Source organism: Zootoca vivipara, chromosome Z, assembly GCF_963506605.1.
Source record: "Zootoca vivipara chromosome Z, rZooViv1.1, whole genome shotgun sequence".
Classification (NCBI taxonomy): Eukaryota; Metazoa; Chordata; class Lepidosauria; order Squamata; family Lacertidae; genus Zootoca; species Zootoca vivipara.
In genome coordinates, this window is record NC_083294.1 from 29,760,627 (window position 1) to 29,832,372 (window position 71,746).

A 71,746-nucleotide genomic window follows, 5' to 3' on the forward strand; every position below is an offset into this window, starting at 1 on the left:
TCTCAAGAGTCTCCTCCAGCACCATAATTGAGAAGCATCAATTATTCAGCGATCAGCTTTCTTTATGGTCCAGCTCTCATTTCCATACATCACTACTGGACAAACCATAGCTTTAACTATATGGACCTTTGTCGGCAAAGTAATATCTCTGCTTTTTAAGATGCTGTCTAGGTTTGTCATCGCTTTTCTCCCCAAAAGCAGGGCAGCGTCTTTTAATTTCGTGACTGCTGTCATCATCTGCAGTGATCATTGAGCCCAAGAAAGTAAGATCTCTCACTGCCTCCATTTCTTTCCCTTCAGTTTGCCATGAGGTTATGGGACCAGTGGCCATTATCTTAGTTTTCTTTATGTTGAGCTTCAGACCATATTTTGCGCTCTCCTCTTTCACCCTCATTAAAAGGTTCTTTAATTCCTCCTCACTTTCTGCCATCAAAGTTGTATCATCTGTATATCTGAGGCATAGCTCCCAAGTCCCGTTTTTCATGGGAAACCCCTGTATTTTAAACCGTTTCCTGCTGGCAGCCCGGATTGGAAAAAATCCTGTAAATCCCCCGGATTTCCTACCTGCCAGGGAGGCTCCATTTTGGGTCCTGGTGTCACCTGATTTCCGGTGCCCATACATGGGTAGCGTGGCACTGGAAGTCGCTTCTACGCATGTCCGGTGCCGCTCCGCCCATGCCTGGGCACTGAAAATTGAGCAAAGCAGCACCAGAAGTTGCTTCTACCCATGTGTGGGTGGCGCCGGCACATGCATAGAAGTGACTTCCGGTGCTGTGCCGCTGCTGATCCCGCATTTTTCAGCAGGAGACTTGGCAGCTATGATCTGAGGTGGTTGATATTTCTTCCTGCAATCTTAATTCCGACTTGGGATTCATCCAGTCCAGCCTTTCGCGTGATGAATTCTGCATATAAGTTATGTAAGCAGGGAGGCAATATAAAGTCTTGTCGTACTCCTTTCCCAATTTTGAACCAATCAGTTGTTCCATATCCAGTTCTAACTGTAGCTTCTTGTCCCACATAGAGATTTCTCAGGAGACAGATGAGGTGATCAGGCACTCCCGTTTCTTTAAGAACTTGCCATAGTTTGCTGTAGTTCCATGAAATAGGAGGAAATGCTGGAACTGTGTTCATTCTTTGACTCAGGAGGACCTCTAGTGGGCAGGAATAGGAACCTTTGCAAAGGCTTAGCCAGGGTTGCCACTTGGATGTATGCATTCTATTTTCCATAACTAGAAATAAGGGAAATAAGTGGCCATGTGTCTTACTGCAGTGCTAGGAGCACAGTCCTTTATATAAATGACAGTCGGAAGACTGCTCCAAGTGCAGTTGAAAGATAACCCTAAGAATGGGGAAAGGGTTTTTATGTCACTTGTTCACAGTAGGCACTTGCACTGCAGACTGAGCAGGCACAGAGACCACCTGGCCATTGCCTTCCCAGCTAGTAGGTGGACAGCATGATGCCTTCCAAATGTTGTGAAGGTCCAACTCCCATCCAGTTCACCAACATGAGCACAAAGATTCAGGTGGGCCACAGCTCAGAATGAACTCAGGTTTGTATGTGAAGTTAAAAATAAGAAAAGGGTTTGTTTGTCTATGTTCAGCTGATTATTATCAGCTGATGAAGAATCATCCTTGAAACAGTTGACTTATCCCAGAAACACTGTTCTGTTCTGTTCCTGTTGTGTTTGCTGTTTATTGCTGCATTCTACAGTGGTTTGAAAATATTAGTGGTAGCAATTATTCTGAGATTACAATATTCTCTTTGTTTTACCTAACATTCTTACCATGTAATTACTTCTCTGTCCATTTACTTGGGAGTAAGCCCCATGGAATTCACAAGGACTAATTTCTGAGTAGCCATCATTAAGTTTACACTGTTAGTCACTTTTTTGCATTAAATAGTCCAGAGGTGAGACAATTACGGTAAATCAAAAGCCCCTCCTCTGTTGATATGAATCCACAATTCTATACCCACTTATTTGGGAGTAACCCCCATTGAAGTCAACAGGGCTTACTTCTGAATATAAATGCATATGATTGTGCTGTAAATTATTATTATTATTATTATTATTATTATTATTATAAAAAATTATCTTTATTAACAATATTATCACAACATACAGATAAAAAATAACAACTGACATACATGCTTTCCAAACAAACCAACAAAGCAAAACAAATCCTTAATAACAGAATATTCTGACAAACAAACAAAAACATTTAAATCTATCCAATTTAAACCAATATGCTTCCAATCAACATTCACTCCTATCCAAAATCTTAGACTTCCTCTTGCCGTCTCCTTGGGTTATTTATTTTAAATCATTTCACTGCTGTATCCCCTCAATACTTAGTCCTCAATTCTACACATTATTTCCTTATATGCCTTTTAAAATTTTGTATCAATACGGAATATCAAAAAGAGATTCAAGACTTTATTGTGGGGCATTGTTTTTTCATGATTGTGCTGTAAATTAGCCACTTTCATAAATCAATGGGACTTAGCTAGCTGTGACTAACTGATTTCAACAGAACCAAAGTGTGGATAGCTTTCAGCACACACCAATACATGGTTCCATGTGCATTCACAGAATCATAGAATTGTAGAGTTAGAATGGAGCTAAGGGTCATCTAGTCCAACCTCTGAGGCACATTCTTTCCTTAAATAATTTTGGCACTGCAGTTCGTTAAGTGTTGCTGGGACTGGTAACTCTGTGAGGAGTAAACTACAGTGTCCAGATTTCTTCCGGGGGGGGGGGTGTACTTTAAAGGTGTAGCATGCACATGCAAAACCCATTGAAGTGAAGAGCATGGCACAAAGGGGGGTAAACTCAGAAGTAAGTCCCCTTGTATGACTTGCTTTTGTTTTTATAAGCTTTCCCTACCAGGACAGTCCAAACTGTAAGGTGAATTTCACGACAGCATGCACTGCTCACCGAAAAGCTGTTTATCAGAAGGTTGCCTTACCATGAGTGCTGTATCTCGGAGCATGCTGCAGTTGGGCCAATGTGCTCCCTTGCACCCCCAAGAAAGAGACATACTCACTGGGGAAATGGCGAGATTTGTTCCATGGTGGAGCTCTGCCCAGCATTGGTAGAGAACGATGGCAAACTCCGTGCTCAGGTTCTGTGATTCATGGTGTCAGTATAAAAGCTGTCCTGCCCCTGCTCTCCCTCCAAGTCTTCAAATACAGGGCCGGTGCTAGGGTTTTTTGCGCCCTAGGCGAGATCACCTTCTGGCACACCCCCCCCCGGGCGTCTGCCTCCTCCCTGCGGGACTAGCCCAACCTTCACCCCTTCCCTTCCCAGCGCCCCTCCCGCTTACCTGCGACATCAACGGCTGGGTTGCTCTGGCCGCCCTCGGGCTTCAGCCACGGACCCCGGGCGCAACAGCAGCTGCTCCCGCCTGCCTGAGAAGTAGAGCGCGGCGACGGTGCCTGGAGCCGAAGGCCCGGCTCTGGCGTGCATGCGCGGTGGGAAGGGGCTGCTCTCGCCCGTGTCCTCCACACGCTGCTGCCCTCAGTGCTCCGGGCACGCCTGGGCTGCACCGAAGCCACTGCTGCCGCCCGCCCTGGTAGGTGGTGTTGGGGTGTAGCGGCCGCGTGGCAGAGCGAGTCCTGCGAAGCCAGCAGCTCTCCCCATCGTGCCAGCACCTCCTCTATTTTGGCAACTGCCTAGTTCACCTTAATGGACGTGCCGGCCCTGTTCAAATATTATGTCAACTAAATGGAAAAGAAGATAAGGCTGGCAATTATAACTGTTTTAGGGACTTTCCTATATACCCTGAACATATCCTTGGAAATAGACATTCACTTAATGTTTTCTTTGTTCTTTCTTCCTCCTGCCATCTTCCTCCAGTCTCTTCCTGCTCTTCCTTGAGGTCTTCTACGATTAGATCTTCTGAAAGGAAAAGAAGAGATGGCTGGCAGTTAGAGAGACTTTCTTATATACACTGAATATATACATATAGTCTCCTATTTCACTGTATCTGAAGAAGTGTGCATGCACACGAAAGCTCATACCAAAATAAAAACTTAGTTGGTCTTTAAGGTGCTACTGAAGGATTTTTTTTTTATTTTACTTCGACCCAGACCAACACGGCTACCTACCTGTAACTATATACATGGAAATAGACATTACCTTCATGTTGTCCTGGGCCATCTTTCTCCATGTGAGGGAGGAGGTCTGCAGAGCCTACAGGAAAACTAAGAAACACTTGGGATATATTTATTTTCTGAACCTCGAAATAGTTACAGAGAGACCTTTCCTAAGAAACCTTAGGGACTAAAATTACTCTGGAAGCAAAATCTATATGCTGAAGGATCTTACCTTTTCTGTTCTCTCGAAGATGGGTTGAGAGGGGGAGGGGGAAGAAGTGGGTGAGGGTGAGGTCTCTGGGAAAGGAGAAATTTTGTTTTTCTTCCCAGGCGGGAAAAGACTTTTCTCAGCCTTGAAAGTCTAGAAAAGAAAGAGAAATGGGACTCACAGTTAGTACTCTCTAATGCAGGCACCCCCAAACTGCGGCCCTCCAGATGTTTTGGCCTACAACTCCCATGATCCCTATCTAACAGGACCAGTGGTCGGGGAAGATGGGAATTGTAGTCCAAAACATCTGGAGGGCCGAAGTTTGGGGATGCCTGCTCTAATGCCTCTAAGCTCAAGAGGAATTCACTATCATCACAGAATGCAGATGCTGAGAGTCTGTCTACTTCCTGTAACAAACACAAAATGATCCAACCATAGGAGTTCACCAGGCCTTTTTGCACTCTGGTGACCAGTGAGTCAGCAGAGGAAGGTGTCACCACTGGCGGAGCTTCATGCTCCGGTGCTGGGGGTGGGAGCGGGGGGTGCGTTCCGGGGGCGGGGGCACCGTCCAAAGGGACGGGGCGCACAATCTGGGGGCAGGGCATGCCGCCCGGAGGGGTGGGGGTGCGTTCTGGGGGTGGAGGCACCTCCCGGAGGGGCAGGACATACGTTCTGGGGAGGGGCGTGCCGCCAGGAGGGGCGGGGCGCATTCTGGAGGTGGGGTAGGCAGCCACCATGGCGCCCTCAGGATCGCGCTGCCCAGGGCGGAGCGCCCCTATCACCCCTCCCTTCCTACACCCCTGGGTGTCACAATGGCTTCTGTAAATCTGGCGCTGTCCCTTGAAAATAGGGATACTTAGCAGGTCTCCTGAGATGCCCAGATGGGAGACCACCAGGGAATCCATGATATGGTTCTTAGAATTATACAGACAAAACTATTACTTAAATAAATACATGTATAGACACACTGTCCTTTTTGTCTTTTCTCACGCAAGAATATTTCATTAAGTCAGAAAAAGGCTTCCTGCTCATGAAAAGGCATCTGTGGGCCTGAGCCTCCTAAATAGCTCTACTTGGGAGTAGATTTTTCTGGCCCGTGGAAATTAGTTCCTAGTGAGCATGCTTGGGATTGTGGTATAAGGAACAGGACATTGCTGTCAAGAAAGGGGAGAGCTAGCTTTATTCATATTTGCCACATTTGGGGGGGGGGCTCTAAGAACAATCCCATGCTTGGGTGGTACATCAAGAAAGATTTTTTTAATGTATGTGGCACGGTGAGGTAGAAGAAGAGCAGAGTTGTGTTATTCACACATCATTAAATTTGCCACACACATGATCCAGTAGACACCTCTGGAAGTTGTGCAACAATAGCCACCACATCTTGCTGGGCTACACAACTCCCAGCAGTCCCCGCCATCATGGCCAATGGTCAGGGATGATGGGATATACAAGGGAGACACAGATACACAAGCTACCGGAATGGGGTATGAATTGCCCCATAACGCTTTGTTAATTGTACACTTGTAATCTGCGCATATGCGCACTTCCCCGTTTGCCTTCAAGGGCATGACAATCGCGGTCTCCCATCTGGCGGATTCAACAGGTTGTAATACCCCTTGGGCTACAAGTTTATCTAATTCAGCATCAATTTTTGGCTTAAGGGCGAAAGGAACTCGCCTGGGCTTAAGCCGGATGGGAGCAATACTTGGATCAAGGGCAAAATCAATAGGGGCCCCCTTGTAACACCCCAGGGATCCATCAAAAAGCATTACAAACTCCTAGTACAATACATCAAATTTTTCATTAGTCACTGTAACAGAATTAAGCCCCGAAATCCCCAGTCCCAATGCTGGAAACCAGTCTGTGCCCAACAGACTGGGACGGTTACCCTTAGCAATCACAAGCTTCAGTACGGCTGTCCTGGCTCTGAACTGTACCTTGACGGAGCACATTCCCAAAATTGAAATGCGGCCTGCCGTGCATGACTGCAGTATGACTGGAAAAGTCTCCAATGAGGGAAACTTACCCCCCGGAAAGAAGGAGCGGGCAGTTCGGTCGGAGACCATGGAAAATCCTGACCCGGAGTCCACTTCCATGTCGCAGGGATGCCCTTCAATCTGGACCCGGATGGTTGTCTTCTCCTGTGCGAGGAAGGGTACGGTCTTCCCATTTATTACGGTGAAGTAGTTGCAGTCATCGACGAGGTGAGTGCTGGATGCAGATCTGCGGTGCGAAGATCTCGGGGACACTGCAGAATCAGAGGTGGCAGAACGACAGACCCTTGCAAGGTGGCCCAACCGGCCACATGCCCGGCACGTGATGTCACGAAAACGGCAATTTTTCCTGTCGTGGTTTCCCCCACAGCCGGCACAAGCGGGGCGACGGTTTTTGGATGCAGTGGTACTCTGGCGGACCAACCCAACCCCTCGCGTGGGGCTCTGGTCTAGACTGGCTACAGGCTCTTCCGTGAAATGGGTGGTGTTCAACAGTGCTTTCGCTGGCTTGAGTACATCGGCGGACTCTTCCTTCTCTGTGGCTTCCGTGGCAATGGCTTCCTGCAGAGCGGAGGCAAGGGTGACCTCTTCTTTTGCAATGATGCGGCGGCGGGCCTTGCTGCTACTGAGGCCACAGACAAAACGGTCTCTCAGGCTTTCCTCGAGGTTGGAGAACCCACAATGTTGCGCGAGCTTCCGGAGCTCAGCTAGAAACGTCGCCACAGGCTCCCCTGCTTGCTGCTGCCGTTTGTAGAAATCGACCCACCTGGAGATCTTGGTTGCGGTCGGAGCCAAATGACTACTCATTTTGGCTATGATGTCTCTCAAAGAGGCATCCTGTAGTTTAACTGGCGTCAGCAGTGCCTTTGCTAGCTCGAAGGTCTCTGGGCCACAACAACTGAGAAATGTGGCCCTCTTCTTGGCGGCGTCCGTAATACCCCTTGCTGTTGCATAGAACTCGAACCGCTCTGCATAATCCTCCCATTTGTGTGGAGAGCTGAGCTGGAAGGGTTCCAACACTCTGCCAGCCTCCATTCCGCGGCTGGTCAGGTTGACTGATGCTGGTCGGTGAGGGCTTGAGCGTGAACAGCAGTTTTTGTTACTCAACCCTCGAACTCGGAACCTGGGCCAAGGGAATGTCTCCTTGCAGCCTCAGAATTCCGATCCCACCTTCGTCACCAGTTGTTATGTCGTGAGTGTGATTTCAGCTCTTTGTGAAGTCAGCTCAGAATAGTGATTCAGCATACTAGCAAGGAAGATAAGATAAGATAAGATATCTTTATTGTCATTGTCCCCTTGCGGGAACAACGAAATTACTCGGTTGCTACATCCACTCAGATAAAGCATTCCGCATAATCCAAAATTACAAAAAGCTAATTAAAAACAGTAAATATACTACAAAATAACAAGTAAAATAAGCTGACTTCAAAGTCCGGGCTTTCCATTTAAGGCCAAAATTGCTCTAGAGAAGAAACTGTTCCTGAGACGGCTCGTTCTTGCCTGCATTGTTCTATATCTCCGTCCCGATGGCAGGAGCTGAAAGAAATGGTGACCAGGGTGCGTTGGATCTCTTGATATATCTAGTGCTTTTCTATGGCACTTGGTGGTGTAAATTTGTTCTAAGGTGGTGAGTGAGCAGCCAATAACTGCTAGGAGTCAAGTATAACAAGAACAGTCTTCTTTATTGCAGTAGGAATCTTGACTGACTGGAGGGAAAGGGTGAGCTCCTTTTATACTCTCAGGAGCAGGGGTTGGGAAAGGATACATTTAGATTTTGGCGGGAACCTATCAGAGTGAGGATCCAAATTGTACTAACAAGTTAACCAATAGCAACTGTCACCGCACCCATTTGAATCGCCCAAGAGCGGGAAAGGTAGTTACAGGACTACCGTAGCAGAGAAACGCATGTACACAAATTAAACCAATACATAACAGAAAGAAAAGTATTTTATTTCATTTTTGCATTTTAGCCTGATATAAATATTGGATTGCCAGCGCTGTATTTTAAATGCCACTGCATTGTATACAATAGCCAGAAGAAGATGCCACAAAATAGAGATATTTGTGGCACGTTACAGCTCCATGTGCGGGGATGGCAGGCAGCCACAAAAGTTGGGGTTGTCAAGGGTGTTGCTTGGCTTTCCCAGAGAATTCTTCCCTTTGTGTTATTCCCCCCCCCCAATTATTATTTATTGCATACATATCCCACCTTCATCTCCAAGGAGCTCAAGGTGGCTCCATGATCCTCTCCTCGTTCAATCCCCACAACAGCCCTATGAAGTAGGCATAGGCTGAGAGGCAGTTCCCGGCCCAAAGTTACCCCTGTGATTATTATTTTTGGCCCAGAGGGGATCTGAACCCTCTCATGTCCTGGACACACACTCTAACCACTACATCACACTGTTGCGTCTTCCCCTGGCTTGTTCTCTCGATGGTCTGGGCCCAAACCTCACCTAGAGGCAAGAGGTGATGAAGTAAAAGTGACTCGGCCTCCTCCTATCACGTACCCTGGGACAGTTGCGGCTGCCCTTCCTCCTCCCTTTTGCCGCTGGCACAGATGCCCACAAGGAAGCTGAGGACAGTGGTGTGGAGCAGAAGGAGAACAGGGATGGCTGCCCAGCAGAACATGGAACAATTGTATGGAGTGCCAGTTTTACTGTAAGGTCTGATCATTGTCCCACATGGAAGCGCTTCTTTCACAGAGCCTCTTTGCTGCTGTAACCACCGCCTTGCCCTTTCCCACAGGGCCCCATATGCACCCCTGCTCAGCTCACCCAGGATTTTGCATGTTTGGGAGAAGGAAAGTGAACAGGCAGCAACCAGGAGGAGGAAGAGGAAGACCTGCTCTGTGCAGGAGTATGACAGCCTCATGATGATGGCAATGGCCTATGACCAGGGCCAGCCCAAGACATCCCTGCACACTCCTTGCCAGGGAGTTTCTATGCAACACACACAACGTGAAAGGCTGTGTGTAACTACCGGTATATAAATTCTTTTTTAAAAAAATTCTTTTCTTTTTTAAATGCGCTTCAACATACCATATCATTGACCAGGAGATACAATTCTTATATCAATATTTTAAGAATTCTGGCGTTCCTTGTATGCAGGTTTCGGACAAAAGTTAGTCTTTTGTCTGAAACCTGCATACAAGTGTTATGGAAATTAGGGGGAGCACATCTTTAAAGTTGTTAAATGTACAAATACTGTATTATGCATAAATGTGTCCTTTCGACTTGACAGCTCAGGGAGGTTACCTAGCTTTAAAAATCATATCAAATCAACTCCTTGCCAGTTTCCTCCATTCCAACGCTATTTTGCCCTTTAAAAAATTCCTTCAGTAGCACCTTAAAGACCAACTAAGTTTTTATTTTGGTATGAGCTTTCGTGTGCATGCACACTTCTTCAGATACACTTGAAACACTTCTGTTTCAAGTGTATCTGAAGAAGTGTGCATGCAGACGAAAGCTCATACCAAAATAAAAACTTAGTTGGTCTTTATGGTGCTACTGAAGGAATTTTTTTATTTTGCTTCTACTCAGACCAACACTGCTACCTACCTGTAACTCGCCCTTAAAAAAGGGACTCCAGGAAGTGCCCAGAGGTGACAATTGCTGAGCTGACTGCTGGCCAAGGAAAGCTTAATCCCATCACCAGACTTGCCAAGGGGTCCAGACATGCAAAGGAAGTTCTATTGTACTTTGGGTGGTGGGACTTCACAGGTGTTTGCCTATGCTAATCTTATACCTGGGCCTTTCTCTGACATGTCTGCTTATGCTTGGGCTGCTGCCAAAAAGAAGCCTACTACCGGGGTGCCCCACCGCCCTCTTGGGCCCTGTGGGATGCCCCACGGGGAGCAGCGGCAGTGAAGGGGCCTTGCGCCCCCTCCTCAGCGCTGCCACCAAATTAAAAGGCCACAAATGCATTCTACAGTCGTACCTCGGGTTACGAACACCTCGGTTTGCGAACAGTTCGGGTTACGAACTGCGCAACCCCGGAAGTGTTTTCGCCCCGCGCGTGTGCGCAGAAGCGGCGTGCGCGGCCTGCGCATGCGCAAAGCGCGTAAATCACAAAAACCATGCTTTGCGCATGCGCAAAATGGCGCTTCGGGTCGCGTTCGGTTTACGAACTATTCGGGTTACGAACTGCGATCCGGAACGGATCGCGTTCGTAACCCGAGGTATTACTGTACGTTGAAAAAAGCCGCAAAATGCGGCCTAGCCAGGTGCAACGCCACCGAAAGAAAAGAAAGGCCGCAAAATGCGGCTTAGCCGGGTGGTGGGGGCATGCCCACCTGTCCAGCAAAGAAAATACAAAAAGGCCAGTACTTACCTGAATCCGGCCGCCTGAACGTGCTCCTGGATCCCAATCCTGATCCTGGAAGGAGGAAAGACCAAGTGAGGCCTGGCCAAAAGGCTCAGCCTCTTTCCTTTGGCCTTAACCCCAGCCAATGTCCTACCTGGCTGAGGGCAGGTCAAAGGCCAACCTAAGCCAGGGGGTGGCATCCACCCAGGTAAGTTCCCCTCTGTGCCGCAAACCCCACCCACTTGTGTGGAAGGGAGGGCAGTAACTGCCAAGGTTAAACTAGTGTAACCCTGTCTACCCCCCCCCCCTTTGTGACATGTCAGTGATGTAAAGATGATGTATCCATGATGCTGTATGAACTGTATCTGGGGGGGGGGTGGTCTTGGGCTACACCCCTTCTGTGATATATGTATGATGTATGGAGGGGTGGTCTTGAGTTCCAGGGCAGGGAATTTCAAAATGGCTATATAAAGGCAGGCACACCTTTGTTCTGGGTCCTTCTCTTTTCTCCTGCGTGAGAGGGCATCCTGTTGCAACAGTTCAATAAAGATCAGGCTTACTAGCTGCTTTGCTTCTCAGTATTCTCTGGTTGGCCTCTTGTTATTTTCTCCTACTGATGGAGAACCTACAAAGGACTCTGTGAGGGCTCTCACGTACCCCATAAGGGAATAAGGGCAAATTTTGTTTACAACACAAGGAACGCCAGAATTCTTAAAAACAACCTTCACATGGAACATTACAAGATTGATATAAGAATTCCACATCGTGGATATTGCTAACATAAGAAATAAATACGGTAGATTGTATCTCCTGGTCAATCTGCTGGACTCTGTTTTATTATGTTTTGGTTGTATGATAAGTCAGTCTACAGAACCACATATTTTGATATATGTTGAATCGTATTTTAAAAAGAAAAGAATTTTTAAAAAGAATTTATATAGTTACATACAGCCTGTCACGTTGTGTGTGTTGTTTAGTTTTGCATTTATGTGACAAAGTGTTTGGTAGTGTTTTGAAGGGAGTTTCTATGGCCTATGTTATTGACAACCAGTTTGGGATTGCTTTTTGGCAAAAACAGAATACAAATACTGAAGCAAACACGAAACGAAAAAAAATGTTCCGGGAACACTGGAGCAACAGCAACAAAAAAGTGCCTCCGATTACGCCGGCTTCGCCAGATCCTTACATTTTAACGTTAACTCCCTATGCCTTTCCCGCAGCTCCTGCCCCGCACATGGAGGAGCCTAACAGCTGCTGTCAAGAACCGGAAATCGATACGCAGAGACTGAAGCCCCTTGAGCCGAGCGGCCAACTCACTCCAAAAAGCCCTACAATCCTCTATCTGCATAGGGGGCGGGATTACAGCCAAACGTTCCTTCCTGCTCCCGTGGGATGGCCATGTGCGGGGCACGGACAGAAAAACCACATGGTGGAGCTTGCTATCTCTGAGCCTTGGTCGCTCCAACGGTTAAAATAGCAACCGGATTTTATTATGGTTCTCCTCTTTGCTTCTCCCAATAGAGTCATCTTCCTGAGACCTCTCTGCTCCGCGCACTCTATGGTCGCTGGGTTCCGCCTCCTCCTCCTCCTCCTGTAGGGGCGGGGCGGTCTGTTGGCTGGCGGTGCGGATACCTTCGAAGGTAAGGGATGCTGAGCTGAACGTGGGGGGCGTGGGCGTGGGCGCAAAGCAGTAAAGGGGAGCAGGGGTGGGGAGGAGGATACAGAACTTCGGAAGCATTCGTGGGGGTGTCTTTTATTGCGCTTAATTGAGACAGCTCGCCGGTGGGACATGTGAGCCCCCAGGAGAAAGTGCCTCTGAGCACGCCCAGAGTGCATTTTCCCCGCCGAAAAAACAGTCACAACCCATAAGGGATTATTGGGGTAGGGAGAGAAAAGGGCAGCTGGTGTAGAGGGCGCCGTGCATGCTTGTTCAGTTTCCTCAGAAGTCCGATTGTCAGTTCACTGAGAGTTACTCCCGAGTAAGTGGCAGGATTGCAGCCCATAGGCAGACCTGAGCGCTCTACCCCCCCCCCCTCTTTCTTGTTTAGATATGAAATAGTGGCATCTGTTGATGGGTTTTACAGGGGGTGTGGGTTTATTAATGTAAATTCAAAAGTACAAAGAAGAAAACATAATCATGGGAGCAGTGCAGTGGTAGTACCGGTATTTTCCAAATAAATAGATAGCAGATAATGAGGGAAAATAAAGGCAGAAAAATACACCATGAAAGCCAAATTTCATGACTTGGTGGCATGTTTGTATACCTGAATCTGGCACAAAAAAATGAAATCCTACCAAACCTGTTGCTTGATTATTGAAAGGAATGCTGAGATGTCAATCCCGGGGCATATCTAGATGGAAGGGTTTGCCCTGGGGAAGCTCCCCCTTGCAAATCTAACGGATGTACTCATGTTTTTATTAGCATCAAGTACGTTCCCCACAATGAATCTGCTTGGGTTGAATCGTGCTCCCTGTGTTCCTCCTCTGCTGCTGTCTCTGTTGCAAGTCAGAACTGGGAAAAGAGGGGTTTTTTTTGTCATTTGTTCAGGTTGTGGGCTATATGTTTACGGTATATTGTCAGGGGCCACACAAAGAGATTAGCTGAGGTGCCTCTGCACTCATGTATGCTAACGACTTGTGTAGTCCATATTTGTTTAATGGAGTAGCCATGCTCCCCTCCTGACTATTTTCAATGGAAATAAATAAGTATAACACTTTCTGTTATGTTCCTTGGCTCTAACAAAATGTCGTTTCTACCAGCATTTCACTAGGACGTTTTGTGCAAGTGGAATACTCATTTTAACTACTGCAAAAACCTGTTTGCTTTGGCCTAGCATTCCACAAGCAGCTGTTATGTCTTCCTCTCTAATACATTTGACACTATTATTTCCCTTCCACTCTTTCCCATCTGCATATAAGGAACTGCTGGGTGCTAAGAACCACAATCTGCTATATTCTACTGCATTAAGGCATATGGCACAACTCTGATGTGAAGAAAAACATGACAGATATTGGGTTATGGCTCTTTAAGGTTTGAGCAAAGGTCTTTTGTGGGCTTCCTTCCTAGCACCTGTTAATCTGATAACTCAGGAATTGGACTAGAATCATTTGCGTGCAACATGCATCTCCCATCACTGAACTAGCCTTTGCCACATCTGAATGATAACAATTATAATAATTTGTTACAGTCAAAGACCAGCTCCCAGATCTGAATGGTTTATTCCTTGTTTACCCTGACTTCCAAGCCATTATCCCGCTCTTCATACCAGGGATGGGGAACCTCCAGATAAGGAGTGCACAACCTGAGACCCTCCAGATATTGGACTACACCTCCCATCATCCTTGATCACCGGCTAGGCTGGCTGGGGCTGATGGAAGTTATAGTCCAGAAACATCTGGAATGCCACAGGTTTGCACCCCTGATCTAGATTATGGACTCCCATCAATCCAAGCCAACATGACCAACAATCAGGGATGATGGGAGTTGTAGTTCACCAACATCTGGAGGGCCACAGATTTCCTGTCTGTATTTTAGGCAAACTGAACAAAACACTCTGTATTTATCCCAAACTGAACGTGGCTCTAAAATCAGTTACAAATTTCTAAAAGATGGGATGAAAACATTTGTGGAAGCCCAAGCAATTTCTTGTCATGGGTTGTTGTTTTTTTAAAAAAATAAACTGTTTGTGTGTGTTTTCCATGGTTAGAGTAACAGTTGAAATAAAAGTATCTTGCTGCTGGCAAGAAGGCAACTTAATGTCCTTTCCTGTTCATATTGTAGTACCCAACGTGGTGCCCTCCAGATGTTGTTGGGCTACAACTCCCATCATCCCTGATTAATGGCAATGCTTGTTAGGACTGATGGAAATTGGAGTTAAACAACTTCTGAAAGGTACCATGTTGGCTACCCCAAATGGCTTTGCAGTTTTATTACAATTAAGCGGTATATACAGTGTTAAAAAATAAACTACAGGCAGCAACCGTTTCAGGCATTGACACACAACTGTGCACACAAGCATCATGCTGGCTCACACTTGCTCTGCCAACACCTGTGGGGGTCAGGAAAGGAACACCCCTTCCCCATGCAAAACAGTGGTTGCCTGTATGCAATTGGAAAGTGTGTTTGAAGTTGCCTTTTGGCTTTGAGGACTCCACCAGAGAAGGGATGTCAAGGAGGAACAAAGACTTGCCTGGCTTTTTTTGTTTGTCTGGCACATAATTTTTTTGAGCTGCTGAAGCACCTGGAAGTAAATCTGAGCTCTGCTGAATGTTTACATGGCTTTTAGTGTCACTGTGAGTTAGTCCAGACTTACTGGCCTGATCCTAATGTAGCTTCTCTGTGCTCTGCAGGTGCCTTGCCATCTGCTAAGTTATCAATGTACCCTTCTATCATCTTAGCTGTGGCTTGCCTTAATTGCAGAACAAAACTGTACACAGCCCTCCCCAACCCTGGAGCCATCCAAATGTTCTGGAATCCAACTCTCATCGGCCCCAGCAAACATAGTCTAGTCCATGGTCAGGAATGGTGAAAGGTGTTGTCCAAAACACCTGGAAGGTCCCAGGTTGTGAAAGCTTGTGGCTAAACCACCTCGCTGTAGTTTACCTGCCCAGCCATTGCTATACTGTATGAGGACTCCCCATCCTGATTACACTTTGACAATCCTTGCTCATACATCCACAAGTCACCATTAGGCAGAATGTCTCACGTTCAAACCCTGGCATTTCCAGGTACGTTTGGGAGCTTCTTCTGTCTGAAACCATCTTCCAGTCAGTGTAGAGCAGGCATCCCCAAACTTTGGTCCTCCAGATGTTTTGGACTACAATTCCCATCATCCCTGACCACTGGTCCTGTTAGATAGGGATCATGGGAGTTGTAGGCCAAAACTTTTGGAGGGCCACAGTTTGGGGGTGCCTGGTGTGGAGAATATTGAGCTAAATGGACAAATGGCCTGACTCAGTATAAGACAGTTTCCTATATTCCTAAATCTTCTAGGCATTGCTACATAACTTCTGTGTTCCATGAAGTATTTAACACACTGCTGGTACTAAATAAACTTCTTGTAATACATAATGACATGTTAATCTTCTTGGCATGGTTTTCTTTTGCCATCAGTCCATGGCTGGGTTTTTTAATTTTGTATGTGTGTAATCAGGAGTGAAGAATCTCTAGTCTTGCTGATGTTATTGGACTCCCAACTCTCATCAACCTGAACCATCATAGCAGTCAGTGATTTGAGGCAGGAAAATTCCAGTGCTTTTTACCCCTGCTGAAAATTGTGTTTCATAAGTTTATTAGTAACAGTGGATAATATTAGGCAAACTTGGCAGCTCCAGAGCTGTAATTAATGTTTTTCAGGTGATTATCCCTAGCAAATTTGCGAGTCAGCATATCACACACAGTTCTTTGGGTTGCTAAAGCTTATTAGCGTGTCAACAGCTTTCAGCACTTTAGTAGTTTTTAAACAATGTAAAGGAAACCCTTGCTATTGTCATTTCATTTTCATAAACATTCCAGTAAAACATTCTGCAAAATGTAACATTTAAACCGCATTAAGTAAGCTTTCAATTTACCCTTCAGATATTTGAGGTCAAATGCTTTTGGTGCATCCCGACAATAGACTGGCACAGAGTACTTTTTGAAATCTTTGCTTGCTAAATACAATTAAAATAAACATGGTGAATTTGACTGCTTGTTGATGACATCGAAAAAATTTCCAATACGAACCAAAAAAATATGTAAATCACTCAAATCATTCCATGCAAATTAGCCTGTTTTTCATAGGTGGTTCCCCTGCCCCCCCCCCGCCAATTTTCCAATTGGTTTTTTTTTTTTTTTGGCAACGCCACATCACTAGTTGTGTGCTGTCAGCCATCCAAGCATCTGAACCCTTCATGATGGAACAGCAATTCAACAGAAACTGGATGGTGTCACCTATGCTTGTAGACGTACTTAGAGTTTCGCTCTTCAGTTCTCAAGTAAAAGCACCCATAGGTTTTACTTGTTTATTCATTTTGAAACCTATGCCTAACTTAACTTAAAAAACAGTTTGAAGATTCTAATAAATACAGAAAGGCAGCCATTAAATGCTGAAAAACACGAGAGAGAGAGAGAGAGAGAGAGAGAGAGAGAGACCAAAATAATTTAACCATAGCCGTGAAAACCACTTCGGAAAATGAGCAATCACTTATGGCTCAAAAGCTGCACTAATAAGTTGTGGTCTCCAGGATCCATGAAATGTTGAGGGTCAGTTGAAAGATTACATTAAAGGGGAAGGCACTGGCTTGCTTGAGCTCCTCACATGCGTGTAGCCCTCCAAACCTCTCAGTCTGGCCCTTAAGATTCGCCTCAGGCCACACCCCTTACCAGCCCTACTCTGAGATCTTTTGCCTGGCTGAAACTTGCTCAACTGGATAAAGGTTGAAGAAATGTGAGAGGTGTAGAAACCTCGGACTTGTTGTGTGGCTGGAACATACCAGCCATACAACAAGTCAATTCCATTGCGGTGCCTGCTTTTACTTCTGAACCTACCCACCACTGGACACCCTCAAGGGAGGACCGGTCTTGCTGTATGGATAAAGGTTCCCCTTCCACCTACCTTAACACCTAATGCAGGGTGGGCCAAAAGTAGGTGTACAGCTTTGGGATCCACTTTCTTTGTTCTCATCATTCACAATATCAGTACTGTAAAGAAAAGAATTCATTCATTCTTTTTTCTTAAAAGTATACCTACTTTTGGGCTACCCTGTAGCATCTCAGAGGAAGGTATGACACGTTAACTGAGTGGAACCGTGACCTAGAAAGCGCCTTTGGAGTTGGAGATGGGTGCATGCATCTATGTTAGTACTGTATATACTGGAATGTTGTTGTTTTGCAGCAGCCGAGCTGTTATACAATATAATCACATCTTATGCACATTTAACTTGTGCAATTTTAACCACATGCAGTTGAAATTGCACGTTTTAAGTGCAAGAAAATCTGAGAGCTTCAAAGCTCTTTTTGTGCAGGGGTTGTTGTTTTTTTCCTTGCCGGAGAAGCAAGGCCCTCTCTATGCGCCAGATCTGGGATGCACTTGCAAGAGTGTGCGGGAACTTGGATTTCAGTGACAGACCTGGGCGTCTCAAATTTCAGCGGAATCTATGTGGGATGCCAAATTTTGACACACACACACACACACACACACACACCATCCATTCTGCATCATAGTGCAACTGAACCGGCCACACTACCCTAAATTTGCCTCTGCGGATAGCCTTGTGAGGGCATCTTGGCAGAGAAATGGGGAAACCCAGTGGGAAAGGAGGTTTTAAGCTTTCTGTCTTGGTTGGGGGTGTAAATCTTTTGGTACGCAAGCTCCAGAAGCCTCAAGTTGCTTGTGCGAGGATAGTTTGTTCCAAGTGTTTGAGTATATGTGTTTTTATTTATACGTGGAACTCTTGGAACCTATCATGCTGTATCTCTGTAGTCATAGCATCCTCTGTGCGAACAGAGCAAAAAAACCCCTCTGGAGACCTGAAGTCACCATGGCCTTCCTTTCATTTCATTTTTTTCCCCTTGGAAAGCACTTAGCTCTTTGCTTTGCTTACTTTGCTTTTTCATATATATTTTTTTTAAAAAAAAAGCACCAATAAGCTGCCTTGACCTCTGACCAACTTCAGGGAGGGGATATACTGGTAGCTGAAGGACTGTTTCCCCCTCCTTAGATCCTCACAGGGAAGCTGTTCTGTTGCTCAACAGCTTCCCACGGGCTGCAGCTGCACTGCCTTCCTGCCTTTTCCTCAATTTCTGCTCTTGCCCCAGGAATACGTGCCCTATGCATGGCTGGTCCTTTCTGCTGTTTTTGGATTTGCTGACAATTCTTGATCACTCTCCTTTATTCCATCTCACGTTTCACCTCTTGGGTCAGATCTAGCACAGTCAGGCCCCCTTGAAGCAAGAGTCTGTTGTCTCCACCAAGGAGATGACCACTTCCTTCCCTTAAACGCTCCAGATCATCACTGAGTTTGTACTTGGGTGGAATGAGCTGCGGATTTCATCCTGCTTATGTTCAGCTGAAGCTCGTAGGTAAACTTTGCTTGACGACAAAGTAATTGCTCAGCCTTTCCCTAAAAAAACAAGGACATGTTCAGGGATGTTGAGGATAACAGAAAATTTACCTCTGAACTGTTACCAACTGGTCTTCGTAAGAGCCATGGTCATGCACCTTGATTTCTAATTCTAAATTTAATTTGGCAATTTTATCTGCTTAGCTATGTGTATATGTTTGTACATTGTATGTAAATTGCCATGATTGGTGGCTGATGCAAATTTCCATTGTTGATCTGTGTGTGTGTCTGCCTGCCTGCCTGCCTGCCTGCCTGCCTGCCTGCCTGCCTGCCTGCCTGCCTGCCTGCCTTTGGCTCCTTAAACATGCTAAATGGTAAAGGTTAAAGGTGCATGCAAAATCTCTGGATCTGAGCCACGAGCACCTGGGATCAGTGCCAGCTGGTAATCACTGGACCTGGCAGGGGTAGCCAAGGGGTCACCAGACGTGTGGTCATTTAGTTCTGCTTTTCTCCCCATTTTACTCCCTTGCAAAGATACTGTGGGCATTTAAGCAGTGCAGGAGTAAAAATAATGGTTGGGCTCTGCCCCATCTTGCCCTGGTAACCAGCCTCTCATGCATGGAATTGACCATACAGAATATTAGATCAAAGATTGTGAGCCCTTTAGCTGTGAAATATATTCAGTCTGTCCCTGGCAACCTTTGATACTGCAACGGGAAAGGTGATAGAGACTGTGTGTGGGGAAGGAGATAACAGCTTTTAACTCCAGGCTCTTGGCAACCCAGGAGAGTCTTGTTGGCAGGTTTGTTGGAGCAAACATAGGTTTTTAATATCTTTCTTTTCAGTTTCTGCATACACATTCATGCCAGTTAGGCTCTTGGAATTGTAGTCATTCAAATTTCTCATTGATGCTTAGAGAAATGTCATGTCGAAATGAGCACTTCTGCTCTTCAGGTTTGTTTTTCTCTCTCTCTCGAGCTGTTTTCTAGGAATCAAAAGTGGGGATCTAAGAACTATTTCTGCAGTTTATGGTGCTGAGTGCCCTGTTGGTTGTTCCTCTCTTGATTTAACATAAGGATCATATTTTTCTCTGTGTTTTATGTCTGCATTTTACCAATGTGTGATTTAGTTTCTTTTCTCTTTGGAAAGAGTTTCGGGAGCAAATGCATTAGAATAACATAGCAGAAGTGGTTTTTCTTGCTGACTCTAATTAAAGAGCCTTTTTATCAGATAAGCTTAAATTGGCATTGGGGGGGAAATTCAAGCTTTTTGCATTTCACAGAGCTCTTGGTTAAACAAAACAAAAAAAGGTACAGAACCTCAGCAATAGAAAGCAGGTGGTTGAAAAATGCACCTTTGCTGCCAACAGGCAATTCACCTGAAACTCGAAAGTTTGCAACTTCTTGTAGCAGCAAAAATCAGTCTGATAAAAGTATATCATGTCCCTTGCTTTATGCTTTGAGAGCAGCATCATAGCCACAGTCTAGCAGGTAAGGGTCTCAAAGGATCAGCTGCAGCTATTCTTGCTAACTTATCTGTTGATGATAAATGTGAACTTTGATGTCTATGTTATGCTCTTCATGTGAATTGCTTCATGGTATCTTCTTTGTCAACTCTCTTTAAAAAGCTGTAATAGGAAACTGACTTGTATACAGTTGAACCCTTGGTCTATCTAGCTTGGTTTTGTCTGCACTAACTGGCAGCTGCTCTCCAGCGTTTCAGGCAGGAAACCTATGTGGGGATATCAGGGCTTGAACATGAAATCTTTTGCACACAAATGATGCATCTACCACTGAGCTTCCTGTTACACTACGAACATGGGGAGCTTCCTTATACTGCCGTGTTTCTCCGAAAATAAGACATACCCCGAAAATAAGACATAGTAATAGGCAGTTTAACCTTCTAGGTTAAACTGTACCATACTTAATAAATAAAAAAATAAGACATCCCCTGAAAATAAGCCACTGTGTGTGTGTTTTTGAGGAAAAATAAATATAAGACGGTGTCTTATTTTTGGAGAAACACGCTATACTGAGTTCATCTACTATACATTGGTTCATCTAGCTGACTGGCACTGTGGATCTCAGGGTTTCTGGCAGGGAATTTTTCTCCGCCATATCTAGAGATGCTGGGAATTGAACCCAGTTGGTTGTTTTGGTCTGTTTAACTTGGTTCTAGTGGTGCTGTACCAACAATGCATATTGTAAACTGCCCTGTGATCCTCAGATGAAGGGCAGTATAGAAATTTAATAAACAACAACAATAAAATTATAATCTGGATAAAATTAAAATGCTGGGAATTGCAGCTGGCCAGTAAATGTACCTAGGATTGAAGTTCTTAGTAGATGAAAGGACGGTTAGCCCACCCATGAGGCAAGATGAGGTGACCGCCTCAGGCAGCAGGATCCACAGGGGCAGCAGATCCAACCTGCAATGAATGCATTGCTCACTGTTGCTGCTGCTGCAGCGTTCCCCCTTTGTCCCCAGTGTAGATCTTTGTGGTTCATCTCAGGTGCCAAAATGTATTTAACCAGCCTTGGATGAAATGAATGTTTAGACCCTGCCAAACCTTACATTTCATGCTAGCACGGTCACAAAATAATTGCTGTGAGAATGGTTGAATTAGTGCTCTGGGTCCTGCTTTTGGAGTTTTTCTACAGTTATGAGCAACTTACTGCAGCCCTCCTTCCCTCCTCTTGTGTTTTCTTTCCATCGCTGCCATACCAGTTCTGTTTTTGCCTTGAGCTGAGATATAAAGTCAGTTGCATAACTTTGTGAAATACCGCCATAAAGATTAGCATACCTGCTTGACCCCTCTGTTGTGTGACCTAAACCAGTGTAGTCAAGTAAGGATGCTGCTGGCATTGAGAAATCCCTGATTAGTTGTCACTAGGATTTGGGAAGAGTGGGAGTGTTCTTGCAGGTAGGGACACCATATCTGAGAACATGGGAAGCTGCTTTACCCCAAGCCCAGACTATTGATCCATCTAACTCAGTGTTGTCTGCAGTGACTGGCAGTAGCTCTCAAGGGTTTCAGGCAGGAATATTTCCCCCACCTTACTTGGAGATGATGGAGATTGACACCTTCTATATGAAAAGCATGTGTTTATCCACTGGGCTATAACCTGTTCCCCTCTTCCTGAGACCCTAAACAGCTCTGCCAGTCAGAATAGGCAATACTGAGCTATATGAACAAGTACTCTGACCTGATAATCGGACAACCCCATATGTTCCTAAATCCACTTATTTGCAGCCAATCTCTACTCAGTCATGTCTCCCAGCAGAACAAGTTAGCAGGACCTGTGCTGCTGTGCCACACCATGGTTCCTAGCATATAATTGCCAGGTGCAGAGGACTGATTGATTGCAGCAGGCCATTTACGTGACTGTTGCCAGCAAAAGACACAAGAGCTACTGGCCTAATTCTCTTTCCTGCTGTCATCACACAGCCTAGCAGCTGACACGCTGCAAGTCCCGTTACCACCCAGAACAGCAGTCTCTTAACTGTGGTCTGATTTAGCAAGGAGATGTGGGTGTGATCATTAACCCACAACATGGCCTTGGCCTTTTCTCTTCATTGCAGATGACTCTTGGTTGTTCTAAAGGTTCCCCTCCAGGTGAATGCAGATAAACCCCATGCAGGGTTGGTTGGGAAGGAGGGAAGGTATTTTCAGCTGCATGGAATTCTGTTGCACAACAGCCCTGCTTACCTGTTCGTATGCAAAGGACAAAACCCAGCAGCAACCCCCCAAATCAGCATCTTGGCTGAGGATGCCGCAGCCCCCACCCCCCGGCAAGAGACCAGCTGCATATCAGGTGGCTCAGCTGTAATCCAGGGTTTTATCCAAAGTGTTTTTCTCTTCTTATATCGCCACACACACAGCTCTTTGCATGCAGAACGTCAAGCATGGATTGCAGTGTGGTTTTGAAACTCTTTCTAACAATGGCATGTGTGAGTGAGGGTCTTTCTCTGTTTGGTCTCCCTTTCCCAGGATGTGGGGTCGTCAGCTGATTCACCTGCTCTCTAGCTCCCAGCGGGTGCTGAAGAAAAGTCCCAGGTGCCGAGCGCCATGGCTGCTCAACTTCAGGAAAACCCTTCCAAGTCTGACCCGTTGGCATCACACAGTCCCAGAGTCGCTAAAGTGTGCCTGGCAGTTAAACGATGATCACTTGGGTAAGGAGCCTGGGGGTGAGGGGCTTTGAAGGGCTGGGAAGGATAAAAGTCAGAACATGTGAGTGGTTTCCTGGGCAAAAGCGCTTCCATTCAAGATGTCAGCCAGCCGTGCCGCTTTCTTAGGACATTCAGTTGTTCCCTCCATGCAGTTAGTCAGTCAGCATTCCATGCCTTTAGAGCAAACTCAGCCTTCAATGAGCTGTGTGGGTCCTCTTTTTCTTTAGGGTCTCCCTCCCCCAAGAGTTTTTTTGTATTTTTGTAAACCTCAGAATTCCCCCAAGCTTGCTTGAAGCTGACTTCTTGCAAGTCGGTGCCATCTTGGCTGTGTTGCCATGCACACTTGCAGAATGTGTTCATTATTAGAAGGTCGCATCCACATTGTACATTTGAAGCACATTCATGCCACTTTAATAGTCACGGCTGTGGGAGCTCCAGGTCCTAGGATTCTTTGGGGTTGCTTTAAATGTGTGGGGTGCATGTGACCTAAATTAGCTGCTATTAACAGTTTCTAGCAAAGAATGGGATTTCATTTGGGGGGGGGGGAATCCTCCTTATTGTTTCTTGCATTTAGCCAAGTGGTGTGTGTGTGTGTGTGTGTGTGTGTGTGTGTGTGTATTTCCTAGAGCTGAAATATGGGGATGTCCTCATGCGCTTCGACTACGTCTGGCTCCGTGATCACTGCCGCTCGGCTTCCTGCTACAATACCAAGACCAACCAGCGCAGCTTGGACACAGCCAGTGTGGATCTGCGCATCAGGCCAAAGAGCATCCGTGTGGATGAAACAACACTCTTTCTCACCTGTGAGTCCATGGAGCATTATTTCCTGGGGTTTAGATGAGGAGGGAGAAGGGGAGGATGCATAGAAGGATTTCTCAAGAGCACAACTTGAGTAAAGAAGAAACCAAGAGGCTTTTTCCGTTTCTTTATTTGTGGTAAAAGAAGGGGGAAACTCGAAGTTCTTTGAACATCTAAAGAAAAGGAACCTGTAAAAGACGGGTTCACACACGTCTTCATGACTTTGCTAGCGATCCTGATACCAAGAATTTGCTTCTTAAGGTAAATAAATAAATAAATATCCAACACAGGAGGAGTCCATAGGATTTCTTAAGGATTTAAAAGTTAAGTTATAATAAAATGAGTTCAAATATGGTTCTGTTATGGCCACAAGACTGATAGCAAGTAAATAAGACATAGCATAAAACATAAATGGTTGTTTTCCTTGTCGCTCTTGTTGCCCTTTTGCTGAGGCAGGTCTACAAAATCTGCAAAGAAGCAAAAACAGAAAGGATATTCCTGACAGGATTCAGGAATTAACAAAGAAGTATTCTCAAATCATATGCAACTACGTTTTTGGATTAATTAATATTTTTTAGAGGACTTAATCACATTTTTCTCAGTTATTATACTTCAAAACTCTGTAATACAGTGCTGACTTGTAAATACCTTTTGTACTTTAACCACGGGAAGTAGCTAAACCAAATACTGTAAGCAACATCATTTCAGCAAACAGCCAATTCCATACTCAAAACCATAAAAATTCTCTAAGACATTTAAACAAATACTTAACAGGCAGTGTTAACTATGTGGACACTTTAAAATTATTATACCTTCTTCTTTGAATCCATTTAGATGTTATCTTAAATATTGCTCAAATATTGAGCTTAATTGTTGGTATCTCCTTCTCATAGGAATCCATTTAGATGTTACCTTATATAGTCATCAAGTTTCCATTCTCATTCCAATTGCAGCTTCACACACATTCTCACACCCTCATTCCCTCATACTGTCTCATGTGTTCTTGGATTAAAAAGCAAGCTTAATTGTCAAAAGTAGGTTTAATCAAAATTTGCTATTAAATAATACAAATAGATATAAATAGATCCTTAAAATAGACCCTTTCCCGTGGACTTGAATTTTATACCCCTATATTTATTCGGTTGTTTCTTTTGCTTTTTACTGTATACTATATGTACTGGACACTTCTGAACTCCTGTTAGTTTGGACTTCAGGCTTACTTCACTGAGCTGTCTTTCTGAACTGACTGAGCAATATTCTTATTCTGTCTCTTAACAATTCTTAATACAAAATAACAGCCAAAACCATTTAAAGACTCCTTCTAGTGAATGAGTAACCAGCATTCGCGGAAGAATGTGGAAGGAATCTTCAACTATTAGGGGTCAAAGGTTGCTGAGAACTCAGCAATTTTTCCCAAGACATAGGCTTTCGAGCTTCAGCAAATGTCACATACCACATCGCCGCAGACAAATGTCCAATAAGGATTTTTATTTAATAGCAAAATAAATAAACAAAAACAAGTAAACCAATCACACCCTTTCACAGCAAAAGCTTCCAGACTTACAAACTCAGAAGCAGTATAAGAAAACAAAACTCCATTGATGAAGCACCACACCCATTCCATATCACAACAGCACAGAATTTTCTGTATACTTCATTGTCTCTCCACCTGTGACTATTAATTTTCATTTCTAAAATGGCAAAGAGTCTTAAAATATCCAACATTATTTCCTGCTTTCGATGATTCTGCCCATGGATGAAACCTACAGCTCCTTGGGCATTCTGTTCTTGCAGGTATGATTTGCGCCTGTTTTTAGCAAGATTAATAGCCTCCTTGTTTTTAACTACATAATGTGCTGTTAGCTGCTTGGTTACAGGAAACTGGTATTTGGAAACTTCAACAGAACATCAATACAGTCTACTTCTATTTAATATTTAGCTAGTACCTAATAACTAAAAGGGACACGGGTGGCGCTGTGGATTAAACCACAGAGCCTAGGACTTGCCGATCAGAAGGTCGGCGGTTCAAATCCCCGCAATGGGGTGAGCTCCCATTGCTTGGTCCCAGCTCCTGCCAATCTAGCAGCTCGAAAGCGCCTCAAAGTGCAGGTAAACAGTGTTTCCATGTGCTGCTCTGGTTTGCCAGAAGCGGCTTTGTCATGCTGGCCACATGACCTGGAAGCTGTATGCCGGCTCCCTCGGCCAATAACGCAAGTTGAGCACCGCAACCCCAGAGTCAGTCACGACTAGACCTAATGGTCAGGGGTCCCTTTACCTTTAATAACTAAAAAGTAATTTCTTACTTAGGTAAAGCATAATACAGAGGTTTAATTCTTAGGGAACAGCCCTAGAAGAGACCCTGTGATCATTATATGTGTTTCCCTGTACCCACATAAGCTGATAAGAGTCCTGCTGTGTAAAGCCAAAAGCCCAACCCCTCCAGCATTCTGTTCTCACAGGGGCCAATGGGAAACATGCAAGCTTCTCCCTTGATTTAGTGTTGCTTTGAGAAGAAGCCCTTCTGTAAACTGAGGGCAAGAGAAACAACTGCCCTCTGGCTGGCTCTGGTTTTAGATGAAAGTGAAGTTGTTACCGCTTATTTACTTGACAATTTTCATTATAAACATACAGAACAAGAAGTTCAGCAAGTTTGGTCATTTCAGCCATATGCTAAACCTTATCAAGCCAAACCACTCTTTCAATCAGTATTTCATTCAGTTTTGTTTTATTTTTACATCTCAATTTCTACCTTACTCTGCAAAGAAGCTCAAGGCAGATACAAGTAGTAAAGGCAGAACAAGCATAAGCCCCAGAAAATCCCAACATGCACTCAAAATAACCCCAGTATGCAGCCCAATACCAGTTGCATAAATCTAGGCATAGAACCAACCCAGCAAAATATAGCAGAGTTAATGCAGGACTGGCACAGCTTCACATAGAAGAAGGTGAGCCTTTATGTTTGATCAGGACTGGGGAGCCTGTGGCTTTTTCTGTTGTTTAGAGTCCAACTTCCATCACCCCTGATCATTGGTTGTGCTGTCAGGGGCTGATGGAAGTTGGAGTCCAACAACATCTGGACTCCCAACAACAGTTTTCCCTAGCCCTGGGTTGCATTGATGCTCCATAGCAGATCAAAGGGTTGCATAAAAGGCTGCTGGAAGAAACAGACTGTGGACTCTCTCTCTCTCTCTCTCTCTCTCTCTCTCTCTCTCTCTCTCTCTCTGTGTGTGTGTGTGTGTGTGTGTGTGTCTGTCTGTCTGTCTCTCTCTCTCTCTCTTTTTTTCCTCTGATCATAAAAGGCTTATCAGTTACCCAGATCTGCCTTTAGCATTTAGAAAAATATTTGCACTAATCCTGTCTGTCTCCCAGGGCCAGATGGCCACGTGACGAGGTACGGGTTGGAATGGCTGCTGAAGAACAGCTATGAAGGGCAGAAGCAGCAGGTCATGCAGCCACGCATTCTCTGGAATGCTCAGATCTACCAGGAAGCCCAGGTGCCCTCAGTGGACTGCCAGAGCTTCCTGGAGACCAACGAGGGCCTGAAAGAGTTCCTGCAGAACTTCTTGCTCTACGGGATCTCATTTGTGGAAAACGTCCCCCCAACCAAAGAAGACACCGAGATCTTAGCAGAGAGGATCAGCTTGATCAGGTAACTGTGTGGGTGTTATGGTAAGTGGAAATATGTCAGGGGCTTGCCTGGGTTGGGTTACAACACTGCTGTGCTTCTCCTCTGACTGAGCTCAGAATGGAGTGTAGCATTCTAGAGTCTGCAGCCTTTGCATTCAGCATCTCCTGCTAATGCTCATAGGGCTGGAAAGAGACTTGGAAACATTGACATCTGACCCTGCAGATGTTATTGGACTCAAGCTCTCATCAGACCCAGCCAGTGGCTATGGATTATTTTAGTCTGGAGACATCTGAAGTGCTCTATCTTCTCCACCCCTGTGTTAAAAGAATTTAGACAGGATGAGAGCTGCAAATCACTTAATAAATGCAACGTGAGTACTTTTTAAAAAGTGCATTTTATTATCTTGCAAAGCACCATCTAAATGAAAAACGTGTGTTCTACCACTGAGATATGGTTTAATCCAGCCTTCAGATGCCTGGTGCCCTCTAGGTGTTTTAGACTGCAATGCCCATCAGCTCCTGTGCTAGATGAGGCTGATGGGAGTTGCAGTCCAAAAAATCTGGAGTGCTCTAGGTTTGTTTAGTCCTTGTCTACCTGCATCAGTTGCATCTGGGCCCTGGTGGTTGTGGCATTTCTTCTGCTGCACTAGATAATGTGCTCCATGCTGGTGTCTATTGAGCATTATTGTGTTGATACACAGAACTGGGGGGGAAATGTTTATTTTTCTTCCCACTCACAATAAAGAAGAGTACCATCTTTTCCTTTAGCATTTGTTCAAGAGCTGCCAGAGTTGAGCATAGAACAAGGAGCAAGTTCTTTTGGCAGACTGGGAACATTTTAGTGTTCACGCCAATCACTGCTTCCTGTTTTCCCTGGAAAGGTTAGGAGAAACAGCCTCAGCCCCTGGAGACCCAAAGACCAAAGCAGTGCTTGGGACGTCAGAGGAAAGGACAAGGAATGTTTCTCTTCTCCGCCCCTTCCAATTTAAACTGCAATTGTCAGGCTGACCCTGGATTGCCCTGGGGGATTAGGAAAGAAGGGATTTATACCAGCTGCCTGCCTGCCGGCTCCCTTTCTCTCCAGCCTGGAAGTGGCCTAAGCAGCCTCTTTGGCCTGGGAGCTTCTAGTCTATCTTGCTGCTGTGTCTGATAATTGTTCCTTTCAACCCCTCCCATGCACAGCTTGTTCTTAAGGCTGGATTCTCTTTTCATCTTCTCAAATCCACCCAGATTCGTTCTCGCTTTAGTAAATTTTGTCACTCCTGAAAGATTGACATGTGCATACAAGATTTGGACTTGGTATCCTTAACCCCAGAAGGGAATTCAGGACTGGGTTCAGAGAGAAATAGCTGAAGTAGGAATATGGTTAGCTGATTGCGGGTGTTTAGATAAGCAGAGAGAGACCCTCTTGGCAGTTCCATCACACTCAGAAGTTCAATGGCCCAGAAAAGGGCATTCTCTTTGACAGCAGTTTAAGTTGTAGAAATCCCTCCTCACAGAGATGTGTCTGGCACCTTCATCATATTGTTTCTGCCTTATGCTGAAGACACTCCTCTTTCCCCTGGACTTTGATACCCGAGATGTGTATTTTCAGGAACTCACCTGTTCTTGTAATTTATTTATTTATTAGATTTATATACTGCCCCTTCATCGAAAGATCTAACACTATGCACGCTTCTAAGTCTGTGGAAATTTCTTCTGAGCAAGCATAGATAGAATTGGTCTGCACAGGTGTTGCGTCACCTGCCCATTCACATGAATTGTCAACAAGCCCACCTGCCATGGCTTCAGTGGTTGGTGCCAACACAGAGGACTTTATGTGTGTGCTTCTCTCTCTCTCTCTCCTTTTCCAGGGAGACTATCTATGGCAGGATGTGGCACTTCACCTCTGACTTCTCCCGGGGAGACACAGCGTACACCAAGCTGGCTTTGGACCGTCACACAGATACCACTTATTTCCAGGAACCCTGTGGGTATGTTCTAATGGCCTAAGAGGCAGGGACTGACACAAGTCACAAATGCACTGTACCTTTTTGTCACAATCAGGTGTAACCACATTATTATGTTTAATACTTCTATCCTGGTTACCTCTTTAGAACAGCCTACATTGGGCTTCCGTCCAAGCATTGTCTAGGTGATTAAGTAAGTAATGCAGACATATTTTAAGTTATCCTGAGGCTTGAATTGTTTAACAAATTTACATGGCCCATCTAGTCCAGCATCCTTTCTCTCACAGTAGCCAACCAGAAGCCTGTGGTATGCCAGGGAGCAGAGCATGAGCACAAGGACAACTCTCCCCTCCTGTGGTTTCCAACAGCTGGTATTGCTGCCTCTGACTGTGGAGCTAGAAGCCATTGATAGCCTCCTCCTCTATGAATTTGCCTAATCCTCTTTTAAAGACCTCCATCACTGCCTCCTGGGAGAGAGAGTTCTATAGTTTGAACTGCGTGAAACACTTTTTAAAATCTGTGCTAAATCTTCCAAAAACTACCCCATTCCCACCCCACCTTTGAACCCTGTAAGTTTTAGCCTTATTCCCTAACTAAATGCAGTTGACTGAAGCAGGTGCATATGGGCGGCATTCAGTGGTTCACATCCAGAAAATTAGATTCAATAACCTTTTGGCATCAACCTGAAGTCTGATGTTCCAGGAGCCCAAAGCAAGGAGGAACCAGGTGCTGTTCTACTTGAGATACCTTCTGTATCAGGGAATGGATACATTTCCTCCCAGGGACTAGACTTCTTTTAATGAGCCAGGAGCCAAAGCGGTAAAGACAAGAGTAATGTCAAAAACAGCAGTGGGGAACCCCTGGCCCACGGACCTAGTTATGCCTGTTAGGCCTCCCCATTTGGCCCACCAAGCCTTACCCACCTGCTCTACACCTGATGCCACATATGACATGGCTGAGCCAAAAGAGAGGCGGTAGGGGCACTGCCAGTCAGCTGATCAATGGTTCCTGAAAAGCCCTTTGCATGGGGCTTTGAAGCACCAACACGCAGCTCATTTTCCATGCTTAACAGAGCACAGGGCTTGCTTTTCACCTGCACTATTTGGTTTCAAACCACACAGACAAGAATGTGAAACCTGACATTGTGGCTTGGGATGATTGGCAGGTGGCCGGCTCTGCTCATCTGTCATATTGGGGACAAGGGGAGAGACAAGAATCCTGAATCTGACCGAACACGGGCTAGAGTTCAACTTTGAGCCTACCAAGTGGCAATAGCGACGGCAAAGAGGACCTTCTTCACCATTTCTATCGCATCTGCAGAAAACAGCAGCAGGAGACTATTCCAGGTGGTCCGCAATCTATCCGAACCACCTTCGTCATCGGGGCCTGATAGGGACCCCAATATCTCCTGCAATGCTTTTGCAAAGTTTTTTGCAGATAAAGTCGCTCAGATTCGGAGGGAGGTAGACTCCACCGTGGGAACAGGGCCGGGGCGGGAGAGTGCTAGAGACCTGTCTAGTCCAGTTGTGTGGGATCAATTCCAATCTGTTACCTCCGAGGATGTGGACAAGGCTGCTTGGACGAGTGAAACCAACCACCTGTCTCCTTGATCCTTGCCCATCCTGGCTTATAAAAGCTAGCCGGAAAGGGCTGGGCGATGGGCTTCGCGGGTTGGTGAATGCTTCTCTCTGTGAGGGAGCCTTCCCAGACCCGCTGAAAGAGGCGGTTATTAAACTGCTTCTTAAAAAACCATCTTTAGATGCGGCCAATATGGCCAACTATCGCCCAGTCTCAAATCTTCCATTCTTGGGCAAGGTGATTGAGCAGGTGGTTGCTGAACAACTCCAGGCACGCCTGGAAGAAGCGGACCATTTGGATCCCTTCCAGTCGGGATTCAGGCCTCATCATGGGACTGAAACTGCCTTGGTCGCACTGGTCGATGATCTCCGGCGGGCTAGGGACAAAGGTGACAGCTGTTTCCTAGTTCTGCTGGATCTCTCAGCGGCTTTTGACACCATCGACCATAACATCCTTCTGGACCGTCTAGAGGGGTTGGGAGCTGGGGGCACTGTCATACAGTGGTTCCGCTCCTTCCTACTGGGCCGTGTTCAGAAAGTGGTGGTGGGGGATGAGTGTTCGGACCCCTGGGCTCTCACTTGTGGGGTGCCTCAGGGTTCTGTCCTCTCCCCCATGCTTTTTAACATCTACATGCAGCCGCTGGGAGAGCTCATCAGGGGGTTTGGGCTGGGTGTCCATCAGTATGCGGACGATACCCAGCTCTACCTCTCTTTCAAATCAGAACCAGTGAAGGCAGTGAAGGTCTTGTGTGAGCGCCTGGAGGTGGTTGGAGGATGGATGGCAGCTAACAGATTGAGGTTGAATCCTGACAAGACAGAAGTACTGTTTGTGGGGGACAGGAGGCGGGCAGGTGTGGAGGACTCCCTGGTCCTGAATGGGGTAACTGTGCCCCTGAAGGACCAGGTGCGCAGCCTGGGAGTCATTCTGGACTCACAGCTGTCCATGGAGGCACAGGTCAATTCTGTGTCCAGGGCAGCTGTCTATCAGCTCCACCTGGTACGCAGGCTGAGACCCTACCTGCCTGCAGATTGTCTCACTAGAGTGGTGCATGCTCTGGTTATCTCCCGCTTGGACTACTGCAATGCGCTCTACGTGGGGCTACCTTCGAAGGTGACCCGGAAACTACAACTAATCCAGAATGCGGCAGCTAGATTGGTGACTGGGAGCGGCCGCCGAGACCACATAACACCGGTCTTGAAAGATCTACATTGGCTCCCAGTATGTTTCCTAGCACAGTTCAAAGTGTTGGTGCTGACCTGTAAAGCCCTAAGTGGCCTCGGTCCAGTATACCTGAAGGAGCGTCTCCACCCCCATCGTTCTGCCCGGACACTGAGGTCCAGCTCCGAGGGCCTTCTGGCGGTTCCCTCATTGCGAGAAGCCAAGTTGCAGGGAACCAGGCAGAGGGCCTTCTCGGTGGTGGTGCCTGCCCTGTGGAACGCCCTCCCATCAGATGTCAAAAAGGAAAACAGCTACCAGATTTTTAGAAGACATCCGAAGGCAGCCCTGTTTAGGGAGGCTTTTAATGTTTAAGAAATTAGTGTATTTTAATGTTTCTGTTGGAAGCCGCCCAGAGTGGCTGGGGAAACCCGGCCAGATGGGCGGGGTATAAATAATAAATTATTATTATTATGACTGTTGGCCAGGTCTAGTGTCCCACGCCTGGTTTAGAACAAGGCCACTGCAAAGGACCACAAGAGAGTTTGTTGATCTGACCTGTCGGGACCACTCTTAGAGCCACAACACAATCACTTTCCAGGCTGCATTCAGTTTCCACATTATATTTGAACTTTCGCATGACATTAAGGCCACTTTTGGAAATCTAGTGAAACATAGTGGAAGTTTTGTGCTCATTTCCATGTTAATTACTTCCAGAACAAAACCAGCATGCAACTGCATTAACCCAGAAGATCGTGGGAGTAATTGGCGAAAATTGGGGTGATAATGCCAGCCTACAGCTCTTTCCTGTGGTTCCCATGGGGAAATGGAAGCACACATGCAGAAAGAGTGACTTTCTACAATTGCTGGGTCACACCACACCCAGTGACATTTAGCACAACATTTAGCTGGTACAGTATATTGGTCAAAAAGCCAAAGCTCCATAATGCAACAGGTAATACATTGTGAAAGGAACAGTACAGGAGCATTAACAGGATACCCCCCCCCCCCGCCATCTGAATGTACTTATTGCCACCAAGTGACCGGCTCCTTCCTTGCCCCCCACAGCATCCAGGTTTTTCACTGCCTCCGGCACGAAGGGACAGGTGGTCGTACACTGCTTGTGGATGGCTTCTACGCAGCAGAGCAGGTGCTCCAGCAAGCCCCGGATGACTTTGAGCTCCTGACCAAGGTGCCACTGAAGCACGAATATATCGAGAATGTGGGGGGCTGCCACAACCACATGATTGGGGTTGGGCCTGTCTTGAATGTCTACCCTTGGAACAACGAGATCTACTTAATCAGGTGAGCTGGCCGGTGTCTGCACTGGTCTATGCAGCACCACAGACCACTCGAATGCTAGAGGTGGACTGAGGCCATTTGAGCCTCTGTCACCAGTCCTAGGCTCTACCCCCTTTGTGATAGCTACAGTCTTTAAAGAGGCCACACATGGGCCTGTAGACAGGCAGCTCTTCTCAGGCCCAGGGAAAGCACCTGTGAGGGTCCTGGATCTTGAGGTTGAATCCTGACAAGACAGAAGTACTGTTTGTGGGGGACAGGAGGCGGGCAGGTGTGCGGGACTCCCTGGTCCTGAATGGGGTAACTGTGCCCCTTAAGGACCAGGTGCGCTACCTGGGAGTCGTTTTGGACTCACAGCTGTCCATGGAGGCGCAGGTCAATTCTGTGTCCAGGGCAGCTGTCTATCAGCTCCATCTGGTAGACAGGCTGAGACCCTACCTGCCTGCAGACTGTCTCACCTGAGTGGTGCATGCTCTAGTTATCTCCCACTTGGACTACTGCAATGCGCTCTACGTGGGGCTACCTTTGAAGGTGACCCGGAAACTACAACTAATCCAGAATGCGGCAGCTAGACTGGTGACTGGGAGCGGCTGCCGAGACCACATAACACCGGTCTTGAAAGATCTACATTGGCTCCCAGTATGTTTCCGAGCACAGTTCAAGGTGTTGGTGCTGACCTTTAAAGCCCTAAATGGCCTCGGTCCAGTATACCTGAAGGAGCGTCTCCACCCCCATCATTCTGCCCAGACACTGAGGTCCAGCACCGAGGGCCTTCTGGTGGTTCCCTCATTGCGAGAAGCCAAGTTGCAGGGAACCAAGCAGAGGGCCTTCTCGGTAGTGGCGCCTGCCCTGTGGAACGCCCTCCCAACAGATGTCAAGGCAATAAGCAACTATTTTACTTTTAAAAGACAACTGAAGGCGGCCCTGTTTAGGGAGGCTTTTAATGTTTAATAAATTATTGTATTTTATTTTTCTGTTGGAAGCCACCCAGAGTGGCTGGGGAAACCCAGCCAGATGGGCGGGGTATAAATATATTATTATTATTATTATTATTATTATTATTATTATTATTATTATTTGGTGTTGAGGAATCTGGTCCAGGGGGCCCACCAGACTCCAGTTTAGCAGCCCCCCTGGTCTCCAGCATCAGGTTCTGTATCAAGAACCCATTGTGACTCCTTAGGGGGTGACTCTGCAACCTCTGACTTGGTATGCTGGGCACTACTGGATTCTGGAGTTGTGGCAACATCAGTTGGAGCAGTTTGTGTTCATGCAAACATGGTCGAATTGCATGTTCCACCACCAGAAGAGATGCCCGAGTGGTTTAACCACCAGTACCTCTTCCTGGGAAACACTGGGAACTGTAGTTCTGTGGAGGGAATAGTTGTTCTCCTAACAACTCAGCACACTTACCAAACTACAGTTCCCAGGCTGTGACTGTTTTAAAGTGACACAATACTGCTTTAAATGTATAGTGCAGATGAGGCCTTAAGCAGTCAGAGTTCAGCCAGAGCTGAGCAGGGTTTTGATCCTAGATATATCTACAGTCCTTTTTTGTTCCTCTAGCCATCCCAGCATGCTGCTTCGCAGCAAATAGTCCTGTACCAGAGCCCAGGTGAGGCTCCGTGGTGGATCTTGTGCTGATAAAATATTTGCCACTTTATTACAGAATCTGACTGGTCAAGAAGGGAAATCAAATTGTGCTGCAAAATTACCTCCTGCCCCCACCCCCTGGCAAGTTCCTACTGAATAGAATGACTCCCCAAAAATTAATGTTTGCTTTTTAAAAAAAAATCACAGGGGTGAAGCTACTAAAAGATGCACCATTTGGGCAAATTTAATGGCTGTGCACACCTTACACTATTCCTGTCCTTCCCCGTAATTTTTACAGAAAACGCAAGTACAGTTTATGTGTGCACAGGTATAAGGAACTTTTGGCTTCACAGATGTTACTCTACTACAGTTCCCATCATTCCTGGCCATTAGCCTTACTAGCTGGTAGAAACTGAAGTCTTAACAACAGGTTCCCCTCCTCTGATATACACAAAACGTTTGCTCCCACTGATAAATAGATAGCACTTCTAGCAGTCCTATCTCTGCCATGTGGATCCTTAGAGACCTACTTGTTCTCATGTGGTGATTGCAATTCTTAAGTAGTGCACTGTGGATGTTCCCGTCTGCTGCTTTATTTTAGGTACAACAACTACGACCGAGCCGTCATTAACACGGTGCCTTACGACACTGTGCACCGCTGGTACAGTGCACACCGCACTCTCACCGCCGAGCTAAGGAGACCAGAGAATGAGCTCTGGGTGAAGCTGAAGCCGGGCAAGGTAAAGTCATGACGAGCAGATCAGCATGTGGCTTTGGTGTGGAGGCATTTGGTACTAGCAGCTCAGACCTAAGTGCTCTTCCATTGCTAAACTACAGAATTAGCCCCCACAAGAGGTAGAGATTGCCAGCAATTTGGATGGCACTAAAAGAGGGTTGGACATGATCACAGAGAAGAAGGCTATTCATGTCTCCTAGTGACAACAATGGCTGTGTTCTATCCCCACTGCCAGAGATACTGCCACTTGCTAGGAATCACAGGTGGGGAGAGGGCTGCTCGGGTCTTCCCTGCAAGCTTCTCAATAGGCATCTGGTTGAACACAGTGATAGCAGAACGCTGTACTTGTGGAGCCTTTTTGGCTTGATCCAACAGGGCTGTTCTTCGCTTTGTGTCCAACCTCTTCCACGCAGGAGGGCAGAAATATATGTGTGCTATATCTGAACCATCCTTGTTATCTCTTTCAAGCATCTCAGGGGAAACACGAAGGGAACATACTAAGGCTCCCAGCACTAACTTAACACTAAACTAACATCTGCTCAAGAGTGAAGTGGGCAACAGACACTCAATTCTCGGTATAAAGTAGTTGTTTATGTTCATATTGTGGGGAACTTCAAGCCCACAGGCCAGTTTAGCCCGTGAGGCTGTTTTTACCCAAACCATGCCCATCTGTCCAAGGTCTGACATCATATGTGACATATGGTGTAGAGCAGGCATCCCCAAACTTGGCCCTCCAGCTGTTTTGGGACTACAACTCCCATGATCCCTAGCTAACAGGACCAGTGGTCAGGGATGATGGGAATTGTAGTCCCAAAACAGCTGGAGGGCCAAGTTTGGGGATGCCTGGTGTAGAGCAAGTAAAGATGTGGCTCAGATTGGGGCTGCTCTCAGCAGCCATCAGTTGAGAGGTGCTGAGAGAGAGACCTTCTGAAGTCATCCCCTGATTATTGTTATGGTGATAATTTATTATTTATATGCTGCCCATCTAGACTGGGTGGCTTCCAACAAAGTAAAAACGTTTAGCTAAATGTTTTTAAACAGTAAAACATCAAATATTTAAAAACTTCCCTATACAGGGCTGCCTTCAGATGTTTTCTAAAAGTCAGATAGTTGTTTGTTTCCTTGACATCTGACAGGAGGGTGTTCTACAGAGTGAGTGCAAATGCCAAGAAGGCCCTCTGCGATGCCACAAATGACTCCAGATGATTGGCAGGTGTGCGGACCAACCCACCTTTCAAAGTTGGGGTGGAGGGAGAAAGGAGCCAGGTCACTTACCCCCATTATTGCTGTACTAAGTAGCCTCATCACAGCTACACACAGTTTTATACACAGACAGACACATGCTCCTTCAATACGTGGCCTCTCCATTTCAAGTGTTGGGAAAGACCCCTCTGCCTGAGGCCCAGATAGTGATGTAGGAGAGCTGGGGTGCGGGGGAATCACATCTGGTAACCAATGCACCCCTTTGGTTTCAGCTAATGCATGGGTAGACAGGTCTAAGAAGCCTGGGATGCAAATTTTCATATGGTCTTCCAGCAGCTATGGTGGCTCATTGACCAGAAGTAATGTTTTTAGCATTAACTCTGGAAGTATATGCTTGATTCTGACCAAACTCAGCCTCCTAGAGCACAATATACATCAGGAGGCTTAGTTTGGTTGGAATCAGGTATACACGTCTAGTAAATACATTTCACTGTGGTCAATGATCCACCATAGCCACTAGAGGGCTATGAGAACTTGTGTTCCAGGCTTTTTAGACTCTTGTACCTGTGTACTGTCTGAAACCAAAGGGGTTCATTGGTTGCCAGATGCAAAATATAATGGCATTATTTTCAGCTCTCCTACCCCCCACTAAGAGAGTTGTAATGCAAAGCTGTGCAGACAACCCTGGGTTGGGTGGACAGATCTTCTGACCCTTGTATAAAGCAGCTTCCTCAGCTTGTCTTCCATTTCCAAAAGAATTGGGGAGACAAGCTACGTGTCTGTTCCTGCTAATATTACCTAACCAGATGCCAATGATGTAACAGGTATATGAAGAACCTTGCGGCATGGACACAAATTTCCCATTCGTTCTTTCTGCAGGCCCTGTTTGTGGACAACTGGCGAGTTCTGCATGGCCGGGAGTCTTTCACAGGTTACCGCCAGCTCTGTGGCTGCTACCTAACTAGAGATGACGTGCTGAATACAGCCCGCTTCCTGGGGCTGCAAGCCTAGCTTGTCCCAGGCTTCCGGAATTTTGGGGATTGCGGATCCAGGAATGAGAGAGAGCTTTTCGCAATATACCTCACAGACTTGACCTTCTGCTCGCAAGAGGAGGAGAGTTCCCCATGGGATTACTTGATTGTCAGCCAGCCCAGGCAGTTTATTTGCCTACACACACACACACACACACACACACACACACACTATCCCATTTTGGGGGGGTCTTTTGTTGTCCAACTCCCTTTGGCTTTCACGGCACAATGGACTCATTTGGTGCGTGAAGGAATCAACGTCCGCTGCAGCACTCGAGGTGCCAGATCTTGTTGTGCCTTTTTGCTGTTGAAACTGAACTGTAATGCTAACTTTGCTCAGCTGGCATTCTTTACACCGGCACTCCATAGTTTTGCTCACCAAAGGACCAGTGAGTGTCCTTAGAAGTGTGGGGGAGAGAACTCTCTCCACCCGCTGCCAGTCTCCAAACACCTTCAAAGATAAGCAAGTGCCAGGTGTTGGAAGCTTTTAGGGTTCTCCCCATTGCCTGCTGATGGCTCAAACTTGCCATATTGATAGGAAAGCAGGTACAGGAAATTTTGTGGCGAGGGAGGAAAGCTGCATGGCTGGAGCCAGAAAATTATGCTGGGGGTCCTTCCTTACCAGATCTGCAAACGACAATTCGTGCGCAGAGACATCTTCCCCTTCCCCATATCCTGCGTTGTTTTTCTTTTGCCATGATAGCTCCTCCTAGTCCATCTGAAACCACCTTGTTGCCCTCTCTTCATTTTGGTTCTTGAATATATATTTTTGCCTTGTGCTTTTTCTTTTCCTTTCTTTTTGCTTTGGCCTGCCAAGGATTTACTCCTACTTCGTTGATAGCCTCTCACCTTGTCAGCAATAGGAAAGTAATTGAATTAGGAGCAGTGGCACTGTCAGGGCAGGACTCTGGGGCAGAGCTCATGGTCCCCAAAGCAAAATGAGCATGGAGGCCGACAGACATGGCAGCAGGACTGACTTTTCACGTTTTTGAAGTTACTGGAACAAGATGAATGAGGAAGGGGTTCCCAGCTGTGGTTTCTTTGGTTAAAAAAAATGAGGTGCTGGTACTCATATCTAGTACCAAGGATGCCAGCACAAAATGAGGCAATGTTCCTCCATACAGGTGGGAAAACGCACTGACTTGCCATAAAACCAGTGGTGGGCCTACATTTTTGGGGCCCTGAAGCTTGCTCTGTTATGGGGGCCCCTTGTCAACCAGGAACAAGGTATGGGTAACCACGGTTGTCTTCCTCAATGGGGTGGTTTCATGACACGTCACCACAATTAAATAATAATAATTCAACTACTGCATCTCATATTTTGATTGAAATTGCTGTCCCGCGAGACTCTACCTTTGCAACGTTTGTGCTAATGTCTCTCAAACTTTGGGATTGTTGAAAAAGTAATCGATTTGACTTGTGCAGCTGCACTAAAGTCACTTCTGGAGCCCCTCTGGGATTAAGGGCCCTGAAGCTTAAGCTTCATTAGTTTCATAGTAGATCGGCCCCTGCATAAGACCATTAAGTCCAGCATCTAAAATTAACCATTGCCACTGCTGTTTCGAGGGAAGGCCTGAAGCAGTTGAGCCCTGTTCTGGAAAATACCTCAAGAAAAGAAAGGAAACAAAGCCAACCTCCTTAAATTCTGTGCTCCTTGAGTTGCGAATCTCTCTGCTAGCTGAGCAACTTACCAGTTTCGTTTTGGAACTACGGGCCTTTCTCAGTAGCTGCCTTTTGTACCAGTAGGAATAGGAATAGCACACAGAGGACACTTTTGCTAGAATTCAAGTGAATGTCTTAAGTGAAGAAACTGTGCCCAACAACCTCACTGCCTGTACAAAATAGCTTTTTTTGGCCACGAACAAAGGAGTCTGTGTATGTGCAAATGAGGTATGAATGTAAGCCATTCGCCAGGAGTACGACCTTATGGGTCCTTTCAGCACGGTGGGACTCCTTTCTCTCGTGTTGCAGCTCTTGGCCAGGACAAAGTTGGGATATCAAGGGCTGCTATTTCTGGTGACACAGGAAGTCATTACCTGCCATTGCAAAAGCCCCTCAAGTAGCTGCTAAAGACCCACTTTTTCTGTCCCTGAATTGAATGTAAACTTCCTGCCACCCAGCCCACATTGGACTTGCATCTATGCTTCAGTTGTTAATCATGGCTAACAATGCAACACTTAGTTCAGATGCAGACTCCTTGCCTATGTCTCCAGTTCACGCAGTTCAGTCTTTTTAAAAAAAGTTTTTATGCATGTTTCTATTTCTGTGAAATTAGCTTCACAATGTATTTGAGAGTAAATGCCTGAAAATATTTTATATGTTTTTAATCTCAGGCAGAGGGAGGCGTTGAAAGAACTGAAAGAGGTAGTAGAACGTCTGCTGTGGTTTAACATATTTCCACTGGTGAATCTGGCAAGATCTGGGCCAAATCCATTTCCTGTAGCTGGAACACCTTTTTGTCAAATAGGGGTTGGCAAACGGCTTCAACTAGCTACGCCAGTGGACTTTTTTTTCCCCTGGGAAAAGGAAAGCAACTCCCAACTCCACATGATCTGAGGTATGACCAGAAACAGGTGCACAGGGTCATTGCTATAATTGACCTTTGACATGCCAAACTGAAGAAAGAAAAGACCCATTAAGGAGCTGTGAAAATCTGTTCTCTATTAGTAAACAGGAAGTAATGCTGAACTTCCCTGGTGGCATTTTTGGTGCTTGGTGGCTTTCCCTTCATGCATCAAAGTAAGATAAGCTGTTAAGATTCCTCTAGGAGTGCCAAAAAATAGAGACCTAAAGCTGAGTTTTGCATAGAAGTGATGTATTTTGGACAGTGCTGCTGCAGCAGAAGTGAGGGAGGATGGGGTGTCATTTAATGCTTCTCCAGGAAAACACAAATCCAGGGCAAGAGTATAGATTGTAGCTTAGCCTCCTGTGGTCTTCAAGTACCATACAAGTTGGTCACCAGCAAAGTGTCCAGGGCTGGTTGTTTCCATTACTCTACCAACCCTTTGCTTGAGTATTTGTACCACATCATTGCTGTCTGGTACAGCTGGGTTGACTGTGACCCTCAAGATAACTGCTGGACTCCTAACTCCAATCACCTCTGATTGTTAGTTATGCTGGCTGGGGCTGATGGGAGTTGTAGTTCAACAGCGTCTAGAGGACTGCAGGTTCCTCAGCCCTTTGTGGGGCTTCCTCAGTGACCTAACATGGTTCTAATTCCTCTGTGAACTTTTTCTTTGACGTTTGTTAGCATACAGGACCATTCAGGTTTGGGGGAGTGAACAGGGTGACACACATAATTTCCCTGCTTGTGTTCGCTTTTTTATAAAGTGTGGAACATCATGATCAAGCTGCTTGTGATGCAATAGCCCAATACAGAGGCACCTCTTCATGCAAACACACCATCTTTCTGTAAATCTTTCTGAGTCATAAACCTCACCACCAGCCATACGTGCTTCTGAGGCCTGTTGCCTGGAAGCTGGTGACTTTCTGAAGTGGAACCTGGTTTTGCACCGAGAAAAGAAGGTTGAAATGCAAATGCCAGGTGTGTTTGCTCCAAGATGCAGCTCTAGCGTGGTGCTTTGTGCTGTTGCCCAGGCACTTCCCTGCACACATTTTTGCAAGCAGAAAAATTATAACATCAGAAACAGCTGACATAGTTTGCGTGCTCTTTCAGCCTCAGCCCTCTGCCGATCTATGCATTAGGTGTTTTGGGTAAGAATAGCTTGCCTTCACTGTGGCGTTTCTGGTCATATTTTGAAACCAGCATTTTCTGCATCTCTCTCTCTGCTAATAAAAAAGTGGCATTTCTTTTCAGAGCAGCTGGCTTGTGGCTTAATATTCTATTCAACAGGTGGTTTCATGTATAATGCAACCATAGCTGTCTCAGTTCCAGCTAACTTTCTGTAGATATGACAAAAGCTCTTTCACCTTTCCCCCATGACTTTTCACAATTCTGTCTCCATCAAAGGGAGTGGGGGGCAAGAATAGGGAATAAGCCTTTCCTAGATGCTTGCTGTCTCCCTACTGAGCTGAAGCTAAATAAATGTAAGTAAAATTCTACATGTGGTGGAATTCAGTGTTCCTTTGCACTAGATCTGGGTTAATCTGTGCAGAATTTTGTTGGAAAACAGCATGCAGAACACAAAGACTTGGATTGCTACATGAGATCAAAATCCATTTACTTCAAGGTTAGCTAACCTGTGATCCTCCCAGGTGTTGCTGGACTCTCAATTCCCATCAGCACTAGCCAGGACAGCCAGTGCTCAGGGGTGATGGGAGCCAGAGTCCAGCAACATGTGGGGGACCACATGTTCCACTATTTCTGCATGGTTTAATAAGCACTTTCACAGTTGTCCTCCATGAACCTGTCTAAGAATCCCTTACAAAAGCTCTCTAAGCCTGTGACTATCACAACCTCATCTTATACTTGCAAATTCCATAAATTATCCTTAGTGTGTTGGGAAAGTACTTTTTCCTTTTGTTGATACTGAACCCTATTGCCAATCAGCTTTGTTAATGATCTCAAATTCCAAATGTTACAAAATGGGAGAGAAGTTTTCATCTTTTCTACATCAGGTATGGCCCTCTGGAAGTTCCTGGAATTCCAAAGTCCATAATCTCTGCTAGATTCCCCTTCCCTGTTCTACACAGTTCATGCACACCTATTTTTAACCCTCACAGTCTTTCTTAGATCTTTCTGAAGAAGTGTGCATGCACACGAAAGCTCATACCTATGACAAACTTGGTTGGTCTCTAAGGTGCTACTGGAAGGAATTTTTATTTTATTTTCTGTTTCGACTACGTCAGACCAACACAGTTACCTACCTGTTTCTTAGATGAAGTAGCCTAGAGAAGATGAGCAACAGCATGCCTTTGGATTGTAGGACAGCTGAGGATCTGGCCTACTGGTCAGATTTTGTTTCCCATCCATGCTTTCCCTGCAGCATAGTTAAGAAATGAAAGACAAGTGATACTTGGGGTGTGTGAAAGCAAGGCAGTGCTTGGTTTATTGCAATGAGATTAATTCTGCATAGAAACCACACAGAAGCTTGTGGTAAACCTCATCTAGCCAAATGCGACATTGCCTCTTATTTCGCAGGAAAATGACTTCATTTCCCTAATCTGAAACCAGCACCCACTATATTTAAATACTTCAATTAAGCACTTCACAAGATCATCCGACAACAAAAATTGACAACTTGGGTGTTTCCAAGGTGGCAGCTTTCATTCTCTCCCATTCTGCCTCAGCAAGTAGGGCTTTTGCATTTACTCAGATTTTTTTTTAATCTATTCTTAATTTTAAATTTTGTGTTTGTAAACTTTTATGCTTTAGCCCTTTATAGACTTCAGTTGTTTGATTTTAGAGGAAAGCCATGCTTTTGTCCCTTGCTGTTCATTGTGAAGGCCTTGGCTACATACAATAAAAATTGAACTGCATTAGGCCCCTAAATGCAAGCTGGCCTGGGATTGGTTTCACTTGGGAGTGCTCAAGTGGAGCTGATTCTAGCAGGGGTCAGCTCCACTCAGGAGCAACAGTTGGGAGCTCCCAAGTGAAACCAAACATAGCTGGGGCTATATTTGAGGTCAATTGCAAAAGCCCCACTTGCCAAGGGATAATTGGCACCATGGTTTAATGTGCTAGATTGTTCATTTGCAGCTGCACCTCTACCTATTTCCACATCTGATGCCATAGGGCACCCAGCAGGGGCAGGTGGGGATGACAGCATTGTGGGGCTAATTAAGCCTCTTGGAGGGCCTAATTTGGCTTAGGCTAGAGGTTTCCTGTTCCTGTTTTATTGTTGCCTGGTCACTGTTCTTCTGTAAACAATGTGCACAGATGCAAATGTGGAAGTGAAACAGTTTTTCCAGTGTGTCTCTGCGTGTATACCAAGCATGTCATTTTAGAAATGTGTGTTTATTTCAAATCAGTTTTTAAAATATGAGTTTATTTAGGTGTGTATCATGTGAATATCTTAAGGATTGATGTTTACATGAGTGTTTCAGTGCAAATTTAAAGTTGAGGTAATATCCACCTAAGCCCTCCTTAGAGTAGACCCACTACTCTAATGAACCTGTTTGTCATTTCCATTAACTTCATTGGGTCTATTCTGAGAGTGACTAGCGTTGAACACCACCCACTAATGATGATGATGATGATGATGATGATTTAGAACAAAAACCTGCCACTAAAATGGGGCTATGCACATTTGAAACCACACATCTTCCAAGTACCGTAGCTAGGGTGATCTACCCATGCAGTGCCAGTGTCAGATTTTCAGAGTTCCCCAAAGAGAAGTGAAAACCTTGGGGAAATAGGACAATGATGTGGAGATGCCCTGTAAAAAAAATGAAGGAGCAAAATGTAGCAGTTCCAGAGTAAACTCCTAATGTGGAAACACCAGGAATAATCCTGGAGATTATTATTCTTTAGAAGTCAGAGGAAGGGTACTCTTCGACCGTTCAGAGGAAGAAAGGCCAACTCCACACACACAAGCCTTCTTTCAGGAGAAACACTGTCAATCATCCAGAGAAGCAGAAGCTGCCGGTTGTTTTGTTCCCACCCCCTTACCCAGTGCTAGAACAAACAGTGCTCCAACAACCAATTATGAACCTAGGGAGCTGCCAAATCCTGACTCAGATCATTGGTCCATCTCTCTCAGTAGTGTCAGTGCTGAGTGGCAGTGTCTCCCACAGGCGGAACATTCCCAGCCCTACCTGTAAATGCTCGGATCGAACAAGGGACCAAAGCAGATGTTCCACCTTTGACCTGCTGCTATTTCCCCATTTGTCTTGGGGTTGCAGAAGTGAAGGGAAGGACACAGGCACCTGCCAGCAGCCACACAAACAAGAGCTTCTGGATATAGGTTTGGTTGTGTTTATTTGTATTCAGTTGACAGCTGTTTCATAGATCGCTTGATCGAAAGGCAGAGTATAAATCTACAAATAAAATTAATGATCTGGCCCATAGAAGGCCATCAACTGGCCTGCTAGATGTGAGGGTTGCAGCTGGTTAGATTGATGAAAGGGGAAATACCAGTAGGCAAAACAAGTAGGAACTGCAACAAAACACCAACAGCATTCAATGTTCCTGTTCAGGATTCCAGCTCCTCCATTGCATTCCCCCTTTCTTGCTTTCCCAATGACTCTCACTCACCCAAAGGAGGCTAGTCCATTGGGGCAATGGAGGCACTGCTCTAACAGCCTTAGTCTGTCCCCAGGCAGGTCCCATCTGCCCACCTTCTTACAACCAATCCAAGGAGTGGCCCTGCCTGTCAGCTTCCTCCTCCTTAGCCTCAACGTTGCCCTTGTAGACTTCGGCAGGGAAGAAAAGGATAGGGAGAAAAACCAGAAGGAATTGGCTCTGTCTTACATTGGCTGTGGTTGCACCTGTCAATCGACTCTGGCTCGGTTGGGTATCTTGCCTTGCACCCTACCAGTACAAATGGGTGCCAGCCACCACAGCACTCACCATTTCAAATCACCCATGCATGCTCAGTCCTTGTTGGGCCACTTTTGGTTACATACGCAATCAAACTCCCAACCCGAACATCAGAAACAGAGCGGATGCTGCTGCTAAACAGGACTCGTTGCTGTACTGTTGTCATTTAATCTTGGAAACGATGGCCCTGTCAAACATACTTTTTTTTTGTAAGGGTTGCTTTATTATTGGGTACAGCAAAATCCCAGATGGTTGGAGCAGTCCTGTTAGCAGCAGAGTCCGGGGGGATTAGGGAAGAATGCCAATGGAAAAAGAGCAAGAAAATGACAACAAATCCAAGCGCCAAACAAAATGCACCTTCCTGACCATACTTTTAAAAGGTGTTAGACATCTCACCAATTTGTATTCAGGCATTCTAACATTTATGCTCCCTAAAACTTGCTCCTTGCAATGATGTATAGGTGGTATTTAACTCCAACTAAATTAGCTAAAGGGACGCGAGTGGCGCTGTGGGCTAAACCACAGAGCCTAGGGCTTGCCGATCAGTAGGTTGGTGGTTCGAATCGGGTGAGCTCCCGTTGCTCGGTCCCAGCTCCTGCCCACCTAGCAGTTCAAAAGCACGTCAAAGTGCAAGTAGATAAATAGGTACCACTCCGGCGGGAAGGTAAACGGCGTTTCCGTGTGCTGCTCTGGTTCGCCAGAAGCGGCTTAGTCATGCTGGCCACATGACCTGGAAGCTGGAGTTGTGGCCAATAATGCGAGATGAGAGCCGCAACCCCAGAGTCGGTCATGACTGGACCTAATGGTCAGGGGTCCCTTTACCTTTAAATTAGCTAAAATGTATAGGATGAGAAACAAGAACTGTTGGAAATGTAAGGATAAAGAAGATTTTTACCATATGTGATGGACATGTGATAAAGTTAAAAGATTTTGGGGAAAGATTTATAATGAAATTTTTTTAAAAAATAAATAAATATACTTTCCCCCAAAAAAACCTGAAGCGTTCTTGTTAGGCATGACAGGAGAAGAAATTTCAAAGGTAGATAAGAGACTGTTTATGTATGCCACAATGGCAGTTAGGACTTTACTGGCCCAAAAATGGAAACAGCAAGAATTACCAATGATAGAAGAATGGCAGGTGAAGATGATGGACTATGCAGAATTAGCACTTTGTTGTTGTTTAGTCGTTTAGTCGTGTCCGACTCTTCGTGACCCCATGGACCATAGCACGCCAGGCACTCCTGTCTTGAACTGCCACCCGCAGTTTGGTCAGACTCATGTTGGTAGCTTCGAGAACACTGTCCAACCATCTTGTCCTCTGTCGTCCCCTTCTCCTAGTGCCCTCAATCTTTCCCAACATCAGGGTCTTTTCCAAGGATTCTTCTCTTCTCATGAGGTGGCCAAAGTATTGGAGCCTCAGCTTCACGATCTGTCCTTCCAGGGTGCACTCAGGGCTGATTTCCTTAAGAATTGATAGGTTTGATCTTCTTGCAGTCCATGGGACTCTCAAGAGTCTCCTCTTAGAGAGAATTAGCACAGTTGATGGTAAAAATCCAAAACCAGAGCAACCAAACGTTCCAGAGTGACTGAAGTAAATTTATTCAATATATAGACAATCATTGTAAACATCTAAAGACACTAGCAGGACTGAGATAAATCTTGTATCGTCAAACAGATTGACTTATCTACAGATGTTTAAAGTTCAAAATATCTAAGGAAAAAGACAGAATGGAGACGATACAAATGTGTGTGAATATGAAATAGATATTTAAAAAACCAGATGACGGGATGCAGGGAAGTCAAGAAGCTCTGTGGAGCTATTAATATACTAAATGAATATGTTATATTAGGGCGCGTTGAATTTTTCATCTTTAGAAATCCTGATTTGAGGGATGTTAAAAAGTTGTGGTAGGATTAGGTAATTTGAAATATATTTTGGTTACTTGTAAATATTAGGTCTTGCTTGGTAAATATCTATGTGAAAAATTCCTACTTTTCAACATTTTTTTTAAAAAATCTGTCATTTAAACGTATAGGTTATTCCCCAATTTTCATGAAAACAGATGTTGATAAGTGCCTAAAATTGATTACAAGATACAGTGGTACCTTGCAAGATAAAATTAATTCGTTCTGCAAGTTGCTTCACATAGCAAAAAACTTGCAAAGCACAGTTTAAAATTTTCCCGGTCTACCCATTTAGTTAATGCGTTCCTATTCGTCTTGCGAAGCACGGTCATAGGAAACTTTGTCTTGCGAGACGCCTCACGCAACGCGTTCGTCTTGTGAGTTTTTCATTGCATGAGGCATTCGTCTGCGGGGTACCACTGTATTGTAGTTCTCTTATAGATGTATTGTAGTTATCTGTACTATTAATATTAATATTATACAACGGTATGTGATATCTTTTTTTGATTTCTACAACCAGTGATAACTGCTTCACTATGACTATGAAAAAGAACAAGACAGGGAACATTCACACATATGAGCAACCTTATTGGAAGTGGAAGAGACATGTTGCCTTCTGAATTACCAACTTTGTGAGACGTGTTAAGATATGGACTGTTGCTGAGAGAACAAAGTAGTGAGGATATGAGAAACTATCCAGCTGCCAGTGTTGCAAAAGACATATATCCTAAAGTACTTGAAAAATGGGAACGAGCAAACTGTTCTTTTATTTTCCCTGTTGTGAATTCAATAGTTACAGTATTAGCAAAGAGTCAAGAAAGTTGGGAGCAAGCAAAAAACATATCTCTTGGAAGGGGCAAGTTAGATATTAAAGAAGCCTTTGCTTAAAAACTTGACAAGCTCTTTGACATTCTAAATTGCAAATGTGAAATGATTGTGTACTCTGAATTTGTCTGTGCTACAGATTGCACAAAAGAAGCTCACATTAATTGTACATGCTCTAAAGACAAAAAGACCCCAGTGAAATAACTTGCTTTCATTAAAGGCCAGAGAAACAAGATTGGTTCTATTGGACCACACCAAATTGGTTTGCCAGATTTTCCAGAACATACCAGACTGATAAAGAAGCAAAAGCGAGAAGAGAACAAGATTTGCTGATGCTGAATATAAAAGGGAATGCTTGCAGACTTCTTCACTTCCATCACATGAAGAAAGTTCCTCCAGGGTTGGAAATGAGGAAAAAGAAACTGATACAGAAGATGGAAGTGAATCAAATTATGATTTAACAGTTCCTTCAACTTCTAATGGAGAAAAACAGTACAATACATTAGATATACCTAATGTTGCTATGCAATGCATCAGATACAATGTTGGTCTTCGTGCCACAGCTGCAATTACCGCCGCTGCATTTATTGATATCGGCTTGATCACTGAAGAAAATACAAAACTTGTTGCTGACCACAATAAAGTAAAGAGAGCGCAGGAGCCTATGCAAGTACACAGGAAAAAAGGGAGGGCTACTTCAGAGGCCAAGAAGCAGGTCATCGGCTTTTGTCAAGAAATGAATCAAAACAGGACTTGATTAAACTTGTTATTAATTCTAATGTTATTCTTTTCTCTTTTTTACTATAATAGGACATTATAAGATAAAGCAATGATATGTTGTTACAGCTGGAAACAAAATTTCTTGTATAAAATGATTAAAAACTAACTTCGCTTCAAAATGCGAGTTTTCGGCTTTTTTTAGTGTATTTCAAACAGATCTCAATTTACCACATATCACATATTTTTAGAACCCCTCATTGAGCAAATTTTTTTTTAAAAAAATTGTCCTTAAATGACAAGCCCTAATGTTATATATATGTTAAAAATGGAAAATACTGTAAATTAAAATTTTATAATAAAACTTCCTCCTTGTCACTTTGAAGAAAAATAAATATGTAATCCCAGATGAAGCAATTATAAATTATATAAACTGAAATAAATGCCTGTTTAATTACAGAAATAAGGTAAATCCATAAATATACATTTCTCTGATTATGCAGACTTTTATTTATATATTTAATTAAACAAACTGGGATCTCAGTGTGGGAGGGAGAGAGACTAGTTGAATAGTAAAGCATTGGCAGAACTATAAATACTGTTGCTCTGTTAAGGCTGGAGTTCTCCAGGCCAGGCAAATTCATGGGGAAACCATTGAGGTAAATAGATAAAAAGTGGTTTCCAAACTATGGGCTTTTAGTGTGACCCAGGCATGCTTCAACCCTACGATACATGTAAGTGTAACTGGCCATTTTATGCTTCAGCACCTGTAGCTGCTGCTTTTTCCGTATACATCCTGGCAGTGGCATATTTTGGGCTCTCAACTTTCAGTGGCGCCCTGTGTAAGACAAACTTGGGGGGGGGGCTTTTCTTGCACTCTATTCTGCAGCGTTTTTGTGGCACCCCTTGCAATGCAGCATACAGTGCAGTTGCGCTATCCTAAAACTGCCTCTGGTCCTAGAATGTACTGTTGAACCTGTGAGTGTGATGTAACTAAGCGTACAATTTCAGCACTGGGTCTTCGATCCTACCACCACCACCACATCTTAAAGAAAAATGCAATGTTTTCATTGTAGGGCAACATTTAAAACCAATTAAAAACAAGCCACCAGCCCAAGGAAGGTATTACTGAATGTATATGGAAACTAAGAAGCATGGTAATAGGACTCAGTTGCTTGAATTTGGGATGGGGGGACGTTTTCAGCCTGAGGGTTGCATTCTCTCATGGAACTACAAACCAGAGATGGCTGGGGTTATAGGCAAAAGCAGAAGGAGCAATGGATGCGACTTCTACCTTTGAACAATGGGATGCATTCCAGCCACATAGAAGAGGTTCTGCACCCCTGTTTGGATTGTGCATATACACCCATTCCCTAGCCTAGCGTCTGGCTTCCTTGAAATGTGGTACATGTTTGCTGCATATCTTCCATACTGCCCAACAACCAGTTGCTCATCCTGTACCTCAGCTCTCCTGCATTCTGGCGTCTGTGATGGATTTTCTGTTGCCTGAGATGTCTGGGTTCTTCTGAAGAGCTCCTTTCAGTTTCCCACGGGTGGCTGCCAGCAGAGCCCTCTTGAAATTGCTGGACAGAAAAAAGAAAACAACAGGGTCGAAGCAGCAGTTGAGGGCTGAGATGCAAAGGACAACTTCATTGGCAAGGTGGAGGGCCTGAACACTCTCTGCAGCAGAGAAGACCCCTACCTGGGCAAATATGTAGGGCACTCTGACCACATGGTAGGGGGCAAAGCATATTGTGAAGACGAGCAGGACCACAGAGATCTTCAGAGTGGCTCTGCTGCTAACCCGCTTACTTTTCCTCAAGGATGCTGTGTGGAGCTTAAGAGAGATTTTGCTGTAAGAGTAAAGGAAAAACAGCAACAGGAAGAAGAAAAGAAACACTGCTGTCATGTTGAGCACTGCTGCCAGAGCCCCTCTCTTCTTGAAGTGGAAGCATTTGTGGCTGCAGGGGTCGTTGCTGTTGCCCTTGTTGAAAAAGTATGGCAGCATTGTGGCAATGCAAAGCAGCCACACCACTCTGGAGGCAGAAGTGCTGTGAGGTACTTTGTGGATCCGGAACTGCTGGAGGGGCCAGATGATCTTCAGGTAGCGGTCCAGGCATATCAGGCTGAGGAGCAGGATGCTGATGTACATGGTGATGTAGAAGACTGTTCCAACCACTTTGCACAGGATGGGAGGGCCACTCTCATTTTGATAAGCAGCCCGGAAGGGCAGGCAGAGGGCAAGCAAGAGGTCTGAGATGGCAAGGTTCTTCATGTACACCGTGATGGAGTTTGCCTTCTGCGTGCCAAACTGGAACACCCAGAGGGCCAGCATGTTGCTGAAGAAACCAATTGTGGAGATGATGGAGTACATCACAGGCAGAGTCCCTGCAAGAAAGCCATCTTGGATTCCACAAGATGATCCATTAGAGTAATTCCTTGGGAGATGGTAATTAGGGGAAAGGAAATTCATAGTTCTGCAAAAGAAAAGAGGGGTGGGAACCAAGGTGCAGATGATTAGCTGATTCCACAAACAACTTGGTCCATCTTTGCTCTAGCTGCAAACATCTCTGGTGAACTAATCAGGCATGTTGCTGATTCATATCTGACTATTATGTGATGAAAGGCATTGTGGTAGCTTGTTGAGCCATGATAGCTTGACTCAACAAAATGGATCTCATAGGTGGAAATTGCATATCTGATTGCTGTACCAGATGCCATTTTTTAAAAAGAAACCTGACAGCGCAGTCATGTTATTTTAAATCATTTTTAGTCCACCTGACTTTTAGCTAATCAATTAAATTTGACAAAACCTCAGTGTGTGTTTTGTTTAAGAATAAGAAGTTAAAGAAAATCTAAAATTTACAATTAAATGTTTTAAGTGCTATGTTTTAACACACCAGAACCAAAGTTGCACAGAATGTATTCATCTGTGCCTAAGTACCGTAGTGGCTCATCTGCACTTATTTTGTCCCATGATTTCTAGTCATGCGTCCAAGAGGGGTTTTCTTTGTCCCATTGCTTTCCCCAGGAAAACTCAGTTTTACTGCTGAGTCAGAACATCAATCCACAGAAAACCCAATGGACATTTGTTCCAATTCAACAGTAAACAGCAGGTCTTCCTGGGGAAAGTGGCAAACCACACACAAAAAGGAACCTCTTTGACCAACGGTACAGCATGCCCTGGGGACAGCGTGCAGAGGGTGAACGGAGCCTGTGTCAAGCCCTCACCCCTCCAACATGCCAATCACCTGGGCCAAGTGGGGCCACGCTGCACCCCTGTCCACCAGCAGCCCTTAGCAGGCACGAAGGGAACACTCACACTGCCCTGCCAGCCCTGCACCATTTTACGATGCTGCAGCGCTATGTGGAGGAGGACGCAGGGTGGCAAGGAGCAAGATGCACACACCCAATGCACCCGGGGTCCACTGCCCCTCTGGCTCTCCACGTGGCACCACTTTCTCAGACCCATGACTATTTAATCACATTATTTAATGATGAACAGTGCCGGATTTACGTATAAGCTAAACAAGCTATAGCTTAGAGCCCCACTCACTTGGGGGCCCCCAAAAAAATTAAAGAAAAAAAACTGGATGTACATTTCCAAAATGTAAGATAAAGAACAAATTTAAAAAATATTCAGATGGCAACAGTGTTTTATGTTGTGTAGTCTCCCATGATGTAAGTAATGGGCTCCACCTGCTAGCCTGCTCCCTAAAATATCACTTCTTCTTAATTGTATTTCACTTCAACAATTACTTTGATAAAATGCATATTTTGTTATGTGCAAATGGATTTAGATACCTGTTAGGTCCATAAATTACCATATACCATATATTCAACAACAAAAAACAGCAACAATTTGTTGTTGACAAAGGACAGCTGGACATATAAAGGGCCCCATTACCATCAGTAGCTTAGGACTTCATCAACCCTAAATCCGGCCCTGATGATGAATCTACTGTTTCAGAGTGTCTAATGTCTGTGGATAGAGATTTGCCAGCAGAAACATCCAAACTGACAAGCAAACCAAGAATTGGCTCTATATTTGTATATCTCTGCCAATATATGGGAGTGGGCAATAGCTCAGTGGTACAGCATCTGCTTTGCATGCAGAAGGCCCCTAGTTCAATGCCCTGCTTCTCCAGGTAAGGCTGGAAGGGACCCCTGCTTCAAACCATGAAGAGCCACTACTGGTTACTTTGGACAATACTGAGCTACAGGTAGATCAAAAAATTGTATGACTTCATATAAGGCACCTTCATGTGTTCATATGGTACTGTGGTTGCAGAAGCAAAACATGCGGCGACGAAGCACATTTTTATCTTATAAGGTTTTGCAATTTCCTTTAAATACCAGCATCTCTGGGTATCTTAACTATTAACGTTTGTAAGCAAAATCTACACAGACACACACCTCTATACCATCTCTCCCTTTTCATTTTACAGGGCCGACTCAAGCCGGTCGCGCACCGTGATGCGGATATCGCTCCGGCGCCCCTGCCCTGGTGGTCGGGCGTAGCGCCCTCCTGCCAGCCCGACGCCCTGGTGCCCCGCGCCAGTGAGGCTACCCCTAGAGCCGGGCCTGTCGTTTTATTTACAATCTGAGAAACAAAAATATTTGTTTTTTATTTACAAAAACAAAAATCCACAAAGACAAAACAAGAAACAAGAAAATAACACTATCCAGGACAGAAGCGAAAAAAATACCCAAGAGTTTCAGAAATCAGACATATTGAAATCATAAAGCTCCAAGTAATATGAAGCGATTTACATAACCTCCGCATAAAGAGGTTATCAAATACCATACCAGTTTATAGCTTAAGCTAACCATTCTAGGCTTAAAAACAAACCAACAACTTTTGCCTACCTTTGCAGCTCTGGCTTCTTTCACACGTCCCAGCCCTTTTAAAAAGTCCAACGAGCTCGTGACAGAATTTCATGTAGTTTCTCTGCCGCTTTCACCTCTAATGTCAAGATGGTGTACTGTCAGCAAAGAGATGGATGTGGTTTGGTATGTGGGAGGGTTTTTAAATATATATATATAAAGCATATCTACAAAAATCAGCCCACATCTAACAGTGTCTGAGCCTGCTGCAGAAAGAGCAGAAGTGAAAGATCGTGCTTGCCTGCCTGCTTGCTTTCAAAGGGAAACAGAAGCAATTTGATGGAGCATAGCTGTCAACCCTCCCTTTTTTGCTGGAAATTCCCTTATTCCAGCGCCGTTTCCCACTGCTATCCTGGATTGTTAGATATACCGTAGATTGTCCCCGGGACAGGTGAGGCTGCAGCTGATCCCTTATTTTCAAATCCCAAATTTGACAGCTATGAGAGGGGGTAGGGAGTGGACATGGGCTTAGGATGAGAGGTGATGGTGTTTTCCTTGTGCGCTTTGTATACAGCAAGTGTGTCTTGCGGTGAGATACATATGCATCTGAGCATGCAATCATCAGCATTCCTTCTGTTTTCAGTGTTAAAAGTTGTAAGTTTCATTGCTTACGTAGCCACAAACATATACAAGAGGCTTGGAGAAACCTCAATTTTTACAAAGAGCAAAAACAAAACAAAACAAAACAAAACCCCAACCTACCCATTGGGAGACCTCAAAAACAGCCCAGAATTCTTACTATCTGATGTGGGGTTTGGGGACGGGGGGAGTGGAGTCTATGGGGTAGATGTGCGTTGGTTGTAGTCCAGTCTTTCCTTGGTAAAAATTGTAACTGACCTATTTAAAGGGTAGCACATTTGACCTTTTGAAATCATACAATGAAAACAGAATGTAATTTTAATAAAGCAACCTCTTAGCAACCACCTTAACATGAGTTGTTCATTTTAGCTGTCTCTTCACTAATACACAGAGTACAAGAAACAAGGAAGAGGAACTTGAGCTCTTAATACAGGATGGCAAATATGACCTAATAGTCATTACTGAATCCTGGTAAGATGAGACTTAAGACTGGAATATAGAAACTGGCGGCTTTTTTTCCTCCAGCTGGAGCTCTCTGGAATTCAGCTCTGGCACCTCTCAGATGGGCGCTGTTATGTCGTGAGTGCGATTTCAGCTCTTCGTGAAATCAGCTCAGGGTAGTGAGTCAGCATACTAGCAAGGAACTGCTAGGAGTCAAGTATAACAAGAACAATCTTCTTTATTGCAGTAGGAATCTTGACTAACTGGAGGGAAAGGGTGAGCTCCTTTTATACTCTCAGGAGCAGGGGTTGGGGAAAGGATACATTTAGATTTTGGTGGGACCCGATCAGAGGATCCAAATTGTGCTAACAAGTTAACCAATAGCAACTGTCACCGCACCCATTTGAATCGCCCTGGAGCGGGAAAAGTAGTTACAGGACTAGCAGAAGAACTCATGTACACAAATTAAACCAATACATAACAGGCGCCATTGCCATTCTCAGAGAACAAGGGAGTTCATGGTGAGCTCCAGCCCAATTGCTTCACTGACAATTTCATTTCCCAGAAGGTGGAAGAAGCAACAAGGGATCCTCACCAACAGGGAGGAATTGGTTGACCAAGTGAAAGTATTGGGGAGCTTGGGAGGAAGTGATCCTGTCCTCTTGGGTTTCATTATAAGCAGGCAATTAAGAAGGCTGATTTCAAAAAGCTTAAGGAACTACTGAGTGAAATCCCATGTATTTTTGCACTTTTTTCTCCTTCTTTGTTCTTTCATTGCTTTATTTTCTATAATAAATTATTTTAATAAAATGGGGTGTGTGTGTGTGTGTGTATTATGACATTGGAAACTCTATTAAGAATGTTGAAAGAGGACAAAGAAATCAAGGGAATAAAAATGGGGAAATACTGCTATAAAGTCAGAGCCTTCACCGATGACTTAGTAATAATGACAGAAACGCCAGAAAAAGGTATACTAAAAGCTATGGAAGATATGAAAAAATTTGGGGAGGTGTCCGGATTTAAATTAAACAAAGACAAATCTAAAATACTAACTAAAAATATGACAGAAAAAGAAAAGGAAGAATTGGCAAAACTTACGAAAATCAAAATAGAAAGTAAAGTAAATTATCTAGGGATATGGATTACGAATAAGAATACAAATCTTTTTGAAGACAACTATGTAAAGAAATGGAGAGAAATTAAAAATAATTTCAAGAAATGGAAGCATATGAAACTCTCCATTTGGGGGAAAGTCTCCATGATAAAAATGATAGCCCTTCCAAAGATTTTATTCCTGTTCCAAAACATACCTATAATAATTGGAGTCAAATATTTAAAGGATTGACAGAAAGACATGGCAGATTTTATATGGCAGGGCAGGAAGGCAAGGATGAAAATGGAGACATTAACTAGCCCAAAAGAAAATGGAGGTTTTGCATTACTGGACCTGAAAAGGTATTTTGAAGCGGCTTGTTGGACTTGGTTGAGAGAGTGGTGTATCCTAAAAGCATCTAACATTTTGGAATTGGAAGGACATAACAAAATCTATGGTTGGCATGGTTATTTGATGTACGATAAGAGCAAAATTCATAAGGGGTTTAAAAATCATACGATCAGGAGAGCATTACTAGAGGTTTGGGAGAGAACAAGAGAAAGAATAATAAGGGGAACTCCCTGGTGGCTGTCACCGCTGGAAGCGAATGCGACACTAAATTGTCATAAAAAATAAAATTGGCCAACGTATAGAGAGATTACGGAAAATGTAAATGGAAATATTATATTGAAAAACTATGAGGAATTAAAAGATAAAGGCGTATCTTGGTTGGAATATTTTCAAATTAAGGCAACATTTGAGAAAGATAAAAAAACAAGGGGGTTCGAAAATAAAACATCATGATTTGGGGAAAAAAATTGAATAATAATGAAAAATTACTTTCGAAAATGTATAGGCTCCTAGAAGAATCAGAAACAAAACATGAAATGAAAAATAAAAATATGTGTAAGTGGGAACAGGATATAGGATATGAAATAGAATTAAGAGGATTGGAAGAAATTTTGGATGAATAGTATAAAGTTTACAGCCTGCTAATCCTTAAGAGAGAACTTCATGGAACTCCAGCACAGATGGTATTTGGGACCGGATAGGCTAGCGAAAATGAATAAAAACATGAACAACAAATGCTGGCGGTGCCAAGGTGCGGTTGGATCTTTGTTTCATATGTGGTGGGCATGCCCTGAGGTGCAAAAGTTCTGGGAGATGATTCATACAGAAATAAAAAAACTAATGAAAACATCTTTTTCTTAAAAAGCAGAATCCTATCTACTGGGCATCCTAAGTAGTGATATACCGCACGATAGAACCAATATATTTTTATATGCGACGACAGCCGCTAGAATGTTAATTGCTAAAAATTGGAAAGGAACCCTTGTACCAACAAAAGGAGAATGGATAAATAAATTATGCGAATACCTGGAACTGGCGGAACTTACAGACATAATACGACAAAAACCAAAAGACAGGATTAAAAAACAATGGGAATGCTGAAACAACTATTTAAAGAAAACAGATAAGGGGACTAAAACATGGCCATGCCTAGAATAACCTTGCAAGGATGAGAAGTGTATGAAGACCATGACTGTCAGATAGATTTAAAGGTTAGATTCATATTAAATTATTATTTGACAGGAGGACAAGATGTATTATGAATTGCTGTGCTGAAAGTGATGGAAGCTTTATGTTTTGAGATGAACTTTTTCTGTATGGACCTCAATCTATTTTTACTTGAATTTCTTTCTTCTCTTTCTTTTTTCTTTTCTTTTTCTTTACTTCTTCTCGCTTTTGCCTTCTTTACACCTTTTTCCTCTTTTTTCTTTTTCATCTTCTTTTTCTTTTACCTCCTTTCTTCTTTTTGATGCTTCGCAATTCTGATTTTTGATTTTCCGAAGTTAAGTAATAGAACTTGTAAAAAGTGTATAAGAATGTACGAATGCACCTGGACTGATTTGAAGATGCTTTGTATTGTTTTAATGAACTTTTGAAATATATTTTTTAAAAGAAAAGAAAAGAAAAGAAACCAGCGTGGCTGCATAAGTAGCTCACAGATGAGCTGAAATGTAAGAGATGGAAGCTGGGGTGACAACTTGAATAAAATATTGTTGGGCCAGGTAAGTCCCACCTTGCATAATCAATCACATGACACAATGCTCACACACCATTTGAATGGGAATGCCCATTAACTTTGCGGGGGCTCAGGCCCCTCAAATATTGGCTCGTATGGATGGAAGAAAGGAGAAATCATGAAAGAAAAGTATACACAAGCAGCCAACAGTTGCAGGGGAAAGGTTCAGAGAGCCAGTGTGGTGTAGTGGTTAAGAGCAGTAGACTCGTAATCTGGTGAACCGGGTTCGCGTCCTCACTCCTCCACATGCAGCTGCTGGGTGACCTTGGGCTAGTCACACTTCTTTGAAGTCTCTCAGCCCCACTCACCCCACAGAGTGTTCGTTGTGGGGGAGGAAGGGAAAGGAGAATGTTAGCCACTTTGAGATTCCTTCGGGTAGTGATAAAGCGGGATATCAAATCCAAACTCTTTTCTTCTTCTTCAGGTGAGCCAAAACACAGAATGAGCTATTCAATGTTATTCAATGACAGAGAGAAGGCATTGCATGTTTAGACCTTTAAACCTCCCCTTATAAATAAATTCAGACAAGACTCAAATTTTGATTTGGTTTTTGGCAGAATTTAGGCCATAACTTTATTGATTACAGAAAAGTGAGTGGTTGCATAGGCTCTGGTTCGACTAGCTCCCTGCACCATTGCAGGTAGCACTGACCCAGGGCACCAGCATAGGTCAGCCTAGGGTGAACACCTGGAATGGCGAAAACCCAAGGACATGCTATGTCCACCCCCCCAGATGTCCCCCTGGACTCAGGCACCCCTCTCAGGGTTGACCAAACCATTGAGTCCCTGGATTCCCTTAACGGAATACCCTTCACATAGGGATGGCGAGAGCGTTCTCCCATCCCTATCACCTGAACCAGAGCCTATCCGCAACCTTACAAGTTGTGATGATTTGCTATGCAGCAGGCAAAACCCAAGCAGCAGGCAAAACCAGCCAATCAGCCAAGTGGGGGGAATTCCTGCCATGCCCCTGTCCCAACAACAGACGACACACAACGGCATAGCAAGGTCAAGCACACAAGCCCTAAAAGTAGGGAGAGGTGGGCAGGTGTTCTGATGCACTGGCCAAAAGAGGAAACTCTGGGTCACGTGCATGGGCATATATAGGTCCCTTGATCGGTTTGGCTAGCGTCCCGTTGGCCTGATTAACCCAGCATCAAGGGACCTACCAATAGGGTGTTGTTGCTATCCAATCGTACCCAACCACAACAGAGGGTTTGGTTGCCAGGTCACACCGCAACACGTGCCCTCTTTTTAAGAGAGGACACAATGAATTGTCGAACCCCTACTTTGCCTCTGTCTTCACCCAAAAAGAATGAGCTACTAGCTTCATGGATCAGGGGAATGCTGTGGACATAGAATCATAGAATTGTAGAGTTGGAAGGGACCCTAAGGCTCATTTAGTCCAACCCCCTGCAATGTATTTTGTATATTTATTTCAGTAAGGCTTTTGACAAATGATATTATTGCAGAGAAGCTGGTAAAATGTGTGCTGGCTGAGGTTAATTCCCTGACTCCCACAGTGGTTTGAAGTAGAACTCTTGCTTATTGTTTAAGATATATTGGTGTGAGCGGTGCAGTGCTAGAATAATTGTCAGTTTCGGCACAGTTTGAGGTTTTTGTTTGTTTTTAAGCCATTCTTTAATGTATTAGAGGGAACTTAAATTGCTTGAATTGCATGATATTATATGTTATACGAACGTTTCAATTTGTATAAAAGTTAGAAGGGCAGGCCTACAGAAGGGCAGGGTGAGGATGGCTGTGTAACTTCCTGGGCCATTCTCCCAACCAGCAAGTGGGTGTGTTTTTGTATTGCTTCAGCTGTTGACTGCATATTGTTGGGCTGTAGAGAGGAATCTGACTTATCCCAAGTTAACCATTGGTTCATTTAGGCAGACTAGGGGTGACTCTCCAGGGTTGGAGTCAGGAAACCTCTTCCAGCCCTACCTGGAGATTTTGGGGATTCAACGTGATACTTCCTGCATGCAAGGTCGGAGCTCTGCTACTGAGTTACAGCCCTTCCCCCATTAAAGCACCCAGTATTTCCAGGCTCTCCTCCCATCCAAGTACTCAGCAAGGCTGATGCTTCTTATTTCCAAAATCAGGTAAGTTCAAGGTGGTGTAGGCATAGGCAAGGATGGGTGAGACTGAGAAATAAGCAACCAGAATGTTTTAATGGGCAATTTTATTTCTGATCATTAAACAACTGGGCAGAAGGATCCTTTCCCAATACAGCACAATTCATCCAGAGATTTCTCAGTAAAACATGATGCAGGTGTGGGGCCAAGGGTTGAAGACCCATTACTATTTCTGCAGTAGGTTCCCTGCAAGGTCCCTGTCTTCAGCATCATGAAGCCACCTAATGAGCAGGAAAGGGGAGCTTTTTCACCACTAATAAGATGCCCGACCCTTTGTGCTGATAGGAACCAATCAGAGTGAAAATAGTCAGTACACTGAGGATGGGCTCCCAGGGTCCTGTGGAGAAGGCAAGCAGCAAGAACGTCAAGGAGGTGTTGTCTCCATATGTGCCACAGCTAAGGATTTCCAGGAACTGAAAAGCAAAGGGGGTTTGGCCTCCCCTTTCCAGGGAAAAGTGTGCAAGTCCTATTACATACAACAGAAGTTCATGGAAAACACAACTTGAAGTCACTGTGGAAGACAATAGAATGCAGCAAATCATCTGCCCATTTACATGCACAGAAAATAGTAGATCAATCTGAAAGGCAACTCATGGAATTCTGCATTGATCACCACAATGCATCGCTTCTTCTTCTTCTTCTTCTTCTTCTTCTTCTTCTTCTTCTTCTTCTTCTTCTTCTTCTTCTTCTTCTTCTTCTTCTTCTCCTCCTCCTCCTCCTCCTCCTCCTCCTCCTCCTCCTCCTCCTCCTCCCCCTTCTCCTCCACCCCACAATTATATGATTACTATATAATCTTTGGAGGTTACCTATACAGTGGTGCCTCGCTAGACAAATTTAATTCGTTCCACGGGTCAATTTGTGTAAAGAATTTTTCGTCTAGCAAGTCCCAGTTTCCCATAGGAATGCATTAAAACTTAATCAATGTGTTCCTATGGGTTCTGGGGGGCTGGCGGCGGCATGCGACAGGGCTTCGGAGAAGGTCTCCGAAGCCTTGTCCAATGCCGGCTGTGTGCAAGGCGGTGGCGGGGAGAAGCTCTCTTCTCCCGGCCGCCGCCTCACCTGCCTTCCCCGGCATGGGGCGCAGTTTCGGAGACCTCCAAAGCTGTGCCCCATGCCAGCTGTGCACAGTGACAGCAATGACAGACCCCGGGATCTGACCTTGCTGTCGGCGGTGGGGGGAGAGGAACAAACGGAGAGAAAGGGCTGCTTTCTCTCCGTTCGTTCCTTTCCCCCCCATCGCCGACAGAAAGGACAGATCCTGGGGTTTCTGGCGGCGGTGGGGGGAGAGGAACAAACGGAGAGAAAGGGCTGCTTTCTCTCCGTTCGTTCCTTTCCCCCCCATCGCCGACAGAAAGGACAGATCCTGGGGTTGCCGGCTCTGTCAGGTGGGGGGAAAGAGAAGCGGAGCACAGATCCGATCCTCCGCTTCTCCCTGCCCCCGCCCAACAGAGCCAAAGTGCGGCGGTGCGAAAGGGGAAGGCAGGCGGCAAAAAGCCCGCGGCTGTGCGGGGCTTTCGCACTACTGCGCTTCGCTTGCCTTCGCAGCCCCCACACCGCCGTGCGGCGGTGTAGGGGCATTTTGCCACCTGCCTTCCCCAAGCCAAGGGGAAGGCAGGCGGCAAAAAGCCCTGGCAATTTTTCACTACACGCTGGACTTTGCAGTCTGAGGTTCATTTTTCTATGGCCACGCTTCGCAAGACGAAGCGGCAGCCATAGAAAACCTTGGCGTCTTGCGAGGCAACCTCTGATCGCAAAATCCATTCGTCTAGCAAAAAATTCGTCTTACAGGGCATTCGTTAAGCGAGGCACCACTGCACATAATCTTCCCACCCCTGTGGCAGTGAATGTGTTTCCATTAGGAATTTAGAAGAACCTGCTAGATCAAAACAATGGCCCATCTAGTCCAGCATCCTGTTTTGTCGTGGTAGCCAACCATTTTTTAAAATCCCTTGTACACTGTGTCCCAATATCTTTTGGCATGTTTAAATCACCACCATATTTGCATCAAGGATCCTTCTGCCTCAGAGCACTTCCAACATAGATTGGACCCTCTTCTATTCAATTTAGTAAGTTTGGATGGTGTCAGATACCATCTCTACCACATCTTTTGTAAGTTTTCTTTTACTGCAAAGCAAGCCGTAAAAAAACATCATTTTATTCCAAAGTTTCTCCCAATCAGTAAGCTCAATATTATGCCCAATGTCAATCACCCAATGTATCTTCACAGCTTTGACTAGCTCATCTTTGTTTCCCATTCTAGTAGGATTTTATATATTTTATAATTTAATTTTTTGTTGTTTCCCATTCCCATCTTTTCAAATTCTGAGCCCTCTTCAGCAAATAGTTTCTTTTTCTCTTTTCTAAAGTTCCTACTCATTTGCATATATTGGAACCAGTCTGTAAATATTTTTCCTATTTTTTACCTCTTTTTAAATATTACCAAATCTTATTTAACGTCTAGAAGTTCTTTGTATGTTCCCTAGACTTTGTCCATATTTAGCCTTTTTACTGCCACTGCTTCCATAGGCAATACCCAGCATGGGGTCTTTCTTTCTCAAAAGTCCTTATATCTTGCCCAAACATTGTATAGAGTTTTCCTTTTTTGAAAAAAAAAATTCTTCAGATTTTGAAATTTACAAACAATTATCAAACAACCAACATAGAAAGAAAATTCTGAAGAATATCCTGGACTTCCCTCCTCCCCTTTGTGGGTCCTTATATTAACCTTTTCCTCCTGCATCTTTTCTATTAATCCAAATCTATTAAATTTCCATTCAAATCAAATTTCAACATTAAACTACAAGTGTCCATTAAACTACAACTATCCTAGTAATAATTTTAATTATTTACAATGGTTTTTAAGATTTGTTGTTGTTGTTTAGTCGTTTAGTCGTGTCCGACTCTTCGTGACCCCATGCACGCCAGGCACTCCTGTCTTGCACTGCCTCCGCCTGCTTCTTGGGAGAAAAGCAATGACAAACCTAGACAGCATCTAAAAAAGCAGAGACATCACCTTGCCAACAAAGGTCCGTATAGTTAAAGCTATGGTTTTCCCAGTAGTGATGTATGGAAGTGAGAGCTGGACCATAAAGAAGGCTGATCGCCGAAGAATTGATGCTTTATGGTGCTGGAGGAGACTCTTGAGAGTCCCATGGACTGCAAGAAGATCAAACCTATCAATTCTTAAGGAAATCAGCCCTGAGTGCTCACTGGAAGGACAGATCGTGAAGCTGAGGCTCCAATACTTTGGCCACCTCATGAGAAGAGAGGAATCCTTGGAAAAGACCCTGATGTTGGGAAAGATTGAGGGCACTAGGAGAAGGGGACGACAGAGGACGAAATTATATATATTCCCCATTCCTTATTAAAAATTTCCTGATTTCTGATTATTCCAATCATTTTTGCCATTTCTGCATAGTCCATCAACTTAATAAAAGGAGTTGGTGTAGTTTCTTGGTGCAGTTTCTTGGTCATGGTAGAGCTCTATCCTGAAAAGATGTCCCACCAATGGTGTGTGTTTAAATCCTGAATATCCTGAGTGACTCTTCTTAGCTTGGCTTGTTTTACTATGGCAATATTAGTACTTGGCATTATGATTTTGACCTAGATCGAACATTATTGTTTCAAATCAGTATACTGTATATAAAATATTAGGGAGGAATTGAAAGTAAACCCACATCCCGCCTACGGTACTTTAGAAGTCCACAGTTGGTTAAAAGCCAAAGGCCTAGTTAAAATAAAATATATTTTGAAATTTACAAACAATTATCAAACAACCAGGCTTCCGGTTGACCACGCCATCTTGCTCAGACGGGGGTCCGCTCAGCGGAGCGGACCTCGGCGCTTCAGAGGTGGAGGGAATCGTTCCAGCGAAGCGAAACCTCCTTAAAAGCCCCAAATCGAGCTTTTTGGGGACGGATTTTGCCTGGCGGCGCCAAAAGCGGGCTCTCTCCTCCCCGGATCGGCTTTGTTTAAGCCCCCGAGAGCGAGGAGGTGAACCGCGGCGGACAGGCTGACACTGCTGCTCTGAGAGCGCGAAGCTGCGAGTCTGGGAAGTGGAGGTGGCCAATTCTTCCAAGAACATTCAGCAAATGAATAGACTGTGAGTAATTTGGATTCTTTGGAATGTAAATTAAGGCAACAATTTGGACCTGGGAGAGAGGGGGAAAGAGGAAGCCACCCCCCCCTACGGTAACATAAGAGACAGTAAACAGAAACCCGAAGCCGTAAACAGAAGATTTTAACTTAAAAGGATTCCTCAAAGGCATCAAAGAGAATCTCCCCTAAATGCAGGGTAAAAGGGGAGAGAGACTGTGGTTGTGAATGCCCTGCAGAAAGAGGTTAAGACTAAGAAAGACCTTTCTTTTCCTCGGGAGCCGGCAGCCCAGACAACCCAGTGAGCTGATCAGGATTTATAGTTAAATTTTATTTCTATCTTTATCTCTGGACTTTTTGGAAATTCTTTTTTGGTCTATATGCTTTTGAAATGTGAGTTCGAACTTTATTTTTAAGAATGCAGCCAGCTTGTTAAAATGGAGTCGAGAAAATAGACTGCGATCATATTCCACCCCATGTGATAAGTTTTGACCTTGACAGGACTGAACTATGTCAACAAAAAGGTACCCGCCTGAGTTTCAGCGGACTGTTTTGACCTTAATGTGGGAAGCAAGAATAGAACTATGTCAAGAGGAGACACAACGGCAAGAGTTACAGCAACAATTCCAGATGGTGATGGCAGAATATGATTTCTTAGAAGATGAAGCTTTTGAAACTGAAGAAGACGAATGTGAGAATGACAATGATGGTGATTGTGATTTGGAAGGAAAAGATGAAGATGAGGACTGTGATGATTTAACACAAAATGAAGCCCACCACGAAAAAAATGATGATTTTACTCTACAAAAAGTTGGATGGAGTGCCTCCCCTTCGAGGGGGGCACGATTGGATTTACTGGAACTCCAGAATGACCACAGGGAAGAAGGAAAAATTAAGCAGAGAAGAGAAGAAGCTCAGGGGTCTGATATGGAGGCCTGGATGGCAAAAGACTGTAAACAGGGGGTGGGGTGAAGGGAAAGTGAAGTTGTGATTGTAAGGATGGGTTAATAGGATTATAACTGGACTGCTGACTATGGAACTTGCTGGATTGGTGGGGTGGAGCCGGTACTCGGGGGGTGTAAGGTTAGTTTGGGAATAGTTATAGGTTTAAAAAGTGAATTGATTCTGGAAAAAGGTGAAAATATGGAGGCCTATAGAGGGGGTAAAAATTAGGCACGGGAAGAAAAAATGGGAGTTTGATTTTTCAGTGATTGGACATTAGGCGAAAATGATAATAGTTAGTTTAAAAGTGGTATAAGATATAAAGGTGTATGTTATAAAATATGAACTATGAAACTGTTGAAGATGATAAATAAGGGAGGAAAACCGGGGAAGGGGGGAGGGTGGGGAAGCCCACAAAATATGGTTTAACAATTATGAATTTAACAATTATGATGAATTATTTTTTTTGTTTTTGTCTTTTTTCCTTTTTGTCTTTTTTTTTCTTCTCTTTTTTCTCTTTTTGTATTTTCTTTTTTTTTTGGTATGACAATAGATGGTTGGATGGATGAACTCCTGCGTACTGCCCTGGTTCACTGGAGCTCCCTGGTGGCAGGGGGGGGCTTCGGGGGCAGGGGAGGGGGAGGAGGACAGAAACCCAATCATAAAATGGACCACTTTTGACTGTTCACCTGCGTGGGATACTTCTGTGGCAGGGGAGGACCCATGGAGGGGGGTGGGAAGAAGGTGGAAAAGGTGTTTATGTATGTACCATCTTTTGTAATTTGTAAAATCAATAAAAATTATGTTTAAAAAAAAATGTATCAAACAACCAACATAGAAAGAGAATTCTGAAGAATCTCCTGGACTTCCCTTCTCCCCTTTGCAGGTCCTTAGATTAAACTTTTCCTCCTGCATCTTGTCTATTAATCCAAATCTATTAAATTTCCATTCTAACCAAAATTCAACATTAAACTACAAGTGTTATTCCAATCCCAGTAATAATTTTAATTATTTACAATTGTTTTTAAGATAAATTATATATATTTCCCATTCCTTATTAAAAATTTCCTGATTTCGGTTTATTCCAGGCATTTTGCCATTTCTGCATAGTCCATCAACTTAATCTGCCATTCTTCTTCAACCTTTCCAAATCACATGGTTGGGGGGGGGGAATGTGGGCTTTGGTGTTATCATAATATAGATAACCATGCCATCCAAACACCAGATCGAACCCTTCTAGATCCAAAATGCCCTCATCCTTCACACTTCCTCTGAGTACATTTTTTTGCATCCATTAATATTTTAAAAATAAAATCAAGCCTGTTATTTCCAGTGAAAGATCAATGGAGCCAGAATTTACCAGGCATGGGTAGAGTCCACTGGGAACAAGCTGTGAAACCATTCGTTTATCATGTCCTTGATGTCCGAGCTCAGGATACACAATTAGACGTCCACAAAAATATCCCCCACAGATATAAAAGGAGTTGGTGTAGTTTCTTGCACGCCGCTCTATAATTTCAAAGGCTTCTGGAAAAATTAAAGAAAGAAGTAGGGGTCAGTAAACCATGTTTCCAGAAAGCAGAAACAGGGGGGCAAGAATGAGGGTCTTCTTCTAAGAGGTGTGTCTTCGACTATGAAATCGACAGCAGATCAAAAGCAACCTTGAAGAAGTGTGTAATTCTCCCAAATGAGAATCATTCCAACACTACCCAGCCCACCCAGCTATCTTCTCTCCCTAGACACAAGCAAAATCAGAGCATTACTGAACCATGTTTGGGGGACAGGCGACCCTTAATATATGCCTGTATGCTCCAACACAAATGATGTAATAGCTGTGTGGCTTGCCTTTGTCTTTTCTGTTTGGCTGACTATTAGGGTATTGGCCACATTTTTTATCATGTTGCTGTTAAATATGCTGAATCCTCTCTAGTTAACATACATTTTTAAATTTTGTTGTTAGTTTTTATTAAATGGAAATGCTGTTGTTTTTATATAATCCTGACAGAGTTACACTGCTAGAGCCAGGTCATCCAAAAGCTGCCATCACCTGTTTCCTTTAATAAAATGCTGTCATGACCTTTGGCTTGTGGTCCAGCTGCACCACTGTCCAGACAGATATAGCCTTACTACTGTTGTCTAGACTCTATACTCTAGTAACCAATGCTTTATACATAGGGCTGCCTCTAAAGACACTTCAGCTGGTGGAGAATTCGGTGGCCTGGTTGCTCACCAGGACAAGGCAGTTTGAGCATATTACATTGATCCTGGCCTGACAGCACTGGCTGCCAATTAGTTTCTGGGCCCAATTCAAAGTGCTGGTTTTGACCTATGAAGCCTTAAATGGCACAGGACCGCAATACTTCAAGGACTGCCTCTTTCCATATAAATCTACTTGGACCCTGTGATAAGCTTCTGAGGCCCTTCTTTGTCTGCCTCCTCCTCAAGAGATCTGGAGGGTGGCAACACAAGAAAGGGCCTTTTCTGCAGTTGCTCCCCATTTGTGGAATGCTCTCCACAGACTATATGGACCAGTTTCAGCCCCAGGTAGGGATAAGTGCCATGTTCCCAGTAAAAGTACCCACAGAGGGCCTCAGATTATATCCACCAGATAAAGGCGATCAGGATAGGCAAGGACTTGCTGTAGTCACCAGTTAAAAAACTGTAATACTTGCAACTTGTCTAAAAGCCACAAACACACAGGCATTTGTGGGCAGTGTGGCAATGGCAGAGATCATTTGCAGAGACCAAGAGCATGGTGTGAACAGGGCTGTCTCCTGAAGCAAAGATCAGGCACACAGCTGGGTAAAGGGGCCTCATGAGCAGAGGGCATTTTGTAGTGTAGGAAGATGACAATAAACACGTAATGCAGACAGCTAAAATTTCCTCAAGGCAGGCACCTAAAGGATGATAGATGAGAGTGATGCTCTATCACGTTGCGATCAGATGCCACATTAAATTCCATTAGGGACATATGAAGTTGGCTTATGGCCGCTCAGTCTATTTGCCCATCCAAGTCCCATAATGTCTACTTTGGCTGGCAGCAGCCCGCTAAGGACCTTTTGATCAAGACTGTTACAGAAGAGGCATTCAAGTCCTGTTTACAGCATGTGGAAGATTGTGTGTTGGTTGGTATTTTTAGAAAAACTGGAGCACATCAGTGACAGGAACCATCTTTTCAGCATTGGAGTCAGCAAAGCACATCCCCCACTGAACAACCATGTGGTTTTTTGAGGCCGTGGTGCTCTGCTTTGTTGCACTCCCTTTTGCTGGAGCTGCCAGAGGTGGGCTTGGTGCTTCCAGGGGCATCTTTTGAGCAAGTCTCGCTTCTCAAGAATATATATTTGCTCCCAGGAACAGCCTTCATTCTGGGGAAATGAAACAAGATGCTCCGGACCTCAGTTTCTCCACACATGAAAAATGCCATTCCCACCATTTTTTGGGGGGGAATGAATTTGCCATACCCCTCCTCCCCTGGAAGAAGAGGAGATGTGGTATTTCCTTATAGGAAGACATTATGGTCTAAGGATTATTTCACCCTATGGGGAGAGGTGATGATAGTATATTTATGCTTGTTCAGTTGCATTTGTTGAATCTGACTAGTTAATTAGTTTTGCAATTGTCTTGACTTCATGGTGTGCTTGCTGGCAATTGGGCCGTCACCATCAGCAGTAATAGAGAAGAAGCCAGACACCTTCTTGGCTTAGATTTGACATGAATCAACCACCAACCTCCAGATATCTTGTCAGGTGAATCAGCTAGTGGCAAGGAGGATCTGGTGGAACAAACACTGTGCTGCAATTGACGTACTTCAGGCCTCAATTAATTAGTCTTTGGATTTAGACCATTTAGCAGTTCCAAAAAGCCAGACCAAAATAGAATGGAAGGAACAGAAACAGGGACTGTGCACTGCTGGCAGGAAAGCAGGGGACAGGAAAGGCATGCCTAGAGCAGGGGTTCCCAACAAAATTTTCTCGAGGACCCCTCATCGAGCTGCTATTGTGACAAGGACCCCCATTAATTCCTAATCCTAAAATTAAAAAGTGAGAGCCAAATTAAGAGTCTTTTTATATTTTATATTTATACGTTTTTTACAGTTACAACAGAGTACTCAATCAGTATACAGTTAGTTTTAATTTTAAGTTCTTAATGAGATGAGTTAAATCTGTCCTTTGAGTCCATTATTTCTGAAATATTAGGTTCCAAACTTGAAACTTTCACTCTGAAATCCGACCGCATGTCGAGCCGATTCCTATATTTGTTTTTAATGAAACACATGGAAGAAAATGCTTGCTTTGTTTACAAACACTACTGTTTTGCAAAGTCTCTTCCCCACCTCGGGGGGAGGAGATGTTGTGGGCGCCACGAGGCCTTCACGTGGGGGGGGAATGGTTAGCATTCCCCCCCAGCCCATTGGTCATCTCCCTGCCGTGGCACGCCCCTAGCACAGCCAATTAGGTCGCTCTGGGGGGCACGGCTCACCTATTTGAACAAGAGCGCGGCAGAGACTCTGCCTTGCTTCTTCTGGATTCAACAACTGCGTTTCCCCTCATCGGATCTGGATCGTCGCTGATGCCTTTTTCCTTCGGCATCCTGACGGATCTTGTGAGAGCAAGGAGCAGCTGCTGTAGGGTATCGTATGCTTGCGGGGTGTGTGTGTGGGGGGACAGCCTGGAAATTTGCATCTCTGCCTTGTGTTTTCATTTAGCCCTTTGTATTTCTCTCTGCCGCTGGGAAAAACCCCTCCGTGCGAGCTACCTTTTTTTTATAAAAAAAAAAAACAAAGACAAAAAGTGAACCCCTCTACATCCCCTTGACTAATGTGTGCGTGTTTGTTTTGTATCGGGTTGCTGCTACACGTGCATAATTCACCTCTGCTTTAATTTTGCAAAAGAAGCCAGAGCAGCACAACCTATTTAGTTGCCTTTTGTTTAATTAGCAGCTTCGTGCTTCAGTAGCTTTGGGAGTGTTGCCGAGGGTTACTTTGTTGCTATCGTGGTTAAATCGTCCACCCCACCCCCCCTTTCGCTGCTCCTAGACCCCTTTTATAGCTAGTTCTAATCGCTGTTGCTATTTTCCCTGTGCTTGCTAACATTTGCAGTGTTTAAGGCTTAGAGGGAACTGCTGAATGTTTTTCCCTTTGCCGAGTTGCTGAGGGTTGCCAAGACGACCATGAAGCACGTGTGCATCGCCATTTTAATAGAACACGTGGCCACAAAGTTTACAAAAAGTTAAAATTCCTTGCCTTTTCTGGTCGCAAACTACAGTGAGTCTGCTTTTAAAACCCTTAACTGTGAGCTGCTGATATAGATATTGCGGGGTAAATTGCCCCTTGATTGCTTCCATTCACTGAGCCATTGGCCTTAATTACTGCAGTTGCTATAGTTATGTTTGCATATTACCAGCCTTTTTCCCAATTTTGCTCTCAGTATCGGACTATTCCCTGGGACAGGGAAGGATTGCTGGGTCCCCTTTGTTGTTGTTTTGCTTCGCAAAGGTTCCCAATAAGTCGCGTAGAAAATAAAATAAAAAATGAGAGAGTCGGCTGAACTGCTGCTTAAGGGCTTGGCAGTTTCTACCTATCAGCAAAATCACCTTAATCCCAGTTTCTTTGTTTCCCTGATCGCCGTGCAGTCTTGGGTCGGATCCAGTAATTACTGCTTAAGTACTGCTTAATTGCCCAGCAGTTTCCAGTCAGCCTGCTTACATTGTTTCCTGATCGCCTAGCTGACCAGATCGCCTGGCCTTTTGATATATTTGCTGCTCTGCAGTTTACTTTGCCAATAGCAGCAGTTGTTACATAGTTTAGCTGCGGGGAAGTTTTATCAGGCCCATAGCAGTTTTGTTACACAGTATAGCTGCTCTGAATTATCTGGCCCTGCTTTAAGTGAGACGTTGCTTGCTACTATAAAACGCTTACCTGTTCTTTAAACATTTTGTTACATGCTTCCTGTTGCAAGTCCTCCCCCCCCCCCCGTTTTATTTCAGTACTGTATTGTATTCTCAATTGTTTAAGAAACAGTACTTGCTGCCTTAGCCTCTTTAAGCTGTGGATTGATTATTTGAATTTGGCATCTGCTAGCTATTATTACATCTGCATACAAAATTCTCTTTCAGAATAAAAATACAATAAAATAATAATTAAATGATAATGAATGATAATAAAATCAGGACCTCTCTTCATGTTACCACACATTTAGCCCAGTAATAATAAATAAGTAAATAAATTAATAATAATAAAATCAGTACCTCTCGTCATGCTACCACACATTTAGCCCAGTATCCTTACTTCTTTTAGGGTAAATTTCATCATAAGGAAATCCCAGTATTACGACTGCTTAGGATCTTTTTACATTTTGAGTTAATTTAACTGGTAGTGGCTTTTCCTTTTATGCTGCGGTTTGCTTGCTTCTATTTCCTACATCTCTGTGGGCATCACACTAAAAGAAGAAGAAGAAGCCTGCTTCTGGCCAGTATACACTATACTGTACTAGATTCCCTTTGAAATAGCTCTGTTGATTGGAGCACGGTGCCTTAAAACGGCAAGGTTGCACACTGATCCCCATGTGGGACAGCTGCATATTCATGCATTGCAGGGGGTTGGACTGGATGACCTACAGACCCCTTCCAAGGCTACAGTCTATTCAACTCACTGTCCCAGCATAAATGTACTTTAGGGTGGTTTGATTTATAGTGTCCTTTTTGGAAAGTAATAATATAATAAATAAATAAAAAGGGCATCCCCAGGGGCCGCCAATCAGTTCATTGGCACCACTTTAGCTAATGGGGGCTCCTGCTGTCGCCTTGCCGATAGAGTAT

General features: G+C 44.5%; 2 protein-coding genes across 5 annotated transcripts; one reads left to right on the top strand and one right to left on the bottom strand.

Annotated features, from left to right (window-relative positions):
* Positions 1-12,136: 12,136 nt before the first annotated feature.
* On the top strand, positions 12,137-48,852 carry TMLHE (trimethyllysine hydroxylase, epsilon). 4 transcript variants are annotated; one of them, XM_035102983.2, is made up of 8 exons: positions 12,137-12,240; positions 22,635-22,816; positions 23,440-23,616; positions 26,981-27,260; positions 29,092-29,211; positions 32,989-33,225; positions 35,414-35,552; positions 37,631-48,852. In XM_035102983.2, the coding sequence occupies exons 2-8, from the start codon at positions 22,636-22,638 to the stop codon at positions 37,760-37,762; spliced, it is 1,266 nt and encodes a 421-aa protein (XP_034958874.2). In that variant the 5' UTR covers positions 12,137-12,240; position 22,635; the 3' UTR covers positions 37,763-48,852. The 4 variants fall into 4 exon arrangements, with proteins under 4 accessions (XP_034958874.2, XP_060126630.1, XP_060126631.1 ...); XM_060270647.1 differs by lacking the exon at positions 12,137-12,240 and adding an exon at positions 18,220-18,662; XM_060270648.1 differs by lacking the exon at positions 12,137-12,240 and adding an exon at positions 18,708-19,445.
* A 1,238-nt stretch (positions 48,853-50,090) lies between these two features.
* Positions 50,091-53,703, bottom strand: LOC118078978 (probable G-protein coupled receptor 34). The gene is made up of 2 exons (XM_035102984.2): positions 53,540-53,703; positions 50,091-51,147 (listed from the first exon to the last, which is right to left on the bottom strand). Exon 2 carries the CDS (start codon positions 51,141-51,143, stop codon positions 50,133-50,135), a length of 1,011 nt encoding a protein of 336 aa, XP_034958875.1. The 5' UTR covers positions 51,144-51,147; positions 53,540-53,703; the 3' UTR covers positions 50,091-50,132.
* Between the last annotated feature and the right edge of the window lie 18,043 nt (positions 53,704-71,746).

Coding starts and splice junctions, on each gene's coding strand:
- TMLHE (XM_035102983.2), top strand. CDS start 22,636: ATGTGGGGTCGTCAGCTGATTCACCTGCTCTCTAGCTCCCAGCGGGTG. Junction 23,617..26,980: donor AACAACACTCTTTCTCACCT/GTGAGTCCATGG, acceptor TCTGTCTCCCAG/GGCCAGATGGCCACGTGACG. Junction 27,261..29,091: donor GAGAGGATCAGCTTGATCAG/GTAACTGTGTGG, acceptor CTCCTTTTCCAG/GGAGACTATCTATGGCAGGA.
- LOC118078978 (XM_035102984.2), bottom strand. CDS start 51,143: ATGAATTTCCTTTCCCCTAATTACCATCTCCCAAGGAATTACTCTAAT.